Here is a 72,089-nt window from a genome sequence, read left to right on the forward strand (position 1 = left end):
TGCTGCCAAGTCCAGAGTCTCTCATGGGTCCCTGTACGGCCTCCCATTGCTGCTGTCTCCATCGCCACACTCTGCTGCCATGTGCCACTTTCAGGTCTCTTCACACTGCTGGTGTGTTTAATTTTTTGACATAGGGTGCAGGCAGATTACGGGCCTCACATAGCTGCTGCCAGGCCCCTAATCTGCCATGGGCCCCTATATACCGCCTCCTCATGCTGCTGCCAAGTCCAGAGTCTCTCATGGGTCCCTGTACGGCCTCCCATTGCTGCTGTCTCCATCGCCACACTCTGCTGCCATGTGCCACTTTCAGGTCTCTTCACACTGCTGGTGTGTTAAATTTTTTGACATAGGGTGCAGGCAGATTACGGGCCTCACATAGCTGCTGCCAGGCCCCTAATCTGCCATGGGCCCCTATATACCGCCTCCTCATGCTGCTGCCAAGTCTAGAGTCTCTCATGGGTCCCTGTACGGCCTCCCATTGCTGCTGTCTCCATCGCCACACTCTGCTGCCATGTGCCACTTTCAGGTCTCTTCACACTGCTGGTGTGTTAAATTTTTTGACATAGGGTGCAGGCAGATTACGGGCCTCACATAGCTGCTGCCAGGCCCCTAATCTGCCATGGGCCCCTATATACCGCCTCCTCATGCTGCTGCCAAGTCTAGAGTCTCTCATGGGTCCCTGTACGGCCTCCCATTGCTGCTGTCTCCATCGCCACACTCTGCTGCCATGTGCCACTTTCAGGTCTCTTCACACTGCTGGTGTGTTTAATTTTTTGACATAGGGTGCAGGCAGATTACGGGCCTCACATAGCTGCTACCAGGCCCCTAATCTGCCATGGGCCCCTATATACCGCCTCCTCATGCTGCTGCCAAGTCCAGAGTCTCTCATGGGTCCCTGTACGGCCTCCCATTGCTGCTGTCTCCATCGCCACACTCTGCTGCCATGTGCCACTTTCAGGTCTCTTCACACTGCTGGTGTGTTAAATTTTTAGACATAGGGTGCAGGCAGATTACGGGCCTCACATAGCTGCTGCCAGGCCCCTAATCTGCCATGGGCCCCTATATACCGCCTCCTCATGCTGCTGCCAAGTCTAGAGTCTCTCATGGGTCCCTGTACGGCCTCCCATTGCTGCTGTCTCCATCGCCACACTCTGCTGCCATGTGCCACTTTCAGGTCTCTTCACACTGCTGGTGTGTTTAATTTTTTGACATAGGGTGCAGGCAGATTACGGGCCTCACATAGCTGCTGCCAGGCCCCTAATCTGCCATGGGCCCCTATATACCGCCTCCTCATGCTGCTGCCAAGTCTAGAGTCTCTCATGGGTCCCTGTACGGCCTCCCATTGCTGCTGTCTCCATCGCCACACTCTGCTGCCATGTGCCACTTTCAGGTCTCTTCACACTGCTGGTGTGTTTAATTTTTTGACATAGGGTGCAGGCAGATTACGGGCCTCACATAGCTGCTACCAGGCCCCTAATCTGCCATGGGCCCCTATATACCGCCTCCTCATGCTGCTGCCAAGTCCAGAGTCTCTCATGGGTCCCTGTACGGCCTCCCATTGCTGCTGTCTCCATCGCCACACTCTGCTGCCATGTGCCACTTTCAGGTCTCTTCACACTGCTGGTGTGTTAAATTTTTTGACATAGGGTGCAGGCAGATTACGGGCCTCACATAGCTGCTGCCAGGCCCCTAATCTGCCATGGGCCCCTATATACCGCCTCCTCATGCTGCTGCCAAGTCTAGAGTCTCTCATGGGTCCCTGTACGGCCTCCCATTGCTGCTGTCTCCATCGCCACACTCTGCTGCCATGTGCCACTTTCAGGTCTCTTCACACTGCTGGTGTGTTTAATTTTTTGACATAGGGTGCTGCAAGATAACGGGCCTCACATAGCTGCTGCCAGGCCCCTAATCTGCCATGGGCCCCTATATACCGCCTCCTCATGCTGCTGCCAAGTCCAGAGTCTCTCATGGGTCCCTGTACGGCCTCCCATTGCTGCTGTCTCCATCGCCACACTCTGCTGCCATGTGCCACTTTCAGGTCTCTTCACACTGCTGGTGTGTTAAATTTTTTGACATAGGGTGTAGGCAGATTACGGGCCTCACATAGCTGCTGCCAGGCCCCTAATCTGCCATGGGCCCCTATATACCGCCTCCTCATGCTGCTGCCAAGTCTAGAGTCTGTCATGGGTCCCTGTACGGCCTCCCATTGCTGCTGTCTCCATCGCCACACTCTGCCATGTGCCACTTTCAGGTCTCTTCACACTGCTGGTGTGTTTAATTTTTTGACATAGGGTGCAGGCAGATTACGGGCCTCACATAGCTGCTGCCAGGCCCCTAATCTGCCATGGGCCCCTATATACCGCCTCCTCATGCTGCTGCCAAGTCCAGAGTCTCTCATGGGTCCCTGTACGGCCTCCCATTGTTGCTGTCTCCATCGCCACACTCTGCTGCCATGTGCCACTTTCAGGTCTCTTCACACTGCTGGTGTGTTTAATTTTTTGACATAGGGTGCAGGCAGATTACGGGCCTCACATAGCTGCTGCCAGGCCCCTAATCTGCCATGGGCCCCTATATACCGCCTCCTCATGCTGCTGCCAAGTCTAGAGTCTCTCATGGGTCCCTGTACGGCCTCCCATTGCTGCTGTCTCCATCGCCACACTCTGCTGCCATGTGCCACTTTCAGGTCTCTTCACACTGCTGGTGTGTTAAATTTTTTGACATAGGGTGCAGGCAGATTACGGGCCTCACATAGCTGCTGCCAGGCCCCTAATCTGCCATGGGCCCCTATATACCGCCTCCTCATGCTGCTGCCAAGTCTAGAGTCTCTCATGGGTCCCTGTACGGCCTCCCATTGCTGCTGTCTCCATCGCCACACTCTGCTGCCATGTGCCACTTTCAGGTCTCTTCACACTGCTGGTGTGTTAAATTTTTTGACATAGGGTGCAGGCAGATTACGGGCCTCACATAGCTGCTGCCAGGCCCCTAATCTGCCATGGGCCCCTATATACCGCCTCCTCATGCTGCTGCCAAGTCTAGAGTCTGTCATGGGTCCCTGTACGGCCTCCCATTGCTGCTGTCTCCATCGCCACACTCTGCCATGTGCCACTTTCAGGTCTCTTCACACTGCTGGTGTGTTTAATTTTTTGACATAGGGTGCAGGCAGATTACGGGCCTCACATAGCTGCTGCCAGGCCCCTAATCTGCCATGGGCCCCTATATACCGCCTCCTCATGCTGCTGCCAAGTCCAGAGTCTCTCATGGGTCCCTGTACGGCCTCCCATTGCTGCTGTCTCCATCGCCACACTCTGCTGCCATGTGCCACTTTCAGGTCTCTTCACACTGCTGGTGTGTTTAATTTTTTGACATAGGGTGCAGGCAGATTACGGGCCTCACATAGCTGCTGCCAGGCCCCTAATCTGCCATGGGCCCCTATATACCGCCTCCTCATGCTGCTGCCAAGTCTAGAGTCTCTCATGGGTCCCTGTACGGCCTCCCATTGCTGCTGTCTCCATCGCCACACTCTGCTGCCATGTGCCACTTTCAGGTCTCTTCACACTGCTGGTGTGTTTAATTTTTTGACATAGGGTGCAGGCAGATTACGGGCCTCACATAGCTGCTACCAGGCCCCTAATCTGCCATGGGCCCCTATATACCGCCTCCTCATGCTGCTGCCAAGTCCAGAGTCTCTCATGGGTCCCTGTACGGCCTCCCATTGCTGCTGTCTCCATCGCCACACTCTGCTGCCATGTGCCACTTTCAGGTCTCTTCACACTGCTGGTGTGTTTAATTTTTTGACATAGGGTGCAGGCAGATTACGGGCCTCACATAGCTGCTGCCAGGCCCCTAATCTGCCATGGGCCCCTATATACCGCCTCCTCATGCCGCTGCCAAGTCTAGAGTCTCTCTTGGGTCCCTGTACGGCCTCCCATTGCTGCTGTCTCCATCGCCACACTCTGCTGCCATGTGCCACTTTCAGGTCTCTTCACACTGCTGGTGTGTTTAATTTTTTGACATAGGGTGCTGCAAGATAACGGGCCTCACATAGCTGCTGCCAGGCCCCTAATCTGCCAAGGGCCCCTATATACCGCCTCCTCATGCTGCTGCCAAGTCCAGAGTCTCTCATGGGTCCCTGTACGGCCTCCCATTGCTGCTGTCTCCATCGCCACACTCTGCTGCCATGTGCCACTTTCAGGTCTCTTCACACTGCTGGTGTGTTAAATTTTTTGACATAGGGTGCAGGCAGATTACGGGCCTCACATAGCTGCTGCCATGGGCCCCTATATACCGCCTCCTCATGCTGCTGCCAAGTCTAGAGTCTGTCATGGGTCCCTGTACGGCCTCCCATTGCTGCTGTCTCCATCGCCACACTCTGCTGCCATGTGCCACTTTCAGGTCTCTTCACACTGCTGGTGTGTTTAATTTTTTGACATAGGGTGCAGGCAGATTACGGGCCTCACATAGCTGCTGCCAGGCCCCTAATCTGCCATGGGCCCCTATATACCGCCTCCTCATGCTGCTGCCAAGTCCAGATTCTCTCATGGGTCCCTGTACGGCCTCCCATTGTTGCTGTCTCCATCGCCACACTCTGCTGCCATGTGCCACTTTCAGGTCTCTTCACACTGCTGGTGTGTTTAATTTTTTGACATAGGGTGCAGGCAGATTACGGGCCTCACATAGCTGCTGCCAGGCCCCTAATCTGCCATGGGCCCCTATATACCGCCTCCTCATGCTGCTGCCAAGTCCAGAGTCTCTCATGGGTCCCTGTACGGCCTCCCATTGCTGCTGTCTCCATCGCCACACTCTGCTGCCATGTGCCACTTTCAGGTCTCTTCACACTGCTGGTGTGTTAAATTTTTTGACATAGGGTGCAGGCAGATTACGGGCCTCACATAGCTGCTGCCAGGCCCCTAATCTGCCATGGGCCCCTATAAACCGCCTCCTCATGCTGCTGCCAAGTCTAGAGTCTCTCATGGGTCCCTGTACGGCCTCCCATTGCTGCTGTCTCCATCGCCACACTCTGCTGCCATGTGCCACTTTCAGGTCTCTTCACACTGCTGGTGTGTTTAATTTTTTGACATAGGGTGCTGCAAGATAACGGGCCTCACATAGCTGCTGCCAGGCCCCTAATCTGCCATGGGCCCCTATATACCGCCTCCTCATGCTGCTGCCAAGTCCAGAGTCTCTCATGGGTCCCTGTACGGCCTCCCATTGCTGCTGTCTCCATCGCCACACTCTGCTGCCATGTGCCACTTTCAGGTCTCTTCACACTGCTGGTGTGTTTAATTTTTTGACATAGGGTGCAGGCAGATTACGGGCCTCACATAGCTGCTGCTAGGCCCCTAATCTGCCATGGGCCCCTATATACCGCCTCCTCATGCTGCTGCCAAGTCCAGAGTCTCTCATGGGTCCCTGTACGGCCTCCCATTGCTGCTGTCTCCATCGCCACACTCTGCTGCCATGTGCCACTTTCAGGTCTCTTCACACTGCTGGTGTGTTTAATTTTTTGACATAGGGTGCAGGCAGATTACGGGCCTCACATAGCTGCTGCCAGGCCCCTAATCTGCCATGGGCCCCTATATACCGCCTCCTCATGCTGCTGCCAAGTCCAGAGTCTCTCATGGGTCCCTGTACGGCCTCCCATTGCTGCTGTCTCCATCGCCACACTCTGCTGCCATGTGCCACTTTCAGGTCTCTTCACACTGCTGGTGTGTTAAATTTTTTGACATAGGGTGCAGGCAGATTACGGGCCTCACATAGCTGCTGCCAGGCCCCTAATCTGCCATGGGCCCCTATATACCGCCTCCTCATGCTGCTGCCAAGTCTAGAGTCTCTCATGGGTCCCTGTACGGCCTCCCATTGCTGCTGTCTCCATCGCCACACTCTGCTGCCATGTGCCACTTTCAGGTCTCTTCACACTGCTGGTGTGTTTAATTTTTTGACATAGGGTGCAGGCAGATTACGGGCCTCACATAGCTGCTGCCAGGCCCCTAATCTGCCATGGGCCCCTATATACCGCCTCCTCATGCTGCTGCCAAGTCTAGAGTCTCTCATGGGTCCCTGTACGGCCTCCCATTGCTGCTGTCTCCATCGCCACACTCTGCTGCCATGTGCCACTTTCAGGTCTCTTCACACTGCTGGTGTGTTTAATTTTTTGACATAGGGTGCAGGCAGATTACGGGCCTCACATAGCTGCTGCCAGGCCCCTAATCTGCCATGGGCCCCTATATACCGCCTCCTCATGCTGCTGCCAAGTCCAGAGTCTCTCATGGGTCCCTGTACGGCCTCCCATTGCTGCTGTCTCCATCGCCACACTCTGCTGCCATGTGCCACTTTCAGGTCTCTTCACACTGCTGGTGTGTTAAATTTTTTGACATAGGGTGCTGGCAGATTACGGGCCTCCCATTGCTGCTGCCAGACATGTAATCTGCCATGGGCCCCCGTACCGACTCCTCATGCTGTGACGTTGCAACAAGGTGTAATTCAACCCTACATATGTTAGACCGCCTTTACGAACAGCTAAAGGCCATCACAGATTTCCTGATGTTAAAAGCGGATAAAGGTACTCCCTGTGTAACTTAGATGTCAGCCATTGTCAGCTCATGTGTGACACCTGCGCTTGCTCAGGCCCTTTGAGGAGGCCACGCTATTCGTGAGTCGGCAGGACTATGGGATGAATGAGGTCAAATCGGCCATGGGCCCCCGTACCGCCTGTTCACGCTGATGCTGGTCCCACAGTGTGACCTGGGTCCCTGTACGGCCTCCCATTGCTTCCACTCTGCCATGTACCTCTTTGAAATCTCCTCACACTCCTGCGGTTGTCCATTTTGTCATAGGTTGCTGGCAGATTAGCGGCCTTCCATAGGTGCCGCCAGGCCCCATATCGACCATGGGCCCCCGTACCTCCTGGTCACGCTGCTGCTGAGCCCACAGTGTGACCTGGGTCCCTGTACGGCCTCCCATTGCTTCCACTCTGCCATGTGCCACTTTGAAATCTCCTCACACTCCTGCGGTTGTCCATTTTGTCATAGGTTGCTGGCAGATTACAGGCCTTCCATAGGTGCCACCAAGCCCCATATCGGCCATGGGCCCCCGTACCGCCTGGTCACGCTGCTGCTGGGCCCACAGTGTGACCTGGGTCCCTGTACCGCCTCCCATTGCTCCCACTCTGCCATGTGCCACTTTCAGGTCTCCTCACGCTCCTGCTGGTTTCCATTTTGTCATAGGTTGCTGTATGGCCTCCCATTGCTGCTGCCTCCACCGCCACACTGTGGCTCCAAACACTGGTTTTGGCCCCGTGACTGCCCAAATGAGTGAAGTGTGCGGTGATTCTAAGATCGACGGCACTCATCTGCATGTCATACTGACAGACAGTATTATTTCTCTTCCCCAGCAGACTCCAAGGGCATTTAAATTAAAGGTACAGTGTTCTGCACTAATATTAAGTCTCTCTGAAGCCTAGAAACACCCTTTTTTAAGTTAAATTCACAGCGAATTTATTCGACTCGAATCGAATATTGTCCACGAATTCGCCGAATCAGTCGAATCGAATTTTTCATTTCTTCGCTCATCTCTAATTCTAATCTTCTGTTCTTACTGTTAAATCTATGATGTCTATTGTTACCTAATAGGTTGTCATGATCTCTTGCTTCTGCAATACGCCTACCCCTTTCAATGCTCCCAAATGGAAAACCTCTTTCCTGTAGCCTAATTTGTATGGTACAACATTTCTTCCTAAACATTTTGTCTGTAGAACAATTTTTCTGGGCTCTGATAAATTCTCCTACCTGTATGGCTATAATAGTATGCAAAGGATGACAAGTTCTGGCATGTAAATTCGTATTACCAGCACAGAATTTATGAAAAAGTTGTAGAAGCTATCTCACCTGTCTCCAGGTTGCTAGTCAAAATGATGTCCAAAAAATCAATACTTTTTATATTGTAAGATTTAAAGTATTATCGTTTAAAAAAATTAACAAATACACAATATGGTTTTACGGATTTGAGATCTCTTTTCTAGCCAGATGAAATGATTAAATGCAGCTTCTAATTGTTTAAAAATGTTGGGGAAGACATAAATCAGAAAAAGTAATATGTTCATTTTAATAATCACCAGTTGGCCTAGCCAGGAAAAGGAGATATTTTTCCACTTTTGAAGATCCTATTTTATCCATGTCAATAAATGTAAATAGTTTTAGTCATACAAATGTGATACTACTGATGGAATCCTAACAACAAGGAGAGACTTAGATTTATTAAACACCCTTTTTAGGATGAGGACACTCTATAACATTGATTCCAGTACCAGCCCAGTGGGAAGAAGAGGGCAGCAGACCTGAACCTTTGTCTTTGGACCTTTATTCATAGCTGGGAGTTTCTTGCAAATGGGTAGTGAGACGAGCTGGGCCATTTCTACTTTGGGTTACTTATAGCTTATCTGTATGATACTGTAGCACTGTTATCTTATGGCTGATCTGATCCCTACTACATTCATTGATTGATAAAAGTACAAGTACTGTGAGATCCACTGTAATCTCTCTACATCGTTGCTCTCTTCACTTACAAAATGGAAAATGTGAATGTAGAAAATCCAAATAAAAGTTGATTAGTTGAAATACAAGTTGAAAAGTTAATTAAAAAATGCAAAGATGTTCTTTCAGCAATGAGCATTGATTAGCAGCTTTTACAACTTACTTTCTTACCCTCTGTGAACTTTCCCTAACAACTTCATATCTGTTGTAATATACACTTGTAGGCAGGTTGTAGAGCAGGTTCCCTTTTAAGTACTTACTCCCATTGGGAGAAGGCTGGAAGACTAGGCAGATCCTAGGTGGGCAGTTAGGGGAAGAGAGAGGAAGAGGCAACATCATCTGCAGGCCTCTCCTACTCTCTCCCTTCCTGGGGGAGAGCAGAGTACCCAGGAGGTCCCTTTTTAAACCCCCTAGAAATAAATAAGAGAGAGCCATGGAGCTGGTCTACCCCTCTGTTTCCCTTATCCTTGGTCAGGAAGAAAATAGGCCCATTTACTTCAGGGACAAGAGAAGCCACTGGCAGGGCCTGGGACCAAGAGCCCGTTTGCACTGAACTGTATAGTTCTTTTAGAATCATGATTGATTGAGGCTTTCAAGTAAAGCTATCCATCTGTCTTTGAGGTGCAGCAGAATGCTGCTCAGAAGAGAGTGAGTTCTACTGGTGTCCCCTGGCTGTTTGGACTGGAAAGGTAGGCCAGCGTGTGGAACCCCTGGGAGTAAGGGGGAAAAGCCGCATAGCCAGGAGGGTGGATCAGGGGTCGGTCCCCACCGGCAATGCTCACACATTGTCAGGCAAGGTTCTGTATAGCCCAGAAGGTCAGTTTCATGTTGGGGGATTGGCTCAGCTTCTCGCTTAAGTGATGCATAAGGCAGCATGCCACATGCCTACACACTGAACAAAGGCTCTTGGAAACCCTAATTTTTTTAAAAGGGGCAGTAAATAAGAAAAAATCCATACTTGGCCTTTCTAAGGCACCTGACCACAATTCAGAGGCAAGAAATTGCATGATGTGTAATGATTGCCATAGTGGTGAATGATCTCATTAGTTTGCGCTTTTCCTAAAATGGCAACCACTATAATACATGTCTGATGCATTGTCCATCCAAACACAAAGTTCATCCCTAGCACTTAGTTAATGCCCATTGTAATGAATTTTGAGATGACAAAACAGTGTCTTCCTTAAATTCATAATGATATTGAAGAGGGCCCTTTGTTCGTAAGTCAATACTGTAATAAATTACCCTCATCTGCTATTATACAGATTTTTATTTTCTCTCATACAGTATAAATATTTAAAATCAATGTTACACCCGCTGCTTGTTTTGTGGTGGTGCTTAAACAATAACAATATTTGTATGCAACGCTGTGACATGAGTATATTCATGTGATGAAGAACGGTAAACTTCCTTGATTAAATTAGATGTGGAAAATTGACTAAGCAAGAAAACAACCCCTTGGAATCTGATTAGAAGCATCAACAACGCAGTACAGTTGTTTTCTGGAAATGGATACTTTAACTTGACATTATGTTGCAATAGAAAAGTTACTTGATTTATTAAGGAGGAAATAAATCTCTTCATAAATGATTTAGCCCGGATGTCCAACTGCCCTCTAAAAATTATTACTGACCTAACAGACTTGTAAGAAAAAACAAATAGAAAGCATATTTATGCATGCAAGGCTTGAGACTCCAGCAACATCATGATTCCCCAAACTACTATGAACGGAAGACAGACTCATAATTGAGCTACATGACTTCAAAATAATCCTTTCCATAACCCAATCATGTAAGCAAAGCAGCACCTTCACAATCTTCTTCATCCACTGTTACAAGAGCATTCCCCCTTTCCACAAAACATGCAACCTAAGCAGATTAAACAACATTGATGCCAATAAGAAAATTCTGATTTTTGGGCTCTTTCACGTATGTAGCTGCGGACCGGTAAGAACAAGAGTCATGATTTTACCATCTCCTACCCATCCACCCACTTAAATTCTAACATTACAGGCATATGTGAGCTTTGCCTCATGGCCACGACAATTATACATCCATCTGTCAAACTGAGCTAATTAAGTCAATAAGAGCTCATTGCAACCATGAGATAAATGCTTGATAGCCTCTGCTATACTGCCCTCTTAAAAGCAATACACCTCTGATCGATTTTATAGAGTCATGTTACCAGGGTCGGACTGATCATTTGGAAACTCGGGCACTGCCCGAGGGCCCGGGGTCAGTAGGGGGCCCCATGAGATGCCCCTGGTACCTTTTTCATAGGCTTTTTTGAGTTTGGGCAAGGACACAGGGGCCCCATGATCCCCTATTGCCCAGGGGCCCCATGAGTTGGCAATCCACCCCTGCATGTTAAAGTGCTTTAGTCAAAAGTGAACAGTAAACTTTAATTTCCATCTCTAACTACTTACACTTGATACTGATTTATGCAAAGTACAGTGACACATGACTGTCAAAGAAAGTGCAGTGGTGTCTTTGACGTGCAGGCTATGATTGACAGCATGGATACACCTTCTCTATGTTGTGTGAGAGGCAAGATGGTGGCCCCCAACGCTGAAATAACTGGATCTCTGGAGATGATAGGATACCAAGTGTTGATATCAGCAAAACCAGGTATGACTAGAGCTGTGTAACTGCACAAAGAAGACTGGACCCAAGCCACATGCAATTATAATAAGATTTACCAATAACACAGCAAGAGACAAAATCATCCAACATCACAAACATCATACAAGCAATTGTGAGACACACATCACAAGTGCAACCTAATTGAAAACTACCGAACCAGCAAAGCAACTATGATAAACTATATGCAGAGCAAGGTGAGATGTCATGCAAGGTTGGGTCAGGAAGAAGATACAAGGAACAGTGTGTGAGATCTGTCAGGAAGAGGGGCCAGAGTAAGGGTTCATGTACAAGGGGAACTGGTAGAGGGAGTGGGATCAGGGGAACAGTTTCAAGGCAGCAAAGGTCAGGGTAGCATATACGGAAACAGGCTCACTGGTTCACAGGCAGCAGGATTTGGAAGTTTGGCACACAGGTCCAGGGGCGGACTGACAACTTATGGGGCCCCCAGGCAATAGGGGATCATGGGGCCCCTGTGTCCTTCCCCAAACTTAAAAAAGCCTATGAAAAAGGTACCAGGGGCATCTCATGGGGCCCCCTACTTACCCCGGGCCCTCGGGCAGTGCCTGACTTTCCAAATGGTCAGTCCGCCCCTGCACAGGTCTAAATGCTGAGGCACTGTGGAAAGCTAAAGGAGGACTAAATACCCTCCCAGCAGCCAGCATTAGGAGTAAGCTAATTACTGGGATATACTGGCTACAGGGAGACACCCACTGGTGTACACTAGGATTACACCCTTCTGGATGGAACCACAGTGCTACCAACAGGTGATCCAAATATTAATGGGAGGATCCTATGGTAGAAGGTTTTATTACTAAACACAGGTGAGTTATTGATAAGCTGAAAAGTTCATACTTGCCTATGGTTTCTGTAAAAGGGCAAATTGAGGTGTTGCTTTAAAACACACTAAAATATAAATAGTTAACTGGGTACAAAGCTTTTGTATGTGTGCACTGTAAGATGAAAGAGACCAATTGGAAGACGACACATCCAAGTAACTTAAAAAAAACTCCCTTCCTTCTAAAGCCCACTATTTAGTTTTGAATATTTCCACTTGGCTATGCTACTGATGGACCAGAGGAATATTTTTTTAGCTTGACTTGGATGTACTGCTTCACAACAGTCTTCTACTGTATTAGCTGCATCATATTAGCAGATTTTTAGAGATTAAGTGAGGCACTAACCTACAGTATGTATTTGGCATGTTTAAATACATTTACTTACAATATCAGTAATACAAATCCAGCATTACACATTATTTACCCTGTATATAGATAATGTATAGAAAACATAAAAAGAGGTTGTCTTCAATAAAAACTGCATGCCTAAACAATCAGTAATGCTGGAGACATATACAGCTAAATCTCTATGCAAACCATAAGGTTTCCCATAGAATTAGAACTTATCTCTGTCCCCTATTCCTTCCTTAGTACCTCTGATGGTGCTTTAAAATGGAAATCAAGAACTGACACTTTCTTTATGGAGAAAATGTTATTTGATGTACTATGCAATTTATTGTACCATTTTGCATTCACAATGCAATTCTTGTACTGTATCATATGCAAATGTCATCTTATGCTGTGATTTGTGGTTTATACATTTCACATGTGCAAACATGCAATAAAAAGAAAGTAAAAAAAAAGGATTCTGGCCAAAACTGTTTTCCTAGTTTTGAACAGAGCAGGGTAATGAGTCTTTATTGGAAATGTTTCCTATTACTTCCCGTTCTGGTATCCATGAAAGAAGTAATAGAAAATCCTAGCAAAGAATGAGGAAGTCCAACCTTAAAAAAATAAAAAATAAATATATATATATATATATATATATATATATATATATATTTGGGGGGGGGGTGTAAAGGTACACAAACTCATATATCATAGAATCAATAATTTATTCATATGTTGAATTACAATTATCAACATATAAATACATATATATAGGCACACATTTTTGGAAATGGGGACTTTAAGAGCAACATAATTTGTCAACAATGGTTTAAAATACCAATTTTTATTAAATTCTTAGAATAAAATATCTGAAAATTTTATTTTATGATAAGAATTAATTAAAAATTGTTACTTTAAACAGTTATTGTCAAATTATGGTGCCTATTGATTATTGGGATGTAAACACCATACTGTATATAGTTGAAAAAATTAATGACCAGTAGTTATAATATATCAACATATAAAGACATATTATGAGGATGGTAATATCTTTGCAAAGCTTTAAAGTGATATTAGACCCAAACCCAAAATTGTATTATATTGCAGCTTACCAGTCATTAGATGTGGTGGCTGCAACTGTTTTCTTTTCTTTCCCTCTGGCACTTTTACCCCCTTCCTGCCCAGGCCAATTTTCCGCTTTCAGTGCTGTCGCACTTTGAATGGCAATTGCGCTGTTATGCAACACTGTACCCAAAAAAAAATGTTTATCTTTTTTTTTAGACAGATAGAGCTTTCTTTTGGTGATATTTAATCACCACTGGGGTTTTTATTTTTTGCTAAACAAACTAAAAAAGAATGAATATTTTGAAAGAAATTGCAGTCATGCAACACTGTACCCAAACATTTTTTTATAATTTTTTTGAGACCAATAGAGCTTTCTTTTGCTGGTATTTAATTGCCACTGGGGTTTTTTATTTTTTGCTAAACAAACTAAAAAAGACTGAAAATAAAAAAAAAAAGTTTTTACTTTGTTTCTGTTATAAAATTTTGTAAATAAGTAATTTTTCTCCTTCACTGATGTGCGGTAATGAGGCTGCAGTGATGGGCACTTATGGGCACTGATAGGCAGCACTGATGAGGAGGCACTGATGGGCATAGACAGGCATCACTATTGGGCATTGACAGGCATCACTGATGAGCACTGAAAGGCAGCACTCATATATGGCACTAATAGGTGGCACTGATGGGCACTCATAGGTGGCACTGACTGGTACTGATAGGCGTCAGTGATTTGAACAGATAGGTGGCACTGATAGGCAGCACTGACTGGCACTGATAGGTAGACCTGATTGGCAGCACTGATAGGCATTGATATGTGGCATTGATGTGCACTGATGGGCAATGATATGTGGCATTGATGGGCACTGGTATGTGGCATTGATGGGCACTGGTATGTGACATTGATGGGCACTGAAAGGCAGCACTGATGGGGCTACATTGACCATCAGGGCACTGATGATCAGTGCCCTGACCATCAGTGTAGATGTCCCCTCTGAGGAATGTTGCTTACCGCTCTCCTCTACTCACGCTCTGTCAAAGTGAGGAGAGGACTGCCGAAAACCGTCGATCACATGATAGAGCCTGTGTCATCGGCGCTTTACTGCAATCAGTGATCAGTTGTGTCAAGGGACACAGCACACCACCGAATGCTGTGCCACGCCCCCCTTCCGGGGTGTGTGCATGCGCAGCTGGAGTGGAAGGACAACATATGACCTCCTCCCAGAATGAGAGAGCCGCCGCCCTCCCGTCATTTCCTTATATGGCGGGTGGGGGGCGGTTAATCACCTCTGACAGTGTTAAATGTTCTCATTCATGTAAACTGATACACTCTGCTGAAGAACTTGAGCTTCTGAAACAAAGAAGACTTACTGGCTGAATCTCTATATGAAAATAAAAGAAAGATTTGGTAATCTGCAGTATAATATATATAATATACATATATATTTCTTTTGGGTTTAGTAGTGCTTTAACTTAAGTAGGTTACACTCCACAACCATTATTAATCATGATGGTAAAAACTAGATCTGCACATATTTCAATTCTGTTTGATAGATGTAGAGCAACTCTATGCATTTCACGGTTCCTGGTCTTTGGTTTGGTCTGGGCTTGATGCCGTCAAGAACAGTCCAAGACTCAAGACCGCTGGAGCGTAGGGCTGCCAAACTGGTCTTGTGCTGGTAGGATCGGAAGATTAGGTAGGTAAATCTCCTTTTTCCACTCCCCTACACAAAAACAAGCAGGTTACCTATGCAGTGTGGGTACTGCACCCCTAGACAAAATGAGCAGTAGAACCTTGCAGTGGGGGCACAGACCCACTGCATGGTAGAACTTTTTTTTTTTTCCCCAGAGATGGTTTTCAATGCTTAATGCTGAACTCCAGACTCATCTTTCATCTTGTACAGCTGTACAGGCTCCTCTCCTGTACTGGAATGGCTTCTCACAGTATGCACTGGAATCAATAAATGAATTGGGTAAACAATGTAACAAATGTATGCAATGAAAAGGTTTTATTTTAATATTTTATTAGCATATTAATAAGGTAGGGGAAGGGGGGGGCTATTGGTTGGTTAAACTTCAGCTTTAACCTAACTCTTAAAAGGTCAACTCACCTATTCCCAACCGCAAAACTCTTGGAGGACAAAGCAACAACTTTGCTTTAATCCCCCCTACTTATCAGCTTAACCTCACCTTACCTTCCTCAACACTGCTTGTTCATTTAGCAAATCCAGTGCTACTGGGAGTAAAGGAAGAATGGATCACACTATTTTCATGATTACCCTGGTGCTTGGTGAATGGCCCACTGCTGTCATACATGGGTAATAAGACAGTCCTACGTCTTTGGACCTACAATTGAAGCAACTTGAAACATACACAGGGCTTAATTTTGCAAAGGACCAAAAGGAAAGCTAGCACATACACCTGGGGATGGGGGCTGTATTTGGAGTTGCTTTGAATGAGCAAAGCCTACGTTTACTACAAAGCTGAACTCTGGGACTGGATAAAAAAATTGTTACCTTTGCAGTGGGGTTGCCCCTGCACTATGCTTATTTTGTCTCGGGGAATATGAATAGTGATGGGCCAAACACCCTCCTGTTCGATTCGAGGTTGAGCATTCGAAACTAATGAAAGACCTACCATGAACTTCGAACATAATTCAAATCCATGGAACTCGAACTGTAAATTCAAAAGTACCCATATGCATGTTATTGACCATAAAAGGGGTATGGGGATTTGGGTACTGCCCTGAGGGACATCAATCAGTGAAAAAAAAATCAAAAGGTACCGTTTTTAAAGGGGCAGTCATTTTTCACTGCTTAAAGTAAAAAAAAAGAAAAGAAAAGAAACATTAATTTAAATATCATGCCTGGGGGGTCCCCTTAAACTACTTTCAAAGTTGCACATCTGTACAAAGTGTAGAACCTGCTGAAGCAGGACTAACTTTTTTTTTTTTAAATTACATTTTTATTGAGAAACAAAACAGCATGGGGTCACTTTAGGTCTGGTAGGAAGGAAAGGATGGACCCCACAGTAAAAAAAAAAAAAAAAATTGTGTGGGGTTCCCCCCTAAAAGCCATACCAGGCCCTTTAAGCCTGGTAGGACCTTTAAGGGGAAGCTCAACTCCTAAAAATGTGTGTGTGGGGGGAGTGCGTGAGGTTCCATACCAGCCCTCCAGATCCCACCCCCCCTTGTGAATGAGTACACGGTGCATAGTACCCCTACCCATTCCCCCAAAAAGTGTAAAATGTGAATAAAAACACAACAGTTTTTGATAAGTCCTTTATTAAAAAAAAAAAAAAGACAAGCAAAATGAATGGTTCCATCATTGTAATGAATAAGGTGAAATGTTTATTTGGCACATCCTCTGTGTAAGACCAGTCCTGCAAAGCCCCTCTTGGCTTTGGTCACAGTTTTCCTATGTCATCATGTACAATACCAGGGCCATTATTCCTGCATTGTAGGTGAGGACCTGTCCACATCTCAGGAGTGTCAGAGAGCAAAGGAAAGAGCCAACTACCAGGGGAGCAAGGAACTTGGTAAGTAATTCATCTTCTTCAATATCACATTGAAAAACAAGCATTTACTCCTTGTAGTACAGTGGAAGCCCCACTCCAGGGTTAACTTTGACTCCAGTTTTAAAGAGGGACTAAAGCCATTTTTTCTGGAGGGGGGGATATGGTAGGAAATTACCGATGCTGTCATTTTTTTTTTTGCCTGTATCCCTGCTGGGGAAATTTACTCTATCTATTTAATCTATTTCTCCTGGTAATTATCATCACCAGCACTGAGAATGAGGTAAGCTCCAAAATTTTGAGTTGTCACCAGCGTAGAAATGGAGGGAGAATCTACGAATGGTGGCACTTGTTCTAGTGACAACTGTCTAAAATTGGTCATACACAATATAAATACACTTTAGATCAGGGGCGGACTGACAACTCATAGGACTCCCGGGCAATAGGGGATCATGGGGCCCCTGTGCCCTCACCCACACTCAAACCACACCCAAAAAAGCCTATGAAAGGTACCAGGGGCATCTCATGGGGCCCCCTACTGACCCAGGCCCTCGGGAAGTTTCCGAATGGTCAGTCCGCCCCTGCTTTAGATCTACTCTCAATTATGTAGAGCAAAAGGCCCACCTGAATAATCACAAATTGAATGGATTGTTTAGGATTGTTCTCATACTACATAGTTTTGGTAAATCTAAAAAAAGAAGGTTGGAGATCGAAGAATCTGACTGGATAGTTAAGGAAGACTTTCCCTCTTTTTAGAGAGATTTACTCTCACTTCCTGAAATGTCTATGGAATGGGAAGTGAAGGATAATCTTCCCAAAACAATACAGAGGTATTATCCCTTCCCTACTATATCCAGAAAAATATAGATATACACTGTATATAAGGATCATTCACTATTTTCATTAGCAATAGTTGCCTCAAACTTACTGTTGATCAAATAACATAATATACAGTATTTTTGCAAAATGTATATAATTTAAAAAAAAAAGGGTTAACTTACACATTTCCAGGCCAATTCACCCTTTAAATTATGGTTGCTTATATAACTGTCCCCAAGTGCTTAGCCAACGGAAGGCTCCAGTTACAAAATTGCCTGAAAAACAATGAGGCTTTATCAATACAGACAGTATATAAGGATTGACTTTGGTGACCCAAGAATTCAATTCGGTGCTCAGGGAGACTGACTAAATTACTTTTGCATCTCTCCGGCTCTCTCAGCTTGTAAGGAAAAATGTTAGTTTCTGAGAAAGGACTTTATCTCAACAAGTCTAACACAGAAGCTAAGGTAATCAACTTATAAAGCCCCATGCCAGAATCAATTTATTTGCACGCAACTGGAGTCTACGTCCTGTGATGTTCAAGAACATATAGATCAAAAGGACCACTTGCCCTAAGTGTATTTCTTGTGCAGGTCATCTCATGCTGGTCGTTCAGTATGAATGATAACTAGAGTCTCTGAGGTAGTCTGCTGCTATAGATAATAATGTTGAATGGAAGGGTGGCAGTGCAACGGTTTTGTCGGCTATTACCACTTCTTTAGTTGCTTTATCTTCTTCGACAGGTTAATCTCTTGAAAATTTCTGTACAAAAAGTTTAATTTATGTTCAGATGCATAAGAAATCCTTATTAAGATTTGGCATATGGAAGTAAGCATTAAAGGCAAACTCTGATCAAACTTGAAAATCAAGGCTTGAGATATATGCAGCGCGCACAGTCTACATGTTTGCAACTTGAGATTTTTATCCAGGTAATGCATTAGAAAATGAGTCTATTCCAGTTGCTTTTTGCAGCATAATCTGGTGATCTTGTGAACCTTTATTTTGAACCATTCCCAAACACCCCCCTTGCAAATCCCTGGCTATTTCTTGCATCTAGAAAGCCTAAAATAAATTAAAGTTGAAATTCCACTTTTGTTAAATAAATATCGCATATAAAATTGCTATACACGCAATTTTGTAATTGAATACTATTGAAACATTCCTTTCCATTTTAACTTGAAGTCACTGAAATTTGCTAAAACTGTAAAAAAATTTCAAATCAACAGGATTACTAAAGTGATGACCCATGCTATAATTGATGTTGTCCTCCAAGATAGGACTGACCACTACACTAAACTTTGATAGCCATGGGTCCCACGTCTTACCTTCTCATTTTGATGATTCCCTCTTCCTCTGCATCTCCACATCCTACATCCCTTATTTCCCCTGGTGCTGGATTTCCTTTGGACCCCCAGGGACCACTCTCCTGTTCCTCTCTTCTCTTCCTTCTTTTGCTTTATCAGACCTGTAAGCAGAGGGGAAGAGAGGTGCCACTGAGTGTAGACTGTCGGATAATGTATTATAACAGCAGAATAAAATGCATTTATCTTGCAGTCTACACTCAGTGTCGCCTCTTTTCCTCTTTATATGCTTCCTGAGGATTTCTTATTCTTTCTATTAGACGGCCTGCCTTGAAATAGAAACTGTCTTTTTGTCACCTTTTATATCTACAGTTGGATGGACTTTGAAGACCATTAGCCCCACTAGTCACTATTTTGATGGTTACATTGTATAGGGAACCTACATCTTGCACTGACACCATCCCTATGTCTGCTTTATCAGATCTGGCTACTCAGAGTGGCTCACCCCCTAACCATAGACACCAGCCAACTGACTGGGTGCATTACCTAACATAAATGATCCACTCATAGGTATATATCCATAATAGTTCTCCCTACTCTCTTGGCTCGCCAACCTTTTGAATAACAGTTTCTCTCTCACTAGCACAATACTGCCAATGGTAAGGCCTTCCTACATAACTACTGTGAGCTTTGTGACTTGTATTATTCTTTGTACTTAAAAAGGCATTTCCTTGTTTAAACCAATAAAAATATTTAAGAAGAAAAATTCAATGCAACATGGCGACCTGGAGGAGTTACTGTACTCTACTGGTTTACAGAACCCCCCCAGAAATGTCATTTTCTGCTTGCGAGATTAGCTCATTGTTTTTTTTTTTCAGATCTCTGCACTAAGATAAGTAAGGTTTTAGGAACTCCCTGCAATAGGAATTTCATTATTGGTAAGATACAACATAGGGGGTAAACAGTTCTAAAGGGATGCTGACACAGAACATTTCCTCCATAGAACACTGAAAGGGTACCAGGTGGTTAGAGTGCAGACATTCGCATAAATATACGCATGCACATAGTGTCACTCATAGAAATGTGCATAGGTCCATCGCTCGTAGAAATGGGCATGCAGGTGCATTCCTGTGGATGCATGTGGGAGCAGGCCTACAGTTTCTGGCACCAGGCGGACTTTTTAAGGGATGTTCTTGCTCACTGTCAGTGCTGACTGGTTTTCAACTTTTCCTGTGTGTCCTGTATCTGATTTCTGTTGATGACCCGGCTTGTTACTGACCTGATGCTAGATTCTGCTTGTACCTCTGCCCACCTGTTCCTGACCTTGACTTCATTCCTGACCACGCTACTGCCTACACCTATGTACCTCGTTGCCCGCCTGCTACTGACCTTGGCTACCGCTGTGACCTTGCTCCTGCCTCCAACTTGGCTTCATACTATTTCTGAGTGTCAGCTTTGGCTGTCCTTCATAACCACTCCAGTCATTGCAGCGTACTCCTGCCTAAAGCCTGCTGAGAGCTTCAACAAGCCACATTGCTAGAATCTGCAGTACATGCGGAGTACCCCTTATCAGCTGCTCCAGCATGCATCACATCTTCTCCTGGCCTAATGTCCTGTCTGACTTCTCAAGCCTGCACCTGCTGCTGCAAGTCAACATGCCAGCACTTGTGTTCCTCCTGTCCCTTGGTACCATCTGTTCCACCTTCAGTGGGGCCTGGGCCGGAGACACAAGAGAGGCCAACCTCCTCAATTCAGTCTCCTGCTAGGTACGTAACACAAAGTTTATTAACCACTTGACTCCTGGAAAGTTTTACCCCTTTCATGACCGGGGCAGTTTTTTTCTATTCAGCACTGCGCTACTTTAACTGGCAATTGTGCGGTCATGCAACATTGTATTCATATGAAATTTATATAATTTTTCAACACTTTCTTTTGGTGGTATTTCATCACCACTGGGTTTTTATGTTATATCTATGAAAAAATACTGACAACTTTGAGAAAGAACCTGTTTTTCCTAGATTCTGTTAAAAAAAATTGCAAATAGATAATCTGTCTTTATAGATTTAGGACAAAATGTAGTCTGCTACATTTTTTTGGTAAAAATAACCTAAATCAGTGTATATTATTTAGTCTGTGTGAAAGTTACAAATGATGCTCTTAATATTTGAAAAACGATCAATCCTGATGTACTGACTGCCTATCTCATTTCTTGAGACCTTAAAATGCCAGAACAGTACAAATGACCCCTTTCCAGAAAGCAGACAATACAAGGTATTTAGTAAGAGACATGGTGAGTTCTTGAAGTTGTAATTTTCTCTGTCACAATTTTTTGGAAAATTAATTATTTTTTTGTTCAATTTTAAAACTTTTTTTTTCTTTTTTACATACTGTCATCAGAGCTTTTTAGTGTCACTATACTACCCTGGGGGGTGGGGGAAGGATTGGGGCAGTGATTGTTTCTTTTCTTTTATACTCTGATTGCTTGTTACAGTGATGAGCAATCATTTCAACTTTCATTCATGACTCATTGTTTACTATTGTGATGTGGTTGCTCTTACACCAATCAGATTTAGCCTGCCTTGAAAAATTGATTGTGGTTGATGATACAGGAAGAAGAGAGAGAGAGGAAGTTACTGTATACAATATGTGGTTGGGATGCAAGTGTGGAAAGAGGATCTGGGAGTATTTTGCTTTTTATTGTGTAAAATCATGGCATATGAAAGCAATGGGATCACAAACCATGCATCCGGTTTACACCCAAAGATGCCCACCCATTGGGCTTAACTGTGGTTTAGGAGGTATACTTCCAGTGAACCTGTGTGAGGCTGCTTAACCACTTAAGTGTAATACCCCCTCATTACCAGGACCTTTTCATTTTCCATTGCTGTGATAGTTTGACTGACAATTTACTCAGTCATGCAACACTGTACCCAAATTAATTTTATACCATTTTTTGAGACAAATAGAGATTTCCTTTAGTCGCATTTATTAATCACTGGGCATTAAACATTTGACTTTAAAAAGAGAAAAAAAGTTTTGAAAAAACCTACCACTTTCACCAACTTCACCCCAGGTTAAAAACAAAAACAGCATGCAGACCCCTCCAATTGTCTGCTAGGTATTTTGGAGGACCCTTGGAGGGGTCTGTGTACATTTTTTTAATAGATGGAAATTAATGTCATTTGCTAATGAAAACTGTATCATTAATTTTTTTCTTTGCAAATGTGTCTTTTACTGTAGCACATCCTACAGCAAGAATGACCACAAAATTGCCCCTAAAAAATAATATGTTATGGAATAGCTTACTACATATCTATTATTTACTCCTTGTTTTTCCTCTGTTCAAAAGTTTAAAGGCCGGTCACTGCTGCCTAGGTTCAAACCAAACTTTGTCTCTTTGGGCGTTCTTGCCACCTGTTCCAAAGGCACAAAATCATGTATAGAAGTAATATTTCTACCAGTCCTACATGCTAGCAGATGGACTCCTTCTACAGCACATATCAACATTAGTTGCTTTTCCAGCACACACGCAGATGAAAGGTAGAGCTGTGTGTGCTAGAAAACCAACTGAAGTTGATTGGCGATGTACTTTGTGAGTGGCCAGTTTTTCTTGTTTTAAATAAAGCAGTTTATACTACACTTTTTTTCCCAATATGGGAATTAATAAAAATATGTGATTTTACATATGAGCTACATTGCTTGGGTGTTCATTACCTACTTTGGTAGTTTGCATTCTGCAACTACTACTCTTTTTGCTTTATACTACACTTAGCTGCACCCTTTCCATTTTTACTTTGTCAGATTCAGTTTGAGTCTCCCAGTTTTCTGAGGTCACCGCAGCTATGTGTAGGAAAGTGCTTCACCTGTGCCACTATACATCTGCATTCTATGGACTTTGCTTTCATGTCCACCATTCGGCCATTACTTTGGCCAAGAGCTGTTGTGATATGCACAGTTTTCTCTACATATTTTCTTTCTACCAACTCCTGGTTACCCAGTCCACCCCTTAGCGGTAGTAGATTTCCAATCCATGTAAATTATAGCAATAACTGTAGAAACATGTAGAACAGCTAAGTAAGACAGAGCAGATTATCCAATGATTCTCCTGAAGAAGTCCTTAAAAGAGGAACCCTAGGTTGAAAAGCAGCAATCAGGAGTCTGTGGAGTTTTTAAATGTTTTTATATGCGGTACAAATTGCAAGCACAATAAACAGCTATGTCTTTAAACTGGTTTGTGGTCTGCAATAGTTTATGCCTGCTACCTTACAGGGTTTTTTATCTATTAAATCCAGAGTAAAGATCAGGTGGATGCTGGTCTTGGGGAGGTCATGTGGACACACATAATTTGAAGGCCTATACAACACTGAGAGTTGGATTGGCAACAAAGCTGAGAGGAAAAACAGATCTCCTTTCATGTAAATAGTCAATTGAGAGAAAGCAAAACTTTGGATGTAACAGCTTTCTATTTGTATCAAAGAGAGATTTAGGGCTCGTTCACACTAGGCTGTTTTGCCAACGCTTGCCAAACGCCCCTATAGCGTTTGGCAAGCGTTGGTCCGGCGTTTGCGGAGCGTTTTTTAACGCTCGGCAAACGCTCCGCAAACGCCGCATGCGCGGTTTAGCGGAAGTTGCTAGGCGTTTGCCGAGCGTTAATAACGCCCCACAAACGCCTATAATGCAGTTTGAGTGGTGTTACCGCTCCGCAAACGCCCCGCAACCGCGTCGCAACCGCACCGCAAACGCCGGCCGGGCGTTTGCGGAGCGGCACCATAGACGAGAATAGGAGGCTTCAAAGCCTCCTGACTCGTCCAGAGGCATCCGTTTTGCCGCGACGCAACGCAAACGCTCCCGTTAGAAAAGCACCATGTGCTGTAATGTGCAGAATTGGCAGAGGCGTTTGGGAAGCGGTAAAAACGCTTCCCAAACGCCTCTCTGCCGCCTGCACACAAGGCTAGTGTGAACGTAGCCTTAGAGTCCAATAGAAACTGACAATGTATTGCCTCTGAGCTGTGGCTGGTTTGCAGTTATTGAATTCCATAAGGGGGATTATACCTCTGTGGGAATTTAATACTAACACATAACTTGATTACGACTTAGATCAGTGTCATTTAGCTGGTTGACTACACTGACTGTTGGGAGCTTTTCTATAGTACATTTTGCCAAACTGTATAAATATAGTAATCTTAAGGCAACAACAGGGGTGTAATAAAAATGTCACAATAAAATCATTGATAAACAAAGAACAACATTGCTGGGGCAAGGTACTGTATAATATTAGTATAGTAGGATGAACTAATGTGTCTGGGTTTAGTTTACAGGATATTGTTCACACTCATCATGATGTCTATATTTTGTGAACTTGGGTCCACAATCTAGTGATGTCTATGGAGCACGAATCTTGAAAATTAATTCTGACCATTTTCAAGGCTAATAGGCATAGAATTGTCAAATAAAGGGCATGATGAGCTGGGCACTTCCATGAGGGACATTTACCAATGCATAAACTACAGTATAGCAGAGAGATTATCCTTTTAATGCATTGTGTTGTGTTACAATACAGTGTGATTCTTATAAACAATATCAGCAACATTGTTTTCTGACATCAAATATTGTGCATATATATGTTTTTTTTTCTCCTTTTACATTATTTATTTGCAGCATCACCTCAATCTGTTTCAGTACAATGTGAAAAAAGTTTTTTCTTTAGGTAGTTTTGTTTGCAACACCTGATTTTTTATTCAGCATTAAAAGGCCTGAATTTAATGGTGAAATTAGCAGCTATAATAGATCTGAAAGATATAGAAAAATGTACTCTTAAATAAATTAAAATTAAATATATTATTTACTGTAATTTAGATCAAAGTTGTGTATGTTTTTGTATAATTTGGCTAGTGTCAGGAGTCCAGACAGCACATAGCCTGAACAGGCAACAAAATAAAAGTGACAAGGCAGGTTTTGTCTTTCAGTAAAAATTGAAGCACCAATAGAGACAATAGCTAACAATATCGTTCAGTGGCTCAATAATAAGTAATGAGCTCCAATTTAAAAGTTAGAGATGAGGTTGGTTTTTTCTTGAAATAAACATGAGAGGGTATTATCTCAGAGATAATAGCCATGTATATTATACAGTAACTGGGCAGCATGTAGGCAACCTAGTTAGGCCACAATGTAAGAGGGATAGACAAAGCAGGCTTTATTCTTTTTAAAAAAATGGCACTGTATTACAGTATATCCACAGCTTCCTTAGGCTGCAATGTAAGGAAGACGCGAGGCAGGTTTTATCCTAAAATAAACATTATAAACATTATGTGTGGCACCTTTACAGTGCCAGAACACCAGAATAAGCCAGGAGATGTGGCAAAAGGAGCTAGTAATGTGGGCCCTGATAAAGGGTGGCCAACATGTAGGTGCATTTGTCACACACAACCTTACCTGGCCTTGAGGAAGTGATCCTTCACATATATTAAGATTTGATGGGCAAACCTAAATTCTGAATTGTTTGGGAGACAACACACACTACTGGTGCTCATATCAATTGTAATAGGCTTTTTAGGGTTAAATTTAATGTGCAGTGTTTATATTAGGCTTGGATAACCTGTTGGTGGTACTGTGGTTCCCTGGGTGGAGGGTTGTAATTCCAGTGTCCACCAGCGGTGTCTCCCAGCAGCCAGCAGATCCCAGTTTCCTCCTGACGCTGGCTACTGGGAGGGTACTTAGGTCCTCCCCTATTAGTCCCCCTTGCTACAGTGTTTTGCTTTGTTTGCTGCCAGATACTGCTAGCTGTTATCCTGTACTTGTTTCTGCCGTGTACGCTGTACCCTGCATCCTGCTGCCTTGTACTTGCTCTCCCTTGTTCCTGATACCAGTTTTGGTTACCCCTTCCTATCTGCTCCCTGCACTGCCAGTTTACCCGGCGTTTCTGAGTTCTCCCTTTTGTATATAGTGTATATAGTTAGTTGTTATTTAGGCTGTTTGTTAGTTATTAGTTAGGTATTCTGTCACTGAGTTTTTGGTTCACTTATATTTTTATGTTTGTTTTGTGCTGGTGTTTAGATGGATTTTTCTTTGCTGTAAATAAAAATAAATCTCACTTAAAGAATACACACAGTCTGGCCCCGGTTTCCTGAGTGTGCCCCGCAGATCTGGCCATCTCTGCTGCTGATTCCTGACACTTTATTTATTATGTGATGTATGTGTTGTTTATATGAAGATAGTGTTTTATGTGACATATCTGATATCTTTTATTGTGAGAGGGCTGCATCTGAATTTAATTTTATAATTTTTATTGTAAAATGACAATACTGAATAGAGTATATCAAGTCTGAACGGAAGGCGGAGTGTCACTTGTCTTCTCAAACAGAACGTTGCTTTGCCTGTTGCAGTACATCACTGAATATGCACCGTTCTATTTTACTATTAAAGAAAATGTACCGTGATTTGCAAACCGCTTGAATTATCTGATGCACTGTATTGTAAACAAAAAGAATATTTTAAGAATTCAATTGCTTGGAAACTATTTTATGTACAAGTGATAATTTAGAAAGCAACAGAGAAAACAGCAATTTGTAGAACAATACAGTCACCTGCTGGGGATTAGGAGCATATGGTAGTCTCAGTGAATAAAATCAGCTGACCCATTTAAACGTGCAATGCTTTGTCAGGAGATTATAAAGATCTTCTTTCTAAATTCATTAATCTTCAGTGCAGCATCTACAAATGATGTGGTTAATCCTTTTCAGCAGAATAAAGAGTGACTTGATCTCATATTTTGCACAAAGAAAATGTATTTTTTTTTTTTGAGAAACAATTTGTTGCATAAAAATGTTGAAACATCTGAGTGTATTCTAAATTGCTCTGTGTTCATTAAAGGTTAAAGGAGAACTCTGTTGTGCCTTTTTGGATTTATAAGGGCTGAATAAACAAAAGCCAATTAACGTATCAGAGAAAATTAAAATAAAGTGCTGCTAAACCCATGACCCTGCATTCACTATATCTGGTCTCCCACAGTACCCAGAGCATTTAAATGCAATTATTTTACTAAAAATAAACTACTAAATACCTTTTCTCATCAGCAGTTAGAGAAGTCTTGTGACTTCTATCAGCGTACAGCAGAGCACTGGTTAAAGCTTGTAGGAGGAGTCTTCATTTTCCCCTGGTTGTCCTTTAAAGCTGCAGGACCCCTGACCTGATCACATGCACTCTCCCAAGAAAAAAAAAACTCTCTAGCAATATACACCATACTGAGCATGTGCAGCTTGCTCCCATGGTTCTGTTCTATCAGAAGATGGATTGGGGACAGTAGAAGAAGGGGAGGATCAGATAAGTCAGGATCAAACAGCCTTTTTACACAATGCAGAGGATTAACCCCTTAGGTTCCACAGTGAATATAACAAGCATGATTTACTGCATATACAGACTGGTTTTACTGTTGTGAGTTTAATAACACTTTAAAGTTGAAATATGAACAAAGCATATCCCTCTATAGTGGGTACTTATCTCAGTCCAGAGCACTAAGTGTCATTTTTGTCTCCTGCCTTGTTCCTCTGCTATCTGAATGAATCACTTCTGCACTTTGAATGGAAGGGGAAACTGCAGATAATCAGGTACAACTTCTGTAGGAGGATTTCTTTCATCTCTGTGTATCACCTGAGGCTATTCACTTCATTGGGTGCATGTAAGAGTTTACAACCGCTATAACTTCCATGAAGTCACTATAAAAATATACAAAGTGCAAAACTATGGATAATATCACCCTAACATGTTTCTAAATTAAACATATAAAGATATCCAAATGACTTAGGGCTTTATCTGTACAACTTTTGTTGTGTTGATGTGACAAACGACCACACATTTAGAATGAAAATCACCATATTTTCACGAATATTTGTAGTTCCTATATTGTCAGTGCCACCTAGTGGCCATAATGTGTTTTTTCCTGATTGAGGTATTTGTGGAACAAAGCACTCATTATGCCCACTAGATGGTGCTGGTGATACAGGAACTACATATATCAGAGAAAATACAGGAATTTCATGCAAACAGGACATTTGCTGATTTCTCCTAGACACCTTTCCTCTTGGCAGCAGTATTACTGGCCCTACATTTTGTAAAAATCACATTTCAAAAATAATTGTTGAGTGATTCTCAACCAATCCCAGCCACAATTATTAAAAAAAATTGCCTCCTCTGTTACCCAGGGACATTGTGTAAGGGGGACATGGTGATGTCAGGAACATTTATGGCCTTGAAAAAGTGAGCAGATCGCAGTCTAACACACGTATATTATTTGAAGTAACTGTATGCAAAATCCTACATGAGTACCTTAGATGCTTATAATAAAGTCAAATTAAAATGAAAATTAAATTTTGCTGTGATGGCCCTGAAGGGGGCCGGTCAGATGAATGGGGCCGGCCAGATGACATTAGTGGTTCCTAAGGACAAGGTGGGTACCAGCATCTGCTGTTTCCTTAAAGTGGAGTTCCACTTACTCTGTAAAAAGATAAAAGTCAACAGCTACAAAAACTGTAGCTGCTGACTTTTAAAAAACAGCCACTCACCTGTTGATCGATCCCGTGTTGCCCCCGCTGCAGCCCGTTTCACCGGCCATCCTGTATTCCAGGTGCCTGCATCTTCAGTGTGGGCACCCGGCTGTGACAGCTTGCGGCTCCACAGCCGGGTGCCCACTACGCATGCATGAGTAGCACTGCACTTCCTGAATAGCCCCGTTGTTTCTTTGACCTGTCACTTGTCCCACAAGACTTGGGGGAGGGAGGGTAGGAGGACAACTTCCATTTTTGATCTCCTAGGCCAGTGGTTCTCAACCTTCCTAATGCCGTGACCCTTTAATACAGTTCCTCATGTTGTGGTGACCCCCAACCATAAAATTATTTACCCAGTAATTATAATTCATGAGTGTCGTTTTACCTCCAATACTGCTGCTTTCAACACAGTAGCTGCTTTTAACAGAGTAGCTGCTTTCAACACAGCAGCTGCTTTCTACACAGTAGCTGCTCTTTACACATCGGAAATATGTGTTTTCTGATGGTCTTAGGCGACCCCTGTGAAAGGGTCGTTCGACCCCCAAAGGGGTCGCGACCCACAGGTTAAGAACCACTGTCCTAGGCGATTGCAGCGGAAGTGGGAGCGGGTACCTGTCAAATTTAGGTACCTGTTTTCCCCCCTGCTCCCCAAAGGTGCCAATCCTTAATGGGGAGCAATCTTTAAAGCGGAACTTCCCCTTTTGGGTGGAACTCCGCTTTAACAATCTTGACAGCAAAAAAGGAAGCTGTCATATTTAGTAGCGAGAGAAGAACACACCACTATAAATGATGTTCAGCTTCTGCAGAATGGACTTCGAGTTCAACACTCAGACAAACTCCCAAACAAGCAAAGTTTGGTCCGAGCCTGTGTTCAGACAGAACCAGGAGCTCAATCCTAGAGAGTGCCATTGGCTCTGAAAGGTGTGGACAGGGAAGATTGTAACATTTGTTCTGTTTCAAATGGTGCTTTATGCATTGAAAAATCTCCTTAGGCCCAGTCTGTCTGGACATTATGGTTATCTGCTGACCTGGAAAAATCCATAGGCAGCTTAACTCTTTAGTAAGACACAGAAACTGAATCCAACACAATTTTTCACAATGATATTCTTAAGCTCTGTCTCTGGGAAGAACTAACATTGACTGATGGAACGTGGAAGAAATAGGGAGGGTCTAGCTAGGTTTTTTATTTTTAGCCTGTAGCCCAGGGGTGGACTGACAACTCATTGGGCCCCCAGGCAATAGGGGATCATGAGGTCCCTGTGTCCTTGCCCACACTCAAAAAAAGCCTATAAAAGGTACCAGTAGCATTTCATGGGGCCCCCTACTGACCCAGGGCCCCCGGGCAGGGCCTGAGTGCTCAAATGGTCAGTCCGCCCCTGCAGTAGCCTTGTCATTCAACACATGGAAATCAGTTGGGTTTGAGGAGCCCCGTGGGCCCTTTTGCTCACCCTAAGCCAGCCATACCTGACCTCTGGAGGTTGCTCTCCTCTCTTGTGGCCTGAGGGGACCAGCCGGCTGGAACCCGTGGAGTTCATCATTGCCCAGTGCATACTGGTTACATTTTGTAAGAGAAAACTGCCGTTTTACATACCATTGGAAATTTGTAATGTGTATCTATATTGTCTAAGTATATTTATCCTCCCTAGATATATTGCTAGCCCCTGAGGAAGCGACGGTCGTCGCAAAACATGTCGGGCGCAGCCTGCACAGCTTGAAAATCCCCTACCTCTTTGAAGGATTACTTTGTTGTTACTATCTATACTGCTACCATCTTTTGCAATCATTCTATGTGGTTGATGGATTATGGGATATTAGCTGTGGGCTTACTGTGCAATGATATCATACAAGATACAATTTAGAGATGATGTGATGTCAATAAATGAGCATTGATTTTATTCTTTCGTGTACTGAGTTTCTGTGCCTAGAAAGTCCATTTCCATATTCTTCCTGCCAATATTCTAGCTAGGACTGAACAAACTAGAACTAAACAGGAAGGAAAGACCAAGTCACATACACAAACAAGTTGTAATGGTCCTAAACTGCCAGTAGATGTCAGCATAATACAGAACAATAGTAACCTGATGCAGTTCAATACAACACAGAACAAAACATTTTAAGCAGGACAGAACAACGCTGATATGCCCTTGTCTAATGGTGGAACGCCTTTATTACTTTGTTCATTTTATTTATTGATCGTTTTATTTATTTATTTATTTATTTATTACCTTGAATAGCTTCTTAACACATACTAATAAGTAGCAGCAAAATGTCATAGTTATTGTGTGGCCTTCCAGACATATTGGGAACTACAGTTGAGGTCCCCTCTATTTATTAAGTTGACCACCGCCGCTTTAAAATACAGTTGAAGCCAAAAATGTTTTTTTTTTGGATATGTTAAGGAAGAGTTAAGACCTCTCTGAGGGTTTTATTACACTTTATTATGATTCCCTTATGCAGAAGATTTCCTCTTACTTCCTACCCATTACTCTTTATGGAGCCATAAGCAGTCTAGTAGATTCTTTAATGTCTCCTTGTCTACCCAGTGCAGATTCAGGGCAGAGAATCTTGATCTGCTGCTTACTCAAAGGTGGAGATATGGCAGCTTTGAACCTGAAAGTGCTCAGAGTTGAGCATTCCTGGGTTCATTTATCCAAAAGGAGGTTGGTCCTCAAAAATAACCCATAGAGATCCATCACTTGATGACCCTTCCATCATGCTTGAGGTTTTTGTAGCTGTACTAGTGCACTGGCAACAAGAATGACTGAGTAATGTCCTTGATACTTTTTTTTATTATTTATTTGCACCAAAGTCCACATTTTCAGGATAAGCCTCGTGGGCGTGTCCCCTTTCTCAAGGTCCAAGAAGTACATATTGCTCATTACAGCAAAAGCTGATCACTGTGAGCACCCCATGCCAAATGGGTGTTAAATGGTTTGTCTCGCCTCTATAAACTGCTACAGCTGGAGTGGAGCTTGTTATTTTGAAAATCAACAGACTTATTGGCTGGTCACCAGATGAAAATAGAAGAAAGAAAGTCTAAAAAAGAAAACTGAGGCAGCCATCACATTGAAGAATTGGAAAGATGCAATATAATAAAGGTTTGTTTCTGGATTTAATACCGCTTTAACCCTTTTGCTGCCAGTCTGTAGAGACCGGACAACGGTGTGTGTGTGTTGGGGGGGAGGGGGTTACACACAATCTAGTGGCTGCATCCACCTGGATTGTATCTAAAATTGACAGGCAAACTCCTTTCTGTCAGGTGGAAGCAGTCAGGCGGTCCCCTGTAATGTGCCCCCCCCCCCCCGTGCACGCTCCTGCCATGTATCCCAGGCTGCGCTTGCTCATCTGTGGGCCTGGGGCCAACATGGTGGGTGTTGGCGGGTGGAGGGGAGAGAGGAGAGTGGGCACATGTCACCTCTCCTCCCCTTCTTGTTTTGACTCGGAAATGCAATGTGTATGACATCAGTTCCGGGTCACCCCTGTCACTTTCCCCGGCTAGATTAGAGAGAGATCTGCATTGCAATACATCCAGTGAAGCCCAGAAGAGATAGTGGGGGTCTTTTAGACCCTGAATGTCTCATTAAAGAGAACCTGTCATCTACAAATCATCACAAAGGGGGACTTTGTGCCCCCCTATGTGATGAAAACAAAAAAAAAATGTTTTTTTGCAAAAAATAAAGTTTCACCCAAGTACATAACATTCCTCCCAAGAAATGTTTGAAGCCCCCCCCACGCCCACATATATGCATATACAAATGTAAAGGACGGGTCACAGGCGCCTACAAATGATATCCATGTTAAATACCACCACGCACGCCAGAGTGAGACCAATAATTCCAGCACCGCCTCTGTAACACTAAACTGATGACCTAGAGGGGGCCTTTGAAATGTCGCCTATAGAAAATATAAGGTACTGAAGTTTGTCGCCATGTCACAGGCGGACACAAATTTAAGGTTTGACATGATGGGTATCTACTTACTCGGTGCAACCTCTTTGATATATTCCAAAAAATGTGGGTAATTTGCTGCATTTATTTGCCCTAAAAATTCACTTTAGTGTGTTTCTTAATTAAATTTTGCATTTCCTTGACCTTTTCGGTAATATCGTGTGACATAAAAAATGTAATATACCACTGTCTCTAGGGTGTCTGCTTTCAGAAAATGTATAATGCTTTGGGAGTTTTGTGTAATCTTCAGGTCTAAAATAATGTTTTTGTGTGCAAAAATGCAAAAACTGTTCTGGTAGTGAAAGGGCTAAATAACAAAAAGGAAATAGTGTTTATGGGGCTCAGAAGCAGTGTAGTTCTGCTTTAACAAAGATGGATGGACACATGCAGGGCATTTTTTCATCAGGAATGCTAGGGAACGTAGTTCCAGCATCTCCAGCTCCAAATGTATGTAATGGCAAAGGGTACTGGAGTGTGCTAGAGGGTCTATTGATGCTGACTGCAGGGAGGTCTATTGTTGCTGGAGGGGATCTATTTCTGTGGGGGTGTATGTTACTGCTGGGGGCCTAATAATACTGGGGGTGGGTCTTATTTTACTGGGAGGCCAATTGTTGCTGGGAAGGATTTGCTGTTGAGGGAGGTGTGTATTGCTGCTCGGTGCTGGAGGCACCTTAATGCTAGCTATAGGGAGATCTGGGAAGGGGGTATTTTGTTGTGGGTGGTCCATTGTTGCGGGGGAAATATGTTGATGCTGGGAGTATCTATAGTTGATGGCAGGGATCTATTTTACTGATTTTCTTGTTATCATGAACAAATTCCGTACAATTTACTTAGCACCACAAAATGATATTTGGCTCTGTATTCTTTCAAAGAGATGGTACTGGGAGGTGGGTAGGGGGTGGAACTAAGGAATGCTGCTCAGAGGTGGGTAGAGGCAGAGACAAGGGGTGACTGGGAGGTGGGTAGGGGGTGGAACCATGGAATGCTGCTCAAAGGTGGGTAGAGGCAGAGATAATGGTTAACTGGGAGGTGGGTATAGGGTGGAACAAAGGAATGCTGCTCAGAGGTGGGTCCAGGCAGAGACTAGTAGTGACTGGGAGGTGGGTAAAGGGTGGAACCAACAAGGAATGCTGCTCAGAGGTGGGTAGAGGCAGAGACAAGGGGTGACTAGGAGGTAGGTAGTGGGTGGAACCAAGGAATGCTGCTCAGAGGTGGGTCAAGGCTGTGACAAGGGGTGACTGGGAGGTGAGTATGGGTTGGAACCAAGGAATGCTGCTCAGAGGTGGGTAGAGGCATAGAGAAGGGGTGACTGGGAGGTGTGTAGGTGGGGGAACCAAGGAATGCTGCTCAGAGGTGGGTAGAGGTGGAGACAAGGGGTGACTGGGAGGTGGGTATAGGGTGTAACCAAGGAATGCTGCTCAGAAGTGGGTAGCGGCAGAGACAAGGGGTGACTGGGAGGTGGGTATAGTGTGGAACCAAGGAATGCTACTCAGAGGTGGGTCATGGCGGCGACAAGGGGTGACTTGGAGGTGAGTATGGGTTGGAAGGAATGCTGTTCAGAGGTGGGTCATGGCAGAGAGAAGGGGTGACTGGGAGGTGTGTAGGGGGTGGAACCAAGGAATGCTGCTCAGAGTTGGGTCCAGGGTGAGAGAAGGGGTGACTGGGAGGTGTGTACGGGGTAGAACCAAGGAATGCTGCTCAGATGTGGGTCGAGGTGGAGAGAAGGGGTGACTGGGAGCTGTGTACGGGGTGGAACCAAGGAATGCTGCTCAAAGGTGGGTCAAGGTGGAGAGAAGGGGTGACTGGGAGGTGTGTAGGGGGTGGAACCAAGGAACACTGTTCAGATGTGGGTAGAGGTGAAGACAAGGGCTGACTCAGAAAGGGGGAGAGTTCCTGCACCTATATCTGAGAAAAAAAGCCCTGGACGGATGGACTAAAAAAAAAAATAAGAACTATATTAATCGACAAATTGAAAAAGAATAATCAAAAGATGAGTAGCTAATTAGTTGCCATGTACGTAATCTTGATGAAACAGGCTTTTACTGTTATTTTAAACAAGAATATATTGTGCACACACAATTTTGTTAAAGATGCTTATCTTCAATAAACCCTGACTAAGTTTGATGAGGCAATTTCAAACTCATGATCCTCCATCCAGGCCTGCGCTCCTTGACAGTCTCCTTTGATTAAAATTACTTACATTGCTGCAATTTAGTCAGAGAATATCAGCGGAGATTATATAATGACAGCAAAAATAGCCTCTTGTGCATGATTTACTGACACCCTATCATTATTATCTGATTTGCAGAGTCTGTGATGTAATTGATTAAACTGTTTTAGCCAAACGGTGTCCTTTCCTTGTTGGATTTTATGCTTGTGTATCTTGCCACAGCAGATGATTAAAGCAGAAAGAACGGGGGTAATAAACACATTCGATATTTAAATAGATGGATCTTATCCCGTGTTGTGCAGTTCTCCAAAAGATCAGAATGAGACAACTACACCGTGAATCTGTTATGTCCTAGTAAGACCCCAACGACAACATAAACCCACCAGGCCAGAAGACATTCTCTCAGTCCTTGGGGGACACATGTCAGGTGTACCATTCATGTGCAGTTCTTATGTAACGTGTAGCTCTCACAGGGCTGTGTTTAGTAATACTTAAGTTTCCAAGCACTATAACTGATAATATGGAATTATTGTTGCACTGTAATTGGAAAAAAAAGTTCTTAGCACGCTCTCTGACAACATACGGCTTTCACAGAATTAGGTCAAGTAATGTGCAGCTCTCAGGATTCAGTCAGGTTATGTTTGTGGTAACATGCAACTCTCATGGCACTCTCTGTGGTAACATTCAACTCTCATGGCACACTCTGTGGTAACATTCAACTCTCATGGCACTCTCTGTGGTAACATGCACCTCCCATAGCACTCTCTGTGGTAACATGCAGCTCTCATGGCAGTCTTTGTGGTAACATGCAGCTCTCGTGGTTGTTTCTGTGGTAACATGCAGCTCTCATGGCAGTTTCTGTGGTAACATGCAGCTCTTATGGCACTCTCTGTAGTAAAATGCAGCTCTCATGGCACTCTCTGTGGTAACATGCAACTCTCATGGCACTCTCTGTGGTAACATGCACTTCCCATAGCACTCTCTGTGGGAACATGCAGCTCGCATGGCAGTCTCTGTGGTAACATGCAGCTCTTGTGGCTGTTTCTGTGGTAACATGCAGCTCTCATGGCAATTTATGTGGTAACACGCAGTTCTCATGGCACTCTCTATGGTAACATACAGCTCTCGTGGCACTCTCTGTGTTAACATGCATTTCTCATGGCATTTTCTGTGGTAACAGGCAGTTTTCATGGCACTCACCTTGGTAACATGCACCTCTCATAGCAGTTTTTGTGGTAACATGTACAGTAACTCCGATAGCAGTCTCTGTGGAAACATACACCTCCCATAGCAGTCTCTGTGGTAACATGCACCTCTCATAGCAGTCTCTGTGGTAACATGCACCTCTCATAGCAGTTTCTGTGGTAACATGCAACTCTCATGGAACTCTCTGTGGTAACTTGCAGCTCTCATGGAACTCTCTGTGGTAACAGGCAGTTTCCATGGCACTCTCTGTGGTAACATGCAGTTTTCATGACACGGTCATGAAAACATGCACCTCTCATAGCAGTATCTGTAGTAACATGCAACTCTCATGGCAGTCTCTGTGGTAACAGGCAGCTCTCATGGCACTCTCTCTGATAACATACAGTTTTCATGGCACTGTCTGTGCCAACCTGCAAGTCTCATGATTCTCTCTGTGGTAACATGCAACTATCATGGCACTCTCAGTGGTAACATGCAACTTTCATGGCACTCTGTGATAGCATGTGACTCTCATGGCACCCTCTGTGGTAACTTGCAGTTTTCAAGGCACTCTCTGTGGTAACATGCAACTCTCTCGGCACTCTCTGTGGTAACGTTCAGCTGTCATGGCACCCTTTTTGGTAACATGCAGTTTTCAGGGCATTCTCAGCAGTAAAATGCGCTGTCATGACACTCTCTGTGGTAACATGCAGTTCTCATGGCACTCTCAGTAGCAAAATGTGACTCTCACGGCACTCTCTGTGGTAACATGTAGCTCCTATGGTGCTCTTTGTGGGAACATTCTGTTAATATACAGCTCTCATTTTTGGTTTGATATACAACTTCATTAGCTTTCTGTTGGGCAATATGCGTTCCTTACAGCATCCTCTCTGGTAATGTGAAGCTCTCATAGCATTTTTCCGGGTATCGTACATCTTTCATGGCATTCTTTCGACCATTTGCAGCTCTCATGGCACTCTCTTTCAGATACCATGCAAGTCTCATTGCCACCGACCACAGTGTATGTTTGGAATTTTCTAAAGGAGCATGAACGCTAATATAAATTCCAATTCCCCCAGTTTTGATTTGATGTTTGAGCCCTATTCAGGTATTTATTCCTCTGTTCCAAGAAATAGGGGTGGGGTTGATACCCCTAAAACATGTTGGTTGTTTTTGGTATAGTCAAATTGTGATCCTCTTGGTCTCCTTATTGTTGTCTGGTGCCCATCTGTGTATGTTTATGTTCAGTCATTCTCTGGTAACAAAGCAGCCCTCCTCCTTGCTATAGAGAAATTGGGATTGGTTTATAAAAAAAAAATGGATGCTTACTTAGGAAAATGAATGTTCATTTATCTTATTGGATAATGTAAAATTGTGTTTAAGATGACTATCCTATGATGTTCAGGAGAATGTTTACAAAAACAACCTGGAGGTAGCACGTCCATCCCTGAAGGTTGATGTATAAACCAGAAGCCAAGATATGCCCGCTCTCAGTGTATTCATTATTTATCTTCCAAGTTGGGAGTTTAGATAGCTTGGAGATATGTACCACCATTCAAAGAGGTGCCTTGACACATTAGTGTGCCTTTTTTATGCAATGCATGCAATTAAAATCTTAGGTTTTTTTACCTAAAACAGTTCAACAGGCTTTTTGTGCAGACTAGTGGGAGAGCTAGCGCATGGGATTTTCTTTTTTTGTTTTGTTTTGTGGATTGCTGTAAGGGAAATCTTGTGAAATGGCCATCTAATAGATATGCGCATGTGCGCGGCAATCTCCGCAGATAGGTGACCAGACGTACGTGTGCGCACAGGTACAGGCACGCGCACAGTGAATATTGGCACCAGATGGACTATTTAAAGGATTCTTCTGCCCATGCTTAGTGCTGACTGGTCTTCAGCTGTTTCCCCAGTGTCTTGCTGTATTCCTGTATGATCCCCTTGTTCCTGAGTTCAGCTTGCTTATGATTTGGTACCTCGCTGCCAGACTGTTGATGACCTTGGCTATTCCTGTGACCTCGCTACTTTCTCTGATTCCATCTTCCTGTCCTACTCAAGTGCCTGCCTGCCTGGCTGTCTACTATACCAGCTTTGCACACCTTTGAGTGTTCCTGGTTCAAGTCTGCTGGGAGATCTGACACGTCACTTATCCTGAATTTGTTGTGCAAGCGGAGTGCCCCTTTAACTCAGGTGGGATTCTGGAACATCGCTACCGTTTCTGAACCTGTGGTTTGCCAGTCTCTTCAGGACTCCAACTGCAAGTTCTTCTGGCAACATCTACTGGCACTCTTATTCCCTTGGTCCCTCGGCACCCTCTGTTGCACTTCCAGTGGCATCAAGGCTAGTGACACAAGAGAGGCTGACCTCATATTTTCATCCTCCTATCAGGTACATGACAATTACCCTTCACATATACACATTTGATTTGCTAATTATAAATGCCATCTTGGATTTCTTGTCAGGTTGTAGGGCAGCACAGTGGCTAAATGGTTAGCACTTCCACCTGGCAGTACTAGTGTCGCTAGTTTAAATCCTGACCACGACACCACCTGCTTGGAGTTTGCATGTTCTCCCTGTCCTTGCGTGGGTTTCCTCTGGGTAATCTGGTTTCCTCCCACTCTCCAAAGACATGCTGGTAGGTTAATTGGCTCCTGTCTAAATTGGCCCTAATATATGGATGTGAGTTAGGGACCTTAGATTGTACGTTCCTTGAGGGTTAGGGACTGATGTGAATGTACAATATATATGTAAGGTGCTGCGTATATTGATGGCGCTATGTAAGTACCTGAAATAAATAAGGTAAATCTCCCCAATGGGAACTTTTCTGTCATCACTACATTTTCCCTGTGTGAAACTTGACAGGCAGCTAAACCCTCCTATTCTGCAATAAGCCAGACTGAATGTAATCTTGAAACTTTATTAACAAAACAGGTTGGGTGAAACTATTGAAAAAAAAAAAAGATAAGAAATGCATACAATCATTGTATGGAGCATACAAACACAATTAAATAAATAAAGCCATGCTCACCAGCAATGCTGCCTGTAGGGAATGTAAGTTCAGTCAATGACATGTGCTGCAGAGATTTATGGCTGGGCCCTTTCCCTCATTTCTTAAGTTGGAGTCTAAGTTCCCAGGATGCACCTGTTTCTTTTATTTAGATTGAAGGAGTTTTTTTTTTATTAAGGCTAAACAGTTTATAATTTCTGTAAAACAGTAAATTTATTCTGGGCTGTATCTAGTGGTCAAATTTAATATTGCGGGGGGAGTACATAATTCCCCTGCTGGAGGCAAAACAGGAACACTGATAGTAGGTTCCATTGCATTGTGGTGCATTTCTGTGCATACGTTAACATGTTTTGCGATAAGGCAATGGTCTCTTCTGTAAGCTCGTATATGATGTCCCCTCCAACCAGGCCCACTACGCTATATTCTCTGAGGATCCAAGCGGATTTGGGGGACCCTAGGAATCAGCCCACAGGGAAAAATTGGAGATAGCCCTACACAAACTCCTGGCAGAGAAGCTAAAGTAACAAGCTGTTGATAAGACCAGGAAAAAGCAACCTTCTTGTACTATGCAATACTCCTCCCCCTGTACTGCTTGGAGATGTTCTGAAGGCATACTACAGCAACCTACCAAACTTGTCCTTCATCAATAAGATGAAGAGATGCTCATCTATACACTATCTGTGTATGGAGAACTTTCAGGATATTCTAGAAGGGAGACATGTAGACAATATCAAGGAAAGGGAACAGATAAGAAATATTAACTGTGGTTTTTCCAAGCTGAAGATTAGGGATGCACCAATACTGTTTTTTTTTTACCAGTGAGTAGGAGTACTGATACTTTTGGTCAAGTAGTCGTCAATACCGAGTACCAATATCTTTGTGGTGTGATTTGAGCCCATACAAAATGAATCGGCTCAAATTGCACTTCAAAGAATTGCATGCAATTTGAACAGGAATGCAGTCTGATTCCTGTCCAGATCTCATGCAGTTTCCCTCACCATCCCGGACACTTATGCAGATAAGTTCCCCTCATTATTTAACTCTGTTTTAATGTTCCCAGTGATCAGAGGCCCCCTTCTGTGTTAGCAAGGGATTACCTGATCAGGTATGGAATGCATTGGTGCTTGTGGTGCTCACAAGGCTAGAGGAGATACATAGGTGGTCTGCCCCAAAGCTGACATCAATTCCACCCTATTCCTACAGGTATACCCACAGGAATAGGGTGGACGTAATATCAGCTTGGGGGTGGACTGCCTATGCATCTCCAGCTTTGTGAGAACCACAAACACACAACAAAGGTATTGATTTCGGGTATTGAGAGCATGTGCAAGTACTCGGTATCGGCAGCGATACCAATGCCGGTATCGGTCCATCCCTACTGAAGATCATTGTGTCTTTCATTCCCACAGACCAAAAGACCTAGAAAAGTAGATATACTGAAAGCGGCAACACAGAATATGTAAGACTTCTTCATAATATCCTGGTAGAAACTGGTGGTTTTGAAAAAAATATTTGCAAAAAGGGCAGTTAATTCATTCACAATGAATTCTCACAATGACACAAGTTATAATTCACCTGCAAAATATAAGTACTGCTCTCACAATTTTCTGGTGGTTCACATCCATACGTATAATATGCACATGGATTGCATTGTGCTGGCTAGATGTGTTGGGGTGCCATTGAAATTGAATGCCACTGCATCGTGTTTCATGTGGTACTGTGTGCTGCAGTAAAGCATAGTAAGATGCACATTTTATGACACACACAAAGATCAGAACCCTGTTTTAGTTTTTCTTCAGAAATTTGAACCATTGCAGTCATTCTCCGTAAAAGCCTGTCTCCTTGCATTTAGAATTCTAGAATAAGTAACCTGCTAGCCCTTTGAGGACCAAGGGACGTATTTGTCCCATGTTTTTAATTGCCTGTATCATCTGATTAAGAACTTAAAATACTTTTATTTAGTTAGTCAAAATATTAGTTCTTATCAACAAATGGATCTAGCTTTTTGCCAATTATTTCATGAAATGGCTTAGTTACAGCAACTGAAGTGTACGAACTTTAAAAACAAAAAATTGATTCTTTGACTTCTTCCGTAATCTTATGGTCCTCAAAGGGCTAGAAAAACTTAGCGGCACCTATGGTAGTTAGGAAGCCATAAGAAAAACATCAAGGTAATGTTTAAAGCTAGACACAAAACATTTAAGTTTCTCTCCTGTTTTCTTATCAGCTCTCTCATATACTGCGGCACGCACTGAAAGCTCCCCGGCAAACCTACAGAAAACATATTACAGCCTAATTTATACTAAAATAAGATACAGCGCTAAGTTATGACCTGAAAGAACAAAGTGCTAAAATATGTCACAGCACTGTGAAATGTACATGGAATTCACTGACATCGGAATAAGGACAAAGCCAAAACTTGAGCAAAATGTATATGGTTTTGTAGTACTCTGATAAAATTCTCTGACTCTACATTTCAGAATGTAGTCATACCTACTATGTGGGATATATATATATATATATATATAAATATATATATATATACACACACTATATTGCCAAAAGAATTGGGACGCCTGCCTTTACACGCACATGAACTTTAACCTCCCTAGCGGTCTGATTATGTCAATATTTATGTGCTCAAAGCGGTACATTTTTTTGCATGGAAATATGTCGTTTTTTTTATTGTAGGCCTGTAATTCTTAGGAATAACTCACTGAAATCTGTCCGAACAAGAGTCTAGTAAACATCCCGGGTATGATAAAACTTGAAACACAAAATCCTAAATTATAATATAATAAATAATCATAAAAAATAATAATATAATAATAATAAATGTAATTCAATAATATAATCAAACCAAAAACACTGAAATTTGAAATAGAGCGCCAAGTTCGCACATCACTGAGCAAAGTCGCAAAATCATTTTCAGTGTCTGATGACGAATTTCCCCACGAATCATTATCACTCAATTCTGCAAGTGGTTCTAATTTACTATAGCTGTTTTTTAGCTGGTCTAAAACTGCTTTTGACCTAAAGGGCCGCTTTTTGGACACCATGGACGTTTCTCAGTTTCAAGGCAGAAAGAACAGTAAAAATGCAGGCAGGGCACAGGACAAAGCACTCGGGACAAAATGTATGATACAATAATGTTATACTATGTGATTTTAGTGTATTTAGTGAACGTCACTTTTTATCATTTTTAAATTTCCCGCCGGTTCCGTCCCCCATACGTCCCGTACGTCCTGACGCTCACAGGGACCTGAACTTGGAAGATGGATGTCGTCATCGACTGGAGGAGATGGCCGGGGACGCTACAGGGGGTACATCGCGGGAGCAAAGGACAAGGTAAATGCAAGAGGAATCTCAGAGCAACGCTGCAGGGTAATCCCAAGTGTAGCTTGGGGACCGCTTTTGGTACTAAAAGTTAACCCCGAGCTACACTCGGGAATACCGCTAGGGAGGTTAATGGCAACCCAGTCTTAGTCTGATGGAATAGTCCGTCTTAGTCTGTAGGGTTCAGTATTGAGTTGGCTCGACCTTTGCAGCTATAACAGATTCAACTGTTCTGGGAAGGCTGTCCACAAGGTTTAGGAGTGTGTCTATGGGAATGTTTGACCATTCTTCCAGAAGCGCATTTGTGAGGTCAGGCACTAATGTTGGACAATAAGGTCTGGCTCCCAGTTACATAATTAGTCTGGCTGAAAAAAGACAAAAGTCCATCCAGTTCAACCATTAAAAAAAACAAAATTATAATCCTACACCCACAGTCAATCCAGAGGAAGGCATAAAAACCCAGCAAAGCATGAACCAATTTGCTCCTGCAGGGAAAAAAAATCCTTCCTGCTCCCCTGAGAGGCATTCGGATATTCCCTGGATCAACTTTACCTATTAATGTTAGTATCCATTTATATTCTGTGTATCCAAGAAAGAATCCAGGCCTTTTTTAAAGCAATCCACGGAACCTGCCAGAACCAACTCTTGAGGGAGTCTATTCCACATTTTCACAGCTCTCACTGTAAAGAAACCTTTTCATGTTTGGAGATTACATTTCTTTTCCTCCAGACGTAAAGAGTGCCCCTTGTCCTCTGTGATGACCTACGGGTGAATAACTCTACACTGAGTTCACTATATGAACTACTGATGTGTTTATACATGTTGATCATATCCCCTCTTAATCTCCTCCTCTCAAGAGAGCATACATTCAGATCCTCTAATCTTTCCTCATAGCTGAGCTTCTCAATGCCTCTTATCAGTTTAGTTGCCCTTCTCTGTACTTTCTCCAGTTCCCCAATGTTCATTTTGTGAACTGATGCCCAAAACTGAACTTCCATATGAGGTCTTACTAATGATTTGTACCGGGGTAAAATGATATCGCTCTCTCTGGAGTCTATACCTCTTTTAATACAAGAGAGGATTTTGCTCGCAGTCTCCACTCTAATTCATCCCAAATGTGTTCTATCGGGTTGAGGTCAGGACTCTGTGCAGGCCAGTCAAGTTCCTCCACCCCAAACTTGCTCATCCATGTCTTTATGGACCTTGCTTTGTGCACTGGTGTGCAGTCATGTTGGAACAGGAAGGGGTCATCCCCAAACTGTTCCCACCAAGTTGGGAGCATGAAATTGTCCAAAATGTCTTGGTATGCTGATGCCTTAAGAGTTCCCTTCACTGGAACTAAGGACCAGGCCCAACCCCTGAAAAACAACCCCACACAATAATCCTACTTCCACCAAACTTTATACTTGATGCAATGCAGTCAGGTAAGTACGGTTCTCCTAGTAACCACCAAATCCAGACACGTCCATTGCATTGTCAGAAATAGAAGCGTGATTTTTGACTCCAGAGAGCACATCTCCACTGCTCTATAGTCCAGTGGTGTTGTGCTTTACACCACTGCATTGCTCCTGGTGATGTAAGGCTTGGATGCAGCTGCTCGGCCATGGAAACTCATTCCATGAAGCTCTCTATGCACTGTTGCTGTGCTCATCTGAAGGCCACATGAAGTTTGGAGGTCTTTAGCTATTGACTCTGCAGACAGTTGACGATTTCTACGCACTGTATGCTTCAGCATATGCTGACCCAGCTCTGTCATTTTCCGTGGCCTACCACTTTCGTGGCTAAGCTGCTTCCATTTTGTTATAATACCACTAACAGTTGACTGTGGAATATTTAGTAACAAGGAAATTTGACGGATGGACAGGGGCGGACTGACAACTCATGGGGCCCCCAGGCAATAGGGGATCATGGGGCCCCTGTGTCCTCACCCACACCCAAAAAAGCCTATGAAAAAGCATCTCATGGGGCCCTCTACTGACCCCGGGCCCTCGGGCAGTGCCCGAGTGCTTGAATGGTCAGTCCGCCCCTGCGGATGGACTTATTGCACAGGTGGCAACCTATCATGGTACCTTGAATTCACAGAGCTCCTGAGAGTGACCTATTCTTTCATAAATGTTTGCAAAAGCAGTCTGCATGCCTAGGTGCTTGATTTTATACACCCCGGTCATGAAGGTGATTGGAACACCTGAATCCAATGATTTGGAGGAGTGTTCCAATACTTTTGGCAGTATAGTGTTTATATTATATATATATATATATATATTCATCACACAAGCACTGTTGCTTTTCTAAAATTTCGAGACCGACAACTTTCTGTAACCCACAAGGTCAAATTTAACACAGTGGGTGATCTGCCACATGAGGGAAAAAGACACTGGATGAGGCGAAGATGACCTGAAACAACCTAGAACAACATTCCCTGAAGAAGCAAAAGCTATTTTGTGAAACATGGTAGAATGTCTGATTGGGGATAGACATTATATATCACAGGATGTTTTTAACATTTTTAAAATTTTAACTTCAAATGGAACTTTTCCAATAACAACTTGATAAAAAATAATGTTCTTTAGCAAGGAACCTACATTTCACACAAATAATTATGCTTTTAGAAGTAGTGTGTGCTTAAAATTCCCTCCAGCATTGTTCCTTTTTCTTTGTGGCAGAGGCTGCCTTTTTTCTGAAGCCCACAGCCCCTGAGTAGCAATACATCTTTAAACTGTCAGCAGATCAGCTTCTACTGTAGATTTTCAGCAAAGTGCCAAAAAATAGAGAGCAACTGAGCATTTGTAGAGCAAGGTAAGACAGCATATTACTACATTTTAAACTGTATAGGCAATTATTTGTAATGTTTTATATAGCTATGCCTGCAAAATAGGCCAACCTGAAGTGATCTAGCAGGACTTAATTTTCTGACTAAAGTTTAACTACTTCAATACTGGACATTTTCACGCACTTCCTGCACAGGTCAATTTTCAGCTTTCAGCGCTGTCACAGTTGGTACAACTCATTCATTAGGGTACCCAAATTACATTTTTATAATTTTTTCACACAAACAGAGCTTTCTTTTGGTGGTATTTAATCACCACTGTTTTTTTAAAAAAAAAAACATAAACGAAAAAAGACCATACATTTTGAGAAAAAAATGTGTTTTTCTTCATTTCTGTTCTTCTTCCAAGCTCAACTTTAGGAAAATAAAAAAATCGACCCTTGCATTGGGCCCTTTCCCTACATTGCAAGGGCGCATAAATGCTCGTATGCCTAGGAGTTACTGTATAAGCAGCTTTATTTACCTTACACAACCTCTCCAGTTGGTTCCAGCACTCTTCTCCTCCACCTGAAGCTCTGATCTGTAGGTAGAGTCTTGGCATCATCACATACAATACAGGGACATTAATCCTGTATTGTATGCTGAGAAAGTTGGAGTACATCCGGAGATGCTTGCAACTTACAGAGGCGGATGCAGGGGACGAGTCACAATGGAGGGAGCCTGCTGGAGTGAGGAATAAGGTAATTATTTCTTCATAATATTTTCCCTCTATACTAAGTGAGCAGGGACCCTACTAAAAGGGTGGATTTTTCCATCTTCCTGGAATTGGGCTTTAACCTCCCTAGCGGTCAGATTATGTCGATATTTCTGTGCTCAAAGCGATACTTTTTTTGCATGGAAATATGTATTTTTTTTATTGTAGGCCTGTAATTTTTTGGAATAACTCACTGAAATCTGTCCGAACAAGAGTCTAGTAAACATCCCAAGTATGTTAAAATTTGAAACACAAAATCATAAATTATAATTTAATAAATAATCATAAAAAATAATAATATAATAATAATACATTTAATTCAACAATATAATCAAACCAAAAACACTGAAATTTGAAATATAGCGCCAGGTTCGCACATCACTGAGCAAAGTCGCAAAATCGTTTTCAGTGTCTGATGAGGAAATCCCCACGAATCATTATTACTCAATTCTGCAAGTAGTTCTGATTTACTATCGCTGTTCTCTAGCTGGTCTAAAACCGATTTTGACTTAAAGGGACGCTTTTTGGATGCCATGGACATTTCTCAGTTTCCAGGCAGAAAGAACAGTAAAAATGTAGGCAGGGCACAGGACAAAGCACTCGGGACAAAATGAATGTGAAATGGTTTGATACAGTAATGTTTTACTATGTGATTTTAGTAAATTTAATGAATGTCACTTTTTGTAATTTTCAAATTTCCTGCCGTTTCGTCCCCCGTACGTCCCAACGTTGCAGGGAACAGAACCCGGAAGACGGATGCCGGCATCCGCCGGAGGACATTACAGGGGACACTGCAGGAAGGACATCACGGGAGCGCAGGACAAGATAAGAGAAGAACAGATCCCGGAGCAGCGCTGCATGTTAAGCCCGAGTGTAGCTCGGGGTTACTGCTTGTGGTACTGAAACTTTACCCCGCGCTACATTCGGGAATACCAGGGAGGTTAAAATGACTGGGCTTTACTTTATTGGGAGTTCTGAAGCAAATTAAGGACCAATTTATAATGTGTAAAAGGCCAATTTATACGGCCATATGACAAACTTATAAATTGACACTTTAGCATTGGCAAGACCTTGCATTAATAGTAACAAAGAAAATGCAGCTAAAGGTCTTTAGGAGTTGTATTAATGTTTGCAATTGTTATAGTTGGACTGGAGAGTCTTTACCTCAGCAGAGTTTCACTTTAAGAATAGTCCATAATGAGTATAAAACTATCTATGTAAGCTTCAAGTACTTCTGCAGTTAAAAATTAAATTATGTAACATGCCAAGAATCTCCTCTATCTGGACCATTTTAGTGAAAAAAAAACACAGGTTAAAAATTTTAAGGAAAAATTAAACCTAATAAAAGTGAGCTACTGTTAATTAACAGAATCCCTTGGCAAAAATTGAGCTTAAAAGCACCATAATTTAAAGTAAGTATTACACTGAAGGGCACATTCCTGGATGACTTGCCTTAATGGCTGGCACACAGATCCGCAGAGTGGATGGCTCATAATATTCTCCAGCTTTTAATAGTTATACAGTTTGTTAATAGGATCTCTAAAGTGCAATATTTACTTGGACATTGCATTAAGTACAAGGACTTTAAAGACATATTATAAATATTCTCGTGCTTGTATCCGGGGCTCTTTCATGCTATTTATCATCAGTGAATAGCATAATGTGTCAGATTCTTGGTTCATTTACTTTAGGCCCTGCTAAGTGCGCAGGCACTTTTTGGCATGAGACTGTTAGAATGGAGCACCAGAACTTTCATAAAGTAAGATATAGTCCAATAATATACTGTAGATATGTTAATATTGGGGTTAAATTAGCCTTAGTAGGACATTTAGGTACATGCATAACCAAAACATGCATTTTGAAAACATCCAACTTCCAAAGATGTCCAGCAGTGCCATCAGAACAGGACTGGTGGAAACCAGTGGGACCCAGGTACCCCCAGAGAAATCTGGCCAGAAGTGGTCATTATGGAAGAATTGAAACCAAAAGCCATACCTCAGATGTGAAAACTAGGCTAAGTGACTCAACTATGCATACGTACAGAAAAATGACAACAGGTGCACTGGACTGATGAATCAAAATTTGAATTATTTGGCAGTAGCAGGAGGCGGTATTGTTTCGTGAAGAGCTGAAGAGCTGTACAATAATGAGTGTCTGCAAGCAACAGTGAAGCATGGCGGAGGTTCCTTGCAACTATGGGGCTGCATTTCTGCAAAAAATGTTGGAGATTTGATCAAGATCAATGGTGTCCTCAATGCTGAGAAATACAGGGAGATACTTTTCCTACTTTCCATGTCATCAGGAAGGCGTGTGATTGGCCCCAAATTTATTATGCAGCAGGACCAGGGGCGGACTGACAACTCATGAGGCCCCTATGTCCTTGCCCAAACTCAAAAAAGCCTATGAAAAAGGTACCAGGGGCATCTCATGGGGCCCCCTACTGACCCCGGGCCCTCGAGCAGTGCCCGAGTTTCCAAATGGTCAGTCCGCCCCTGAGCAGGACATCAGCCCCAAACATACAGCCAATGTCATTAAGAACTATTCTCAGTGTATAGAAAAACAAGGAGTCCTGAAAGTAATGGCTTGGACTGTCCTACCTTATTCACACAAGACAGGAAGAACAGCAGGTCTTGGACATAGGGCGGGACTTTTCATGTTAGGAAGTGAATGATTGGTTGTGGGTGATTGGTTGCTAAGCAGCGGGGCAGTTCAAGTAATCATTCATCCACCTTTAACATGAACAGTTCCAACCTATGTCTGGACCTGCCGTGCTTTCCATCTTGTGTGAATAAGATAGGACAGTGTGAGGAGGGGAGGAGGAAGAGGGGAGTGCTGCGATGTTATGAAAGGAACAGGAATCTGTAATATGCAGGGAGGACTGTAATGGGGTGATCTTTGATGAGGGGGGATCTGTGATTGGGGAACTGTGATGGGGGGTCTGTGATGGGGGAGTCTGTGTTGAGGGGTCAGTGATGGACGGGATCTGTGATGAGAGGGGCCTGTCATGAATGGGATCTGTGATGAGGGATCTGTGATGGGGGGGTCTGTGATGAGGGATATGTGATGGGGGGTCTGTGATGGGGGATATGTGGTGGGGGGTCTGTGATGGGGGTCTATGATGAGGGATCTGTAATGGGGAGGTCTGTGATGGAGGGGATCTGTGATGGAGGGGGATCTGTGATGAGGGGTCTGTGATGAGGGGTCTGTGATGAGGGGTCTGTGATGGAGGGGATCTGTGATGAGGGGGTCTGTCATGAGCAGGGTCTGGGATTGGGGGATCTATGATGGGGGGTATTTTATTGGGGGGGTCTGTGATGGGACAGTCTATGATGAAGAAATTGGTGATTGGGGGATCTGTGATGGGATGTCAAGCAATGGAGTCTGTGATGGGGCAATCAGTGATGAGGTGGTCTGTGATGTGGCAATTTGTAATGGGGCGGTCTGTGATGTAAAAGGGGGGGATCGGGGTGGGGGGAGGAATTGTTATGTGCATGGGAGGCTGTGATGTGAAGGATCTGAGTCATAGCACCAACATGACACTTGGACCTCCGCTGGAAGAAAATTTTACTGACCGCACCCCCATGAATTTTAACTCCTGTACCCCTGTTCTATAAGACGTTTAGACCAGATACTTTGATGTCTTTTTAAAGTTGGACTCCATCCTTTCCTTAAGTCCTGAACAAATCAATAAAAAAAACTCCTGCGCTAGATGCGTGCTCAAATTAAAATGTATATAAATTAAATATTGCCACCCTTTTGTGATAATTAATGGTGATAAGCAAATATCAATCACTGCTGCCATCTTAAATAAAATAACTATTAATATGAAAATCAGCTTATACAGTGTCGCTGTGAGTAAACTCTTTCCACAATAGTGCTAGAAACAGTAAAACAAAACTGCTGATTATAAAACATAATTCATGACATAAGTCCATCCATTTCTGTAAGTGCATAAAGTCCATCAAAATAATGTGAATATCAATTTCAGTGCTTCAATCTTCCTAATACTTTATATCCTTCATAAATCTCCTTACTCCTCTCCATCAGGTATCATTACCATGAAAAAATAAAAGATATTCTCAAAAGGTACTGTATGATACCTCTGAAGGGGCTGCTTAAGTTTGTTCACTCCGCCACTCTGCCTACTCTCAACCCCAAGAACTGTCTCAGCCCCAACTGACACACCTGGCAATAGTGTAAGTGTAAGGACCAATGAAAAGCACACACTTTATAATAAAACACAGAGATCAGCTTTACTGTAAGACCTCTATGGGAAGCAGGGGCAGACTGACAACTCATGGGGCCCCCGGGCAAGAGGAGATCAAAGGGCCCCTGTGTCCTTGCCCAAACTCAAAAAAGCCTATGAAAAGGGTACCAGGGGCATCTCATGGGGCCCCCTACTGACCCCGGGCCCTCGGGCAGTGCCCGAGTTTCCAAATGTTTCAGTCCGCCCCTGATGGGAAGTAATAAACATTAACAACAGGTATACGTTAGGTGAATCAAGAGAACAGCAAATACTGTGACCGAAAGCAATATAACTCACTTTTACACTCAGGCTGCTTTCAGGGGATTCCAACCATGAATAACCCCAAGAGCAGAGGCAAACACTTAAATGGCAACCTCAAAGTGGGTCTAAACCCCTTTACATATATTTGGCTCTATGATGTCTAAGCAGGAGGAGAGCAGAAGAATGACTCTCTGTTGTGTCAGACTTCTCCTTTCTAACCCCTGACACCACAAGCCCAGTAGGTAAACACTGTACCAACACTGTACCCAACTGATGCTTAATAGCTACTTTCCAAGGTAAAGCTATTCCCTCACACACTATGCAATATAGAGGCCTGAATACGCATGCGCGTGCCCGTATGGCACCAGTAACTTCAGTCTCTTGGTAACACGATGAATCTTGGGATCTTCAGCTAGCCACTTTCGTTGGTGCAATTAAACTCATATGGTAAAGTATAAATGTAATCCCATGGCAGTGTTTGCATAGCATAGCAAATACTGTGTCTGTTTAGATGGGCCATCTACACAACCCAGTGCCTGGTGAGTATGGGCAAAGTGTAATGTCTCTGTCTGTGTGCAATGTTCCTGTCATCTGCCAGTGGGCAAAATCCTTCTCATCAGATCCTGTGACTAAGGCCCAAAAGATCATCCTGGAAATGACAAGCACCTCTGGTCACTTCACGATGAGCACTTCTGTATTGTAGGTCCACATCTCTCAGTTTGGATGTTCCCCTGACTGACAGTGTCTGACCACAGTGGCAGACACTGAAGAGAAGAAGCCAAGAGTGCCAGATGAGGGCCTCAGAAGAGGAGGTTCAAAGCCACTCTTTTGTGATTCTATTGCACAGATAAGTATAACATGTCATTTAAAAAACACCTCTCATGCCACATTTGTGGCAAATTCACTGATCAGTCGTGAGGGGCAGTGGATAGGAGGGGACATAAATCTCCTCCCTGCATCATTCAAGAATGTAAAAATGAGTTTCTTGTGAATGATGAAAGCTCAACTAAAAATACTGAATCTAATGAAAGAAAAACAGTGCCTTGCTTCAGGTGAAGAAACCACCCACCTCATTTAGTCTCCATGTGGGTGCTCGCCACCACTACACCACAAAAATTGAAAGGCTCAACCCCACACCACTGTAGAGCTGCTAAAATCATTTATTCCATCAGCGCTCTAGATAAGGACAGCACACCAATATAATACACAGAGTAGCTGCTTATCAACGCGTTTCACACATAATTATATTTATTCATAACTTTTCTGGAGTGGTGCTGGAATAAATGGTATAGACAGCTCTACAGTGGTGTGCAGCCAAACCTTTCAATTATTAAAATACTGAGTGTTTCCTTTTAGCTTTTCTTTGTTCGTATAATAGAATTGGTGGAAGTGGCAGCAGTGATTGCCGGATGGGAGATTCTTGGAAGTTTAATGAGTATAAAACGGACAGTTCTTCCTATATGTTCAAGAGGATTTCCTTTGTGGATCGCCTGCCATTCTGAGTCCCTACTATATGGTGCTTACGGACCAGTGCTATTGGGGATTTTTCTTAGTGGAATCATTATCCTTAACTGGGAGACGATACTCATTGGGAAGTATTTGCCACATCTATTTCTCATTACACTGCATATACCGACTGCTGTATACGGTCAAAGTGTCCGGTAAAGGGCCAATTTTTTCTGGGTGTATGGTGATGGTGTATAAGATCAAGACCATTCTCCTTCATCTTGTCTGATTTCTTTGAGGACTTTTAAAGACTTTAATTTGGACTATCATTTTCTAACTAGCGCTGCAATTTTTCAGTTTATAATTTGTGATATTGCCTTTGCAGATGCAGATGCAGATGCTTTTTGTTTATATTTATTTATTCTTTTTTTGTTGTTTTTTATATTCAAGCGCAGTTATTTGTTTTTCCATATAATAAAATATTCTTATTTTTTAGGCCCTAAAACATATAAAACATAATAATAATAATATTAACAAAAGAAAAATAATTGGATAGCTCTACAAGCACTTTTGTCAGTTGTGCTCTTGCTACTTGTTCCTCTCTGAATAAGTTTCTTCCATTACTAATTATGGAATCCTGTTAAATAATTGACGAAAAAACAGTCCTTAAAAATAGGAAATTGAAATGTTAAATTACGATGTTATTGTCTCTACCACTTTGCTTCAATTTATGGAAATAAACCGCTGAAATCATTTTCTTCCTTTTAGATTTTTTTTTTTTTTTTAATTAAAACGTAATTCATTATTTGCAAGTTAACAAGGAGACAGGAAAAAAGTGCACAAAGGAAGATCCCATATGTAATATACAGTTCCTAGTTTTATTCTCTGTGGGAGGGAAATGAACCATCAAGAATCACATTGACAGCCAGTAATTAAATTCTGCTTTGAATTCCACCTACAGTATGACTAAATGAGATGCCATTTCAGGGTCAACAATGCTTGTTTGCAGTTGCAGCATGCTTTTTGGAATCGTGTACACTGAATATTCGTTCAATTTGTGTTCTATCCAATGGCTAGTAAAGTTAAAAAGAGAAAGTATAGTTTGTTATCAGGAAGTTTGTATTATGACTTATCATTGAATTTTTTTTTAGGTATGACACTTTTTTGTAATTTTGCTGTACCATATTTTCAATACTGTATTTTTTCTACAGACAAAGATTTTTCCTCAAGGGGTTATTTTCTTTTAACTCCAGTAATTTATTGATCAAATACTGCTTAGATTCAGCATTGAGAGTAATAGTTAGGCTTAGACCTGTACAACACATAAAGCTTAACAGCTAATTACACATATACAGTTGCAAGAAAAAGTATGTGAACCCCTTGGGATTACGTGGAGTTTTGCATGAATTGGGCATAAAATGTGCTCTGAACGTCTCAGTCACAACAATAGAACACAGTCTGCTGAACATAATACTACACAAACATTAGATGTTGCCATGGTTTAATTGCACATAACATGTAAACATTCACAGTGCAGGGAGGAAAAAGTATGTGAACCTTTGGACTTAATAAGTGGTTGACCCTCCTTTGCAGAATCACAGCGGGGGACTGTCAACAAGTCCCAGCCAATGATTCACGGCCAGAACCTGCTGATCGGCTGTGTACAATCTCAACCCGGAGCTCTGTGTTGACAATCAGGGCTCTGTACACAGGGAACGATCTCTCTGTTTCTCATCCCTGCAAAGCAGGGACAAGAAACTAAGAGATCATTAGTAAAAAGTAGCACATGTTACACATAGTTGGGTAGACATTTAACCCCTTGATTGCCCTTGATGTTAACCCCTTCTCAGCCAATGTCATTAGTACAGTGTACAGTATCATCACTGATCACTGTATTAATGTCACTGGTAATGTCAGTGCCAGGTAGGCAGTTCTACCCAGCATCAGTTAGCGTCAGTTTGTCCGCCACACTATCGCAGGCCCACTATAAGTCACTGATCACCGCCATTAGTAGTATAAATTCCAGTATATAAACCATAGTTTGTAGATGCTTAACTTTCACATAAGGCAATCAATATACACTTATTGGTATTTTATACAATTTGTCCAAGATTTATGAAGAAATGTGATTTTTTATTTTTTTTCATTGGATATGTTTTGTAGCAGAAAATAACAAATATCTTTTTTTCCAAAATTTTCAGTCTTTATATATTGCAAAAAAAAACCCAGTGGTGACCAATTACCAAGAAACGACAGCTCTATTTGTGTGAAAAAAATAGTATAAATTTTGTTTGGGTAGAGCGTTGCATGACTACACAATTACCAGTTAAAGTAGCACAGTGCTAAACAGAAAAAAATGGCCTGGTCATGAAGGGGGTAAAATCAGCAGCTTATAGCAGGATGGCAATAGTATGGCGGGGAAATCTGACACTAACTGACACTTTGTGGGAACCAGTAACAACAATACAGTGATCAGTGCTAAAAATATACACTGTCGATGTACTACTGACACTCACTGGAAAGGGATTAAACACGATATCTGGAGATAAGAGGGGGCACTGGAGAAAGGGGAGGATCAGGATCAAACAGCGTTTTTACACAATGCAGAGGAGTGACCCCTTAGGTTCCACAGTGAATATAACAAGCATGCTTTAATGCATATACAGACTGATTTTACTATTGTGGGTTTAGTAACACGTTAAGTCTCACTGTGCATGCGTAGCAGACACACACGTGCAACCCGATGACGTCATATAGCACATCCAAAGTCCACAAGCTGTTAATGTATATCAAAAATGCTACAGATTATGCTGTAGCAGAAGATCATTCATGATGATGAGAACTATTTCAGCTGTAAGCTGCTCAATCCTGTCTTGTGGGCTGGAAAACTATCATTCATCTAGTGTGAAAGTAACATAAAACTTTTGTAATTTTTAACAGCTATGAAGACCCCAAAAATTCCAGCTTTTTATCAAAGAAGTGGTCTAAGTTGATTAGGATAAATCTGTAAAAAACATATTGAAAAAAATTGAAATAGGTTGACCTTCCATTAGGGGCGGACTGACTACTCATGGGGCCCCCGGGCAATAGGGGATCATGGATCCCCTGTGTCCTTGCCCAAACTCAAAAAAGCCTATGAAAAAGATACCAGGGGCATCTCATGGGGCCCCCTACTGACCCCGGACCCTTGGGCAGTGCCCAAGTTTCCAAATGGTCAGTCTGCCCCTGCCTTCCATATTTGTCGGAGCACGGTAATTTTTAAATTGTAATTACAAGAAACTTAATAACCCGATCAGAACATTGTTAAGCCTGCAATGAATGCATCTGATTCAACACAGCCCCATTCCTCCTCTACAGTCCAGAGTAATAAACTAATAGCTGTGCATTATGTAAACATAATGAAACCTTGTCATATCACGTGTGATATCACATTACAGCTTTACTATAATAAGGTCCTACAAGCCCTTTGGTTTGATTCCAAACTTTCATTCCAGTCATCTATAACTCCTTTGTGTAATTGGAAAATGCTTCCTTGTCATCCAGACTTGACAACAAGCAGATGTTTCCAGGCCAGCTTCTACGCTTGGAGATGATATGTTTCATAACTGTGTTAATTAACATGCCAAACTCACCTGCACGGGCTGTGACCTTCTGATGAAAGAGAAAGGTGTACAAAACCTTTACATTTTCTCTGTATTATTTTATCACGTTATGGTCTATGTTAGACATTTCTGCTGACAGTAGAGCATATGTATTTTCCTTGAAGGGAAAAATGCATAATTGGAATAATGTATAACTCACTGTAAATTATGAGGATGCTAGAATTCACCAAGAAACTCCTTGACCCTACAAGAAATTAAGGAATGAGAGTCCATGTGTTTAGAAAAGTCATAGAAATAGTAGTAAATTCCTATAAGAGGTAAATGTGTTTCCAAAAATTTGAACTGCTGATAAATATGCCCAATTAGTTTAGTTAACGGTATGATTATCTGATGAAAATTCAGAGTTTGGAGTGATTCCATAGACTAGAGTAGACTAGAGTAGAGGTGCCTTGATATGGAGGGTCTCTGCCCTCACATTTGTTTGCAAATGGCCCTCTGTTTTTACTCTAATATTATATTAACCACTTAATATCCACAGGATGTTATCCCCTTCACGACCACAGCATTTGTTTTGCTATTCAGGACTGCACTACCTTAACTTGTAGTTAAGACTAGAGTAGAGGTGCCTTGATATGGAGGGTCTCTGCCCAGGGGCGACTGACCATTTGGAAACTTGGGCACCGCCGAGGGCCCTGGGTTAGTAGGGGGCCCCATAAGATGCCCCTGGTACCTTTTTGATAGGCTTTTTTGAGTTTGGGCAAGGACACAGGGGCCCCATGATCCCCTATTGCCCGGGGGGCCCATGAGTTGTCAGTCCGCCCCTGTCTCTGCCCTCACATTTGTTTTCAAATGGACCTCTGTTTTTATTCTAATATTATATTAACCACTTAATATCCGGAGGATGTTACCCCCTTCACGACCACGGCATTTGTTTTGCTATTCAGGACTGCACTACCTTACAGTCAGGTCCATAAATATTGGGACATCGACACAATTCTAACATTTTTGGCTCTATACACCACCACAATGGATTTGAAATGAAACAAACAAGATGTGCTTTAACTGCAGACTGTCAGCTTTAATTTGAGGGTATTTACATCCAAATCAGGTGAACGGTGTAGGAATTACAACAGTTTGCATATGTGCCTCCCACTTATTAAGGAACCAAAAGTAATGGGACAGAATAATAATCATAAATCAAACTTTCACTTTTTAATACTTGGTTGCAAATCCTTTGCAGTCAATTACAGCCTGAAGTCTGGAACGCATAGACATCACCAGACGCTGGGTTTCATCCCTGGTGATGCTCTGTCAGGCCTCTACTGCAACTGTCTTCAGTTCCTGATTGTTCTTGGGGCATTTTCCCTTCAGTTTTGTCTTCAGCAAGTGAAATGCATGCTCAATCAGATTCAGGTCAGGTGATTGACTTGGCCATTGCATAACATTCCACTTCTTTCCCTTAAAAAACTCTTTGGTTGCTTTTGCAGTATGCTTTGGGTCATTGTCCATCTGCACTGTGAAGAGGCGTCCAATGAGTTGTGAAGCATTTGGCTGAATATGAGCAGATAATATTCCCGAAACACTTCACAATTCATCCTGCTGCTTTTGTCAGCAGTCACATCATCAATAAATACAAGAGAACCAGTTCCATTGGCAGCCATACATGCCCACGCCATGACACTACCACCACCATGCTTCACTGATGAGGTGGTATGCTTAGGATCATGAGCAATTCCTTTCCTTCTCCATACTCTTCTCTTCCCATCACTCTGGTACAAGTTGATCTTGGTCTCATCTGTCCATAGGATGTTGTTCCAGAACTGTGAAGGCTTTTTTAGATGTCGTTTGGCAAACTCTAATCTGGCCTTCCTGTTTTTGAGGCTCACCAATGGTTTACATCTTGTGGTGAACCTTCTGTATTCACTCTGGTAAAGTCTTCTCTTGATTATTGACTTTGACACACATACACCTACCTTCTGGAGAGTGTTCTTGACCTGGCCAACTGTTGTGAAGGGTGTTTTCTTCACCAGGGAAAGAATTCTTCGGTCATCCACCACAGTTGTTTTCCGTGGTCTTCCGGGTCTTTTGGTGTTGCTGAGCTCACCGGCGCGTTCCTTCTTTTTAAGAATGTTCCAAACAGTTGTTTTGGCCACGCCTAATGTTTTTGCTATCTCTCTGATGGGTTTGTTTTGTTTTTTCAGCCTAATGATGGCTTGCTTCACTGATAGTGACAGCTCTTTGGATCTCATCTTGAGAGTTGACAGCAACAGATTACAAATGCAAATAGCACACTTGAAATGAACTCTGGACCTTTTATCTGCTCATTGTAATTGGGATAATGAGGAAATAACACACACCTGGCCATGGAACGGCTGAGAAGCCAATTGTCCCATTACTTTTGGTCCCATAATAAGTGGGAGGCACATATGCAAACTGTTGTAATTCCTACACCGTTCACCTGATTTGGATGTAAATACCCTCAAATTAAAGCTGACAGTCTGCAGTTAAAGCACATCTTGTTCGTTTCATTTCAAATCCATTGTGGTGGTGTATAGAGCCAAAAATGTTAGAATTGTGTCGATGTCCCAATATTTATGGACCTGACTGTAACTTGTAGTTAAGACTAGAGTAGAGGTGCCTTGATATGGAGGGTCTCTGCCCAGGGGTGGACTGACCATTTGGAAACTCGGGCACCGCCTGAGGGCCCTGGGTTAGTAGGGGACCCCAAAAGATGCCCCTGGTACCTTTTTGATAGGCTTTTTTGAGTTTGGGCAAGGACACAGGGGCCCCATGATCCCCTATTGCCCGGGGACCCCATGAGTTGTCAGTCCGCCCCTGACACTTAATATCTGGAAGATTTTACCCCCTTCATGACCAGGGTATTTGTTTTGCTATTCAGCACTGCACCACCTTAACTGGCGATTGCGCTGCCATGCAACACTGTATGCTAATACATTTACATAATTTTTTTCCCACACTTATAGCTTTCTTTTTTCATTGGATTTTTTATTTTTCATTATATAAATGAAAAAAATACTGAAAATTTAAAAAAACAATATTTTTGTTACTATAAAACATATCCAATACATTTTTTTTAAATCAAATTTATTTGTCTTTGACAAATAGAAAAAAAACAATAATTGTATATTGATTGGTCTGTGTGAAAGTTATTGCGTCTACAAACTGTGGTGAATATATACTAAAGCTGTTATTTATTTACTTTTTTTAAATACTAGTAATGGTGGTGATCAGCAACTCATAGTGGGATTGTGATAGTGTGGCGAGCAATCTGACACTAACTGACACTAGGTGGGAATTGAGTAATTGACACTGACATCTTCTGTGACACTAATACAGTGATCAGTGCTAGTGCTATACACTGTCACTGTACTAATGACACTGGCTGGGAAGGGGTTAACATCTAGGGACAATAGAAGGGTAACTGTGTGCCTAACAATGTGTAAAGTGTGCTTGCTTTTACTTAGAGATGTGTTTTTTTGTCCCTGCATGCAGGGACAAAAAAATGGCACATTACTTCTCCTGTGTACAGAACTCTGTGTTCTTGAACTGACACTTTCTAAGACAATCAGCAGGTCCCACCCATAAATCACTGGATGTATGATGATTATAAACTGTATGGTGCACTGAATTGCGCATCACAAATCCCCCTCACTGCAGACAAAACTAACAGCTGCCTGCACACTAAAATGGAGTGTTTAGCGTGCAGGCAGTGTGAGCAGGCCCTAAGTGATGGGAACTTTATTGGGTTTATAGTGATACAGCTTTTAGCATGTCTATTCATATACAGACCATTTCTTTTCTTTTTTTCACCAAAGATGTATACAACCTACTCCAAAATTCACATTTACTTAATGTGAGATTCCATTAGAACAGTGGTTCTCAACCTGTGGGTCGCGACCCCTTTGGGGGTCGAACGACCCTTTCACAGGGGTCACCTAAGACCATCGGAAAACACATATTTCTGATGTGTAAAGAGCAGCTGCTGTGTAGAAAGCAGCTACTGTGTAGAAAGCAGCTACTGTGTTGAAAGCAGCTACTGTGTTGAAAGCAGCAGTATTGGAGGTAAAACGACACTTCATGAATTATAATTGCTGGGTAAATAATTTTATGGTTGGGGGTCACCACAACATGAGGAACTGTATTAAAGGGTCGCGGCATTAGGAAGGTTGAGAACCACTGCGTTAGAAGGTTGTGTGAATCCTAGGTAAAAGTTGTGTGAATTTTGGTAGAAAACATTTATAAACGGACCTCTGACTGTTATGAAATTTTGTAACGTTGGCCCTTGATGAATCTTTTTATTTTTTATTCAGCCAGCAGGCTGAGCATGGAAAAAAAGCACAGATTCATCCATCTACATAGTCAAGGTGGATGGAAGAATCCTTCCTGCGAGACACTTTACTCTGACAGCGAGGACTCTTGGCTGTTAGAAAACACCAATCAATGGTTGCAGCCTTTTGGCGAGAAAGAGTTTCCAACAAGCTTGTTTGGCCAAAGTCAATTGTTAGATTGATTTCTGTTGAACAGGAGCAGCCACATATGGATCAAAATTTGGCCAGCCCCTGCTGAACAAGCTGAATTTCAACTCATCTATGGCTAGTTTAGGTTTTATAGTGACAGACCTTCTAAATCCACTCTAGACAGACCACTCTAACTTCCCACCACTCCATCCCCCACAGCTATTTCCTCCTGTACCACTCTCCCCTCCCTCCTAGATTGTAAGCTCCAAGGAGCAGGGCCCTGGAACCCCTCGTGTATTGTATTGTATTGTTACTGTACTGTCTCGTGTACTGTCTCCCATAATAATTAGAGATGAGCGAATCGAAGTATCCGAAGTGGAATTCGAGTCGAATATCGGAAAAATTTAGATTCGTGCCGAATCCGAAAAATAGCCTAATTCGGACGCGCGAATCGAAATTTTTCAGAAAATGGCGGCTGACATGTGCGGCGACGGAGCGGGGATGTCTGGGAAGGCGCGCAGACAAGGCGCGCTGACCCATAATGCATTCCTCAACTACATGTGATCGCATCAGCCTATCAGCAGCCAGCCAGCACTGTGTAATGGTCGAGCTATAAATAGCGGCCATTTTGGAATTCTTCATTTGCCTGCAGTTATTGAACAGAGGCAGACCGCTCTGTACTAGGGACAGGGACAGAGTTAGGGCCACAGAAACGATAATTGGGGACAGAGAAAAGTTACTTAGGGACAGAGAACCATTACTCAGGGACACAGACTTGTTAATGAGGGCCACAGAATCGTTATTTAGGGACAAAGAAACGCTAGTTAGGGCCACAGAATTCATAATCAGGGACAGACAGAATTGTTACTCAGTGCCAGAGAATTGTTACTTAGGGCCACAGAAACGTTATTAGGGCCACAGAATTGTTACTCAGGGACAGACAGAATTGTTACTGAGTGCCAGAGAATTGTTACTCAGGGACAGACAGAATTGTTACTGAGTGCCAGAGAATTGTTACTTAGGGCCACAGAAACTTTAATTAGGGCCACAGAATTTTTACTCAGGGACAGACAGAATTGTTACTCAGTGCCAGAGAATTGTTACTCAGGGACAGACAGAATTGTTACTGAGTGCCAGAGAATTGTTACTTAGGGCCACAGAAACTTTACTTAGGGCCACAGAATTTTTACTCAGGGACAGACAGAATTGTTACTGAGTGCCAGAGAATTGTTACTCAGGGACAGACAGAATTGTTACTGAGTGCCAGAGAATTGTTACTTAGGGCCACAGAAACTTTACTTAGGGCCACAGAATTGTTACTCGCACAGACACAGAATTGTTACTCGCACAGACACAGAATTGTTACTGAAGGCCACAGAACTGTTACTTAGGGCCACAGAATTGTTACTCGCACAGACACAGAATTGTTACTCGCACAGACACAGAACTGTTACTGAGGGCCACAGAACTGTTACTTAGGGCCACAGAATTGTTACTCGCACAGACACAGAATTGTTACTCAGGGCCACAGAACTGTTACTTAGGGACAAAGAAACGCTAGTTAGGGCCACAGAATTCATACTCAGGGACAGACAGAATTGTTACGGAGTGCCAGAGAATTGTTACTCTGGGCCACAGAAACTTTACTTAGGGCCACAGAATTTTTACTCAGGGACAGACAGAATTGTTACTGAGTGCCAGAGAATTGTTACTCAGGGACAGACAGAATTGTTACGGAGTGCCAGAGAATTGTTACTCAGGGCCACAGAAACTTTACTTAGGGCCACAGAATTTTTACTCAGGGACAGACAGAATTGTTACTGAGTGCCAGAGAATTGTTACTCAGGGACAGACAGAATTGTTACGGAGTGCCAGAGAATTGTTACTTAGGGCCACAGAAACTTTACTTAGGGCCACAGAATTGTTACTCGCACAGACACAGAATTGTTACTCGCACAGACACAGAACTGTTACTGAGGGCCACAGAAACTTTACTTAGGGACAAAGAAACGCTAGTTAGGGCCACGGAATTCATACTCAGGGACAGACAGAATTGTTACGGAGTGCCAGAGAATTGTTACTCAGGGCCACAGAAACTTTACTTAGGGCCACATAATTTTTACTCAGGGACAGACAGAATTGTTACTGAGTGCCAGAGAATTGTTACTCAGGGACAGACAGAATTGTTACGGAGTGTCAGAGAATTGTTACTCAGGGACAGACAGAATTGTTACTGAGTGCCAGAGAATTGTTACTTAGGGCCACAGAAACTTTAATTAGGGCCACAGAATTTTTACTCAGGGACAGACAGAATTGTTACTGAGTGCCAGAGAATTGTTACTCAGGGACAGACAGAATTGTTACTGAGTGCCAGAGAATTGTTACTTAGGGCCACAGAAACTTTACTTAGGGCCACAGAATTTTTACTCAGGGACAGACAGAATTGTTACTGAGTGCCAGAGAATTGTTACTCAGGGACAGACAGAATTGTTACTGAGTGCCAGAGAATTGTTACTTAGGGCCACAGAAACTTTACTTAGGGCCACAGAATTGTTACTCGCACAGACACAGAATTGTTACTCGCACAGACACAGAATTGTTACTGAAGGCCACAGAACTGTTACTTAGGGCCACAGAATTGTTACTCGCACAGACACAGAATTGTTACTCGCACAGACACAGAACTGTTACTGAGGGCCACAGAACTGTTACTTAGGGCCACAGAATTGTTACTCGCACAGACACAGAATTGTTACTCAGGGCCACAGAACTGTTACTTAGGGACAAAGAAACGCTAGTTAGGGCCACAGAATTCATACTCAGGGACAGACAGAATTGTTACGGAGTGCCAGAGAATTGTTACTCTGGGCCACAGAAACTTTACTTAGGGCCACAGAATTTTTACTCAGGGACAGACAGAATTGTTACTGAGTGCCAGAGAATTGTTACTCAGGGACAGACAGAATTGTTACGGAGTGCCAGAGAATTGTTACTCAGGGCCACAGAAACTTTACTTAGGGCCACAGAATTTTTACTCAGGGACAGACAGAATTGTTACTGAGTGCCAGAGAATTGTTACTCAGGGACAGACAGAATTGTTACGGAGTGCCAGAGAATTGTTACTTAGGGCCACAGAAACTTTACTTAGGGCCACAGAATTGTTACTCGCACAGACACAGAATTGTTACTCGCACAGACACAGAACTGTTACTGAGGGCCACAGAAACTTTACTTAGGGACAAAGAAACGCTAGTTAGGGCCACGGAATTCATACTCAGGGACAGACAGAATTGTTACGGAGTGCCAGAGAATTGTTACTCAGGGCCACAGAAACTTTACTTAGGGCCACATAATTTTTACTCAGGGACAGACAGAATTGTTACTGAGTGCCAGAGAATTGTTACTCAGGGACAGACAGAATTGTTACGGAGTGTCAGAGAATTGTTACTCAGGGACAGACAGAATTGTTACTGAGTGCCAGAGAATTGTTACTTAGGGCCACAGAAACTTTAATTAGGGCCACAGAATTTTTACTCAGGGACAGACAGAATTGTTACTGAGTGCCAGAGAATTGTTACTCAGGGACAGACAGAATTGTTACTGAGTGCCAGAGAATTGTTACTTAGGGCCACAGAAACTTTACTTAGGGCCACAGAATTTTTACTCAGGGACAGACAGAATTGTTACTGAGTGCCAGAGAATTGTTACTCAGGGACAGACAGAATTGTTACTGAGTGCCAGAGAATTGTTACTCAGGGCCCCAGAAACTTTACTTAGGGCCACAGAATTTTTACTCAGGGACAGACAGAATTGTTACTGAGTGCCAGAGAATTGTTACTCAGGGACAGACAGAATTGTTACTGAGTGCCAGAGAATTGTTACTTAGGGCCACAGAAACTTTACTTAGGGCCACAGAATTGTTACTCGCACAGACACAGAATTGTTACTCGCACAGACACAGAATTGTTACTGAAGGCCACAGAACTGTTACTTAGGGCCACAGAATTGTTACTCGCACAGACACAGAATTGTTACTCGCACAGACACAGAACTGTTACTGAGGGCCACAGAACTGTTACTTAGGGCCACAGAATTGTTACTCGCACAGACACAGAATTGTTACTCAGGGCCACAGAACTGTTACTTAGGGACAAAGAAACGCTAGTTAGGGCCACAGAATTCATACTCAGGGACAGACAGAATTGTTACGGAGTGCCAGAGAATTGTTACTCTGGGCCACAGAAACTTTACTTAGGGTCACAGAATTTTTACTCAGGGACAGACAGAATTGTTACTGAGTGCCAGAGAATTGTTACTCAGGGACAGACAGAATTGTTACGGAGTGCCAGAGAATTGTTACTCAGGGCCACAGAAACTTTACTTAGGGCCACAGAATTTTTACTCAGGGACAGACAGAATTGTTACTGAGTGCCAGAGAATTGTTACTCAGGGACAGACAGAATTGTTACGGAGTGCCAGAGAATTGTTACTTAGGGCCACAGAAACTTTACTTAGGGCCACAGAATTGTTACTCGCACAGACACAGAATTGTTACTCGCACAGACACAGAACTGTTACTGAGGGCCACAGAAACTTTACTTAGGGACAAAGAAACGCTAGTTAGGGCCACGGAATTCATACTCAGGGACAGACAGAATTGTTACGGAGTGCCAGAGAATTGTTACTCAGGGCCACAGAAACTTTACTTAGGGCCACAGAATTTTTACTCAGGGACAGACAGAATTGTTACTGAGTGCCAGAGAATTGTTACTCAGGGACAGACAGAATTGTTACGGAGTGCCAGAGAATTGTTACTCAGGGACAGACAGAATTGTTACTGAGTGCCAGAGAATTGTTACTTAGGGCCACAGAAACTTTAATTAGGGCCACAGAATTTTTACTCAGGGACAGACAGAATTGTTACTGAGTGCCAGAGAATTGTTACTCAGGGACAGACAGAATTGTTACCGAGTGCCAGAGAATTGTTACTCAGGGACAGACAGAATTGTTACTGAGTGCCAGAGAATTGTTACTTAGGGCCACAGAAACTTTAATTAGGGCCACAGAATTTTTACTCAGGGACAGACAGAATTGTTACTGAGTGCCAGAGAATTGTTACTCAGGGACAGACAGAATTGTTACGGAATGCCAGAGAATTGTTACTCAGGGCCACAGAAACTTTACTTAGGGCCAGAGAATTTTTACTCAGGGACAGACAGAATTGTTACTGAGTGCCAGAGAATTGTTACTTAGGGACAGACAGAATTGTTACTGAGTGCCAGATAATTGTTACTCAGGGCCCCAGAAACTTTACTTAGGGCCACAGAATTTTTACTCAGGGACAGACAGAATTGTTACTGAGTGCCAGAGAATTGTTACTCAGGGACAGACAGAATTGTTACTGAGTGCCAGAGAATTGTTACTTAGGGCCACAGAAACTTTACTTAGGGCCACAGAATTGTTACTCGCACAGACACAGAATTGTTACTCGCACAGACACAGAATTGTTACTGAGGGCCACAGAACTGTTACTTGGGGCCACAGAAACGTTAATCAGGGACACAGAATTGTTACTGAGGGCCACAGAACTGTTACTTAGGGCCACAGAATTGTTACTCGCACAGACACAGAATTGTTACTCAGGGACACAGAATTGTTACTCAGGGACACATAATCGTTTAATTAAAGAGTATGTCAGACAACATGCAGAGGAGTGGCAGAGGAGGCAATGTTTTAGGAGCAAGCAGACGTGGCAGCAGAGGAAGGGGTCGAGGCAGCACTATTCGCAGCCAGAGGCCAGTGCTCCCGGTGTCATCCAGCGGTCGTGTCTCCACCGACAACCCTGCCGTCGTCGATTGGTTGGCTCGGTCGACTTCCTCTTCCCAGGTCACCTCTGACACCTACAGCCAACGGTCGGTGGGTACGTCAGACACAACCGTTAGTTGGCATGGCCCGGGACCAAGCCCACTGAAATCACGTGTCCTCTACCTGCCCCTGTCCTTTGGTGTTCCCTCACCAAGCGAAGTATCGCATGCTGTGGGCTCAGCCCCACTGTACAGTGAGGAAGAGCTAACAGAGGGCGGTCAGGAACGGGGGGAGACATCCGCCTTTTCAGCAGCCAGGCGAAGAAGTAGTGGCGAGGAGAGTGGCTCGGTAGCCGGTCTAGAGACAGGTCTGTCTCCTGACCCAGACGCAGCCGAGGGGGCTAGTAGTGAGGCGGAGACCCTACTTGATGATGAGGAGGTTGATCGCACTTGGCAGCCTCGTCGTCATCAGGCAATTTCTTCCGCATCATCAGGAGAAGAGGGTGGCAGCTTGGCAGCGAGCAAAACAGTCGGTGGGTTGCCCAGGAGACAGCAGCAGGGTCGCAGCAGTGTCAGTGGAGCCAAACGTCCACGGAGTAGAGCACCAGCTCCACTGCAGCCTACCACCACGGCCAGTAGTGGTGCCGGTGTGCACGGAGGAAGCAGCAGTCAGCCAGTGAGGAGTATCGGGGGCAAAGTTTCCTACTCGGCGGTGTGGCAATTTTTCGTCAAGCCGCCCGAGGAAGTAAACGTAGCCGTATGTCGACTATGTGGCCAGAAAGTCAAGCGTGGCCAGGGGGCCCATGTTGGGACTACAGCGTTGCGGCAGCATATGCAGCGTCGCCATTTGGTGGCCTGGGAAAACCGTGATAAAGATACGGCGGTTCTGCCCGCCCCAGCCCCCGCTCCATCACCCGCTCCGTTACTTGCTCCGTCACCCGACGTCAATCGCCCTCCATCAGCCAGTCAAGGCTCCAACACCTCTGCTGAGGGGAGTTGTCGCTCGTTGGCATCTTCCGCTCGTTCAGATGCTCCTTCTCCTGCTACTCCTCTTCACGGATTCCGTCAGCAGTCTTTCTTGGAATCCGTTTCCAAGAGACAACAGTTTGCGAGCACGCACCCGACGGTGCAAAAGCTGAACGTCCTCCTGTCCAAGTTGCTGGTGCTGCAGTCCCTCCCTTTCCAAGTGGTGGACTCAGCACCTTTCAGAGAAATGATGGCTTGTGCCGCGCCGCGGTGGAGAGTGCCAAGCCGTCATTTCTTCGCCAAAAAGGCAGTGCCAGCCCTGCATTCACATGTAGAAGACATGGTGGGCCAGTCTTTGAGCATGTCGGTCTCTGCCAAAGTGCACGGCAGCGCCGACGTGTGGAGCTGTAACTATGGTCAGGGACAGTACATGTCATTTAAGGCCCACTGGGTGAACGTGGTGCCGTCACAGCCGCACCAGCAACTTGGACAGGTCACGCCGCTTTTGCCTCCACGTTTGCACGTCCTTGGTCCGGCAAAGATGTCCGCCTCTACCACCTCTTCTTCCGCCGTGTCCTCAGCCGCCACCCCCGTGCCAAGTCCCATTACCCGACCGGCATATCACATGTGCAGGGCGCAACGGTGTCACGCTGTTCTGCACCTGGTATGCCTTGGCGAACGTAGTCACACAGGGGAGGAACTTCTGAGTGTAATGAACAGAGAAATCGACAGATGGCTGTCTCCGCGCAAACTGAAAATCGGAACCATGTTGACCGACAACGGAAAGAACATGGTGTCTGCTCTGCGTCAAGGAAGGTTGTGCCATGCGCCATGCATGGCTCACGTGTTCAATCTGGTTGTCAAGCGGTTCTTAAAATCCACCATCCCACTGCAAGACATCCTTAAAATGTCACGTAAACTTTGCATGCATTTCAGCCATTCCTACACCGCAAAGCACACCCTCCTTGAGCTGCAGCGGCAGAACGGAATTCCACAGCATCGCCTGATCTGCGACGTTGCAACAAGGTGGAATTCAACCCTACACATGTTAGACCGCCTTTACGAACAGCGAAAGGCCATCACCGATTTCCTGATGTTACAAGCGGATAAAGGTACTCCCCTGTGTAACTTCGATGTCAGCCATTGGCAGCTCATGCGTGACACCTGCCGCTTGCTCAGGCCCTTTGAGGAGGCCACGCTATTCGTGAGTCGGCAGGACTATGGGATGAACGACGTCATTCCTCTGTTGCACGTCCTTGAACAAATGCTGTTAACAATGGCTGGTCAGGGTGCGGTAGACGTGGCGCACAGATCTCAACGCCACATGACCCCTGTGGGGGCAGGACAGGAAGAAGAGGAGGAGGTAGAGGAGGACATTTGTGCTCAGGAATTATTGAGTGAAATGGGTGGTTTTTCCACTCAGCGGACAGGAGTGGAGGAGCAGGAGCATCTGGTAGAGGAGGAGGAGGAGGAGACAGAGGACCCAGACGCACCGTGGCAGTATGCTGTGGAGATGGAGGCAGGGAGTCCCTCGCATTCCTTGGCACAAATGGCCCATAGCATGCTCGGTTGCTTGCGTAGCGACAGCCGAATAATAACCATCAGACAGAGGGATGACTTTTGGCTGTCCACCTTGTTGGACCCTCGCTACCGTTCCAAAATGGTGGCCTTTTTCACACCTGCTGAGAGGGAGGCCAAAATAACGTACTATAAAAACCACCTATGTAGTCAGTTGGTCTCTGCCTTTGTGCGCCAACGTCCATCCTCAGACACTGTGGGCCCTGTGCACTCGCGTTCCGCTGCCATGGCAGCAGGGGAGGGGTGGGGTGGTAGGAGCAGTGGCAGCTCCACCAGCAGCGGCTGCCTCAGTCTGCAGTCGATGATGAGTAGCTTTCTTCACCAGCGCAGTGAGGAAACTACTAACCAGCCGCAGCAGCAGCAGCAGCATCAGGTGGACCTGGAGCAGGACCTCAAACAACAGGCTTGGGCCTACTTGGACAGCACCCTGCCAACCGAGGTAGACAATCCCCTTGACTACTGGGCAACGAAACTTGACCTTTGGCCCCAACTAGCTGAATTTGCCCTTGAAAGGCTGTCATGCCCGGCCAGTAGCGTGGCATCGGAGCGCGTGTTTAGTGCGGCAGGAGGTATTGTAACTCCGCGGAGGACACGACTGTCCACCCAAAGTGTGGAGAGACTCACGTTTGTGAAAATAAATCAGGCGTGGATTAGTCTGGATTTCAAACCACCAGTTCCTGACACAACTGACTAAATCCGCCATGAATCATGCCTCAAACATGTGCCACTTTGAGGTCTCCTCACACACTGCTGGTGTGTTTAATTTTTTGACATAGGGTGCTGGCAGATTATGGGCCTCCTATAGCTGCTGCCAGGCCCCTAATCTGCCATAGGCCCCTATATACCGCTTCCTCATGCTGCTGCCAGGTCCAGAGTCTCTCATGGGTCCCTGTACGGCCTCCCATTGCTGCTGTCTCCATCGCCACACTCTGCCATGTGCCACTTTCAGGTCTCCTCACACACTGCTGGTGTGTAGAATTTTTTGACATAGGGTGCTGGCAGATTATGGGCCTCCCATAGCTGCTGCCAGGCCCCTAATCTGCCATGGGCCCCTATATACCGCCTCCTCATGCTGCTGCCAGGTCCAGAGTCTGTCATGGGTCCCTGTACGGCCTCCCATTGCTGCTGTCTCCATCGCCACACTCTGCCATGTGCCACTTTCAGGTCTCCTCACACTGCTGGTGTGTTGAATTTTTTGACATAGGGTGCTGGCAGATTATGGGCCTCCTATAGCTGCTTCCAGGCCCCTAATCTGCCATAGGCCCCTATATACCGCTTCCTCATGCTGCTGCCAGGTCCAGAGTCTGTCATGGGTCCCTGTACGGCCTCCCATTGCTGCTGTCTCCATCGCCACACTCTGCCATGTGCCACTTTCAGGTCTCCTCACACACTGCTGGTGTGTAGAATTTTTTGACATAGGGTGCTGGCAGATTATGGGCCTCCCATAGCTGCTGCCAGGCCCCTAATCTGCCATAGGCCCCTATATACCGCTTCCTCATGCTGCTGCCAGGTCCAGAGTCTCTCATGGGTCCCTGTACGGCCTCCCATTGCTGCTGTCTCCATCGCCACACTCTGCCATGTGCCACTTTCAGGTCTCCTCACACACTGCTGGTGTGTAGAATTTTTTGACATAGGGTGCTGGCAGATTATGGGCCTCCCATAGCTGCTGCCAGGCCCCTAATCTGCCATGGGCCCCTATATACCGCCTCCTCATGCTGCTGCCAGGTCCAGAGTCTGTCATGGGTCCCTGTACGGCCTCCCATTGCTGCTGTCTCCATCGCCACACTCTGCAATGTGCCACTTTCAGGTCTCCTCACACTGCTGGTGTTTTGAATTTTTTGACATAGGGTGCTGGCAGATTATGGGCCTCCTATAGCTGCTGCCAGGCCCCTAATCTGCCATAGGCCCCTATATACCGCTTCCTCATGCTGCTGCCAGGTCCAGAGTCTGTCATGGGTCCCTGTACGGCCTCCCATTGCTGCTGTCTCCATCGCCACACTCTGCCATGTGCCACTTTCAGGTCTCCTCACACACTGCTGGTGTGTTGAATTTTTTGACATAGGGTGCTGGCAGATTATGGGCCTCCTATAGCTGCTGCCAGGCCCCTAATCTGCCATAGGCCCCTATATATCGCTTCCTCATGCTGCTGCCAGGTCCAGAGTCTGTCATGGGTCCCTGTACGGCCTCCCATTGCTGCTGTCTCCATCGCCACACTCTGCCATGTGCCACTTTCAGGTCTCCTCACACACTGCTGGTGTGTAGAATTTTTTGACATAGGGTGCTGGCAGATTATGGGCCTCCCATAGCTGCTGCCAGGCCCCTAATCTGCCATGGGCCCCTATATACCGCCTCCTCATGCTGCTGCCAGGTCCACAGTGTCTCATGCCATGTGCCACTTTCAGGTCTCCTCACACTGCTGGTGTGTTGAATTTTTTGACATAGGGTGCTGGCAGATTATGGGCCTCCTATAGCTGCTGCCAGGCCCCTAATCTGCCATAGGCCCCTATATACCGCTTCCTCATGCTGCTGCCAGGTCCAGAGTCTGTCATGGGTCCCTGTACGGCCTCCCATTGCTGCTGTCTCCATCGCCACACTCTGCCATGTGCCACTTTCAGGTCTCCTCACACACTGCTGGTGTGTTGAATTTTTTGACATAGGGTGCTGGCAGATTATGGGCCTCCTATAGCTGCTGCCAGGCCCCTAATCTGCCATAGGCCCCTATATACCGCTTCCTCATGCTGCTGCCAGGTCCAGAGTCTGTCATGGGTCCCTGTACGGCCTCCCATTGCTGCTGTCTCCATCGCCACACTCTGCCATGTGCCACTTTCAGGTCTCCTCACACACTGCTGGTGTGTAGAATTTTTTGACATAGGGTGCTGGCAGATTATGGGCCTCCCATAGCTGCTGCCAGGCCCCTAATCTGCCATGGGCCCCTATATACCGCCTCCTCATGCTGCTGCCAGGTCCACAGTGTCTCATGCCATGTGCCACTTTCAGGTCTCCTCACACTGCTGGTGTGTTGAATTTTTTGACATAGGGTGCTGGCAGATTATGGGCCTCCTATAGCTGCTGCCAGGCCCCTAATCTGCCATAGGCCCCTATATACCGCTTCCTCATGCTGCTGCCAGGTCCAGAGTCTGTCATGGGTCCCTGTACGGCCTCCCATTGCTGCTGTCTCCATCGCCACACTCTGCCATGTGCCACTTTCAGGTCTCCTCACACACTGCTGGTGTGTAGAATTTTTTGACATAGGGTGCTGGCAGATTATGGGCCTCCCATAGCTGCTGCCAGGCCCCTAATCTGCCATGGGCCCCTATATACCGCCTCCTCATGCTGCTGCCAGGTCCACAGTGTCTCATGCCATGTGCCACTTTCAGGTCTCCTCACACACTGCTGGTGTGTAGAATTTTTTGACATAGGGTGCTGGCAGATTATGGGCCTCCCATAGCTGCTGCCAGGCCCCTAATCTGCCATGGGCCCCTATATACCGCCTCCTCATGCTGCTGCCAGGTCCACAGTGTCTCATGCCATGTGCCACTTTCAGGTCTCCTCACACTGCTGGTGTGTTGAATTTTTTGACATAGGGTGCTGGCAGATTATGGGCCTCCTATAGCTGCTGCCAGGCCCCTAATCTGCCATAGGCCCCTATATACCGCTTCCTCATGCTGCTGCCAGGTCCAGAGTCTGTCATGGATCCCTGTACGGCCTCCCATTGCTGCTGTCTCCATCGCAACACTCTGCCATGTGCCACTTTCAGGTCTCCTCACACACTGCTGGTGTGTTGAATTTTTTGACATAGGGTGCTGGCAGATTATGGGCCTCCTATAGCTGCTGCCAGGCCCCTAATCTGCCATAGGCCCCTATATACCGCTTCCTCATGCTGCTGCCAGGTCCAGAGTCTGTCATGGGTCCCTGTACGGCCTCCCATTGCTGCTGTCTCCATCGCCACACTCTGCCATGTGCCACTTTCAGGTCTCCTCA

At 44.1% G+C, this 72,089-nt stretch overlaps 1 pseudogene; it reads left to right on the top strand.

Moving 5' to 3' along the window:
* Window positions 1-11,076: 11,076 nt before the first annotated feature.
* Window positions 11,077-40,401, top strand: LOC149452098 (uncharacterized; annotated as a pseudogene).
* Window positions 40,402-72,089: the final 31,688 nt, after the last annotated feature.

The sequence above is a fragment of the Staurois parvus genome, unplaced genomic scaffold (assembly GCF_062004578.1).
Source record: "Staurois parvus isolate SC_StPar_1 unplaced genomic scaffold, SC_StPar_1.0 ptg000498l, whole genome shotgun sequence".
Taxonomy (NCBI): domain Eukaryota; kingdom Metazoa; phylum Chordata; class Amphibia; order Anura; family Ranidae; genus Staurois; species Staurois parvus.